The 72,089-nt window shown below is 43.4% G+C and overlaps 1 protein-coding gene across 1 annotated transcript; it reads right to left on the bottom strand.

Annotated features, from left to right (window-relative positions):
* Positions 1-47,956: 47,956 nt before the first annotated feature.
* On the bottom strand, positions 47,957-50,071 carry slitrk1 (SLIT and NTRK like family member 1; the record flags this gene model as incomplete). Its single annotated transcript, XM_080720337.1, has 1 exon — positions 47,957-50,071. The coding sequence occupies one exon, from the start codon at positions 50,069-50,071 to the stop codon at positions 47,957-47,959; it is 2,115 nt and encodes a 704-aa protein (XP_080576463.1).
* Positions 50,072-72,089: the final 22,018 nt, after the last annotated feature.

Here is a 72,089-nt window from a genome sequence, read left to right as displayed (position 1 = left end):
CAAAATGACTTTTTTTCTATTGATTACTCAGGCCATGGAGAGTAGAGTTCAATAATATTTTTTGGTTTTTGTCACATTCCTAAGACTAAAATGTGATAACAATAAATTTACCCCCATTGATTCCGGATGGTGACCCGTTTCGAAACGGGTCACCATCCGGAATCAATGGGGGTAAATGTACTCAAATCAAAATGTTGTCTTAGGAATGTGACAAAAACCAAAAAATATTATTGAACTCTACTCTCCATGGCCTGAGTAATCAATAGAAAAAAAGTCATTTTGGGGGTGAACTACTCCTTTCAGTACCAGCTATTTTGCCTTAACTTAAAGGCCTGTCCATACTGTCTCCGACCACCAAACTTTTCATCGGAGAGTTCTTACTTTCTGACGTGCAGGTAATGCTTTTCAGAAGATGCGAGTGATGTCATTTTGTAGTTGAACCGTACCTTTCCGACAAAAGGTTTGGTGGTCTTAGACAGTATGGACAGGCCTTAACGTTAAGGCATAAGAGCTCAAATAATCCAAATAGAGCCCTGACAAGGTTTCCACCGGACAACAACGATATGCAGGTTTGTGTTTTAGTATTGCAGTGATGTTTGTTCATAAGAACACCGCTCTGGAGTGCTTCACTGCAACGGGAAATCAAATACAAATCCAAATGCACAGTGAAATAAAACATACAGAGTACATAAAACGGATTAAAAAACAGGAACTCAAACAGAAATATTATGAAATCATAAATAAAACCACCACAGAGTACACACAGAATTTAAATCCGGGGAGAATGAAAGATTCTCTATGAAATACAGAACTGCACTGATCTGTTGGCAGACATCTTGTTACGGCTGTTTGTGTGTGTTGTTTGTTTGTATGTTTGTTTTTGCTATCAAAGTGGTTCATGCCCTCCAGAGATTAGACTCTAAAATACAGGGGCGTCACAAGGGGGGGGGAAAGTGGGACTGAGTTACTAGGGCCCAATTATTGTATACTTTAGCTATTGAAAAATAGCATATAAAAGTAGATCTGCTATTTTAGAAACATAGTTTTTTCCCCCCAAACAAACCTTAGAAAGATTTAGAAGACATTTATAGAATATTATATATTCAGACATTTTCACGATTTTTCAAAAATAGCAGATCTACAAGCTGGTAGCGCAGCTGTGAGCTTGTATATCTGCTATTTTTCAATACTTAAAGAACAAAATAACGCGTAATAATGCGTTCCCAGTCTAAATGGGTTAAACCCCGGCCCTCCTATGAAGAACATTCATGGGGGGCCCGCAGTGAATCCTTATACCCAGGGCCCAGAATTTGGTGCGACACCCTTGCTGAAATATGGAAACAAAAAATAGTGGGATTTTGAATATTTAATGCAGATAAATAAACAAATAAATGCATAAATAAATAATACAATGAAAAGATGAAGGTACGCTGCGTGAACCTTTGCTAGACTGTCATAAATTGCCACAACAACCTGTAATTACACTGTCCTCCCAGACCATCCATCTGTGTTAAAGATAATATTTTCCAGTGATAATAATAATAATAATAAAACTTTATTTGTATAGCACCTTTCATGACATGAAATGCAGCTCAAAGTGCTTTACAGAGCATAAATGATGTGTTGTCTACGACACCACTGTCTCCGCCAGTGACCTGAATTGTGATATAAGGCCAGGAGTGCATACAAATGTGCGTGCGTGCACTGTGTACACATTCAACACACACGCGTGCACGTGACGCACACACACACACACACACACACACACACCTGTGTTGCCCATTATGGCATCTTTATTATGAATTCATCTTTTGTAGAGCTCACCATTAGCCCCGCTAATGGCGCTATTATTTCACACCTGGTGACAGCTTGACGTGTCAAACATAATAGTGATGGTTATCGCGGGCTATATTCTGCACAGAGCGACGCGCCGCATGAATATGGTGCTATTTAGGGGCCCGGCTGGTACATTAGCTATACTGGACAATTTGGAGAGTATATGGGGTGGAGGAACAGGATACTATACCAACCTCAACAATGCGGATAATTCTTGCTTTAAATCAGGGGGTCTATGCCGCAATTACATTGAGTTATGATTTGGCGCGGTAGTCATGTTGGAGCTGTATGGAGAATAGGAGATGACCTGGGCCAGATGTGCCAATTCTTGGCCATCTGGCCAGTGATGTATATCGGACCAGTTACCCATATATGGAGACCCCTGGTACCCATATGGAGATCCATGTACTGTATATGGAGATATGCTGTGAGAGCCCAAACATGCTTACAGGCGTTATAGACAGAGATACACACATACAGACAAGCTGTGACAGTTCACATACTAATCTAAATCTGGGGAGATCTACAAAAAGATAGACAAATATTTTCTACCAAATGGTGCTTAACTCTGTTTTTGTAATGATAGCTGTCAAATAATTCTAGTGGAGATGTAGTGGTGGAGTAGATGTATGTGTAAAGTATCGATGTGAAAATGTTGTGCAAGTACATTAACACATTTAACAGTAGGGAGAGAGCCTACAATTGTGACGTTTTTTTCCCCACATTTCACTATTTTATTGAGAGATCCTTTTACCTATACATATGTAATGTTTGTGAACTACTATCCACTCTACTGTCTGTTTGCACTGCACTGTATATTCATTTTCACCTGTAATATAAAATGAAAAATTCTCTCCTCTTGCCTACTCATAGACTGCTATGTGAGCTACAGGGGAGATGATGATGAGCACTGCTGCGTGCATGTTCTCATTTCAAGGTCTCCCAGGTTGCCGGGGCGATGCTGGGGAGATGCTTGGCTAGCCGACGGTGAGATTGCGGGGAGATGCAGAGACTCTGCTCTGCTGCCAAGGTGTCGCTGGATTTATGGTTATGGATTACTCTCAGATTGTGTCCCGCTGCTTACAGATGTTGACTGTCAGAGAGAGAGAGAGAGAGAGAGAGAGAGAGAGAGAGAGAGAGAGAGAGAGAGAGAGAGAGAGGATGTTAAGAAGGGATACTGGAGGTGTTTCACTCCATTTTGTATATGCACCGAGTCAGGGACATGCAGAGAATGTTAGAGGCAGGGCCTAAAGTTCTAAAAGGGCCTTTTGATGAAAATATTGAAAATAGCCGACCTCCAAGCTCACAATGCGTTGCGCTGCGACGCGTTGTGAGCTTGGAGGTCAGCTATTTTCGGCACTTGATTCCATACTAAACTAAGCATTAAAAAAGGCAAAACTGGAGAGGTGGCGTACAGCTTGGATTTCTACACAGAGAGGGCAATTATTTCAACACAAGATGCTGCATTCAAGTTCAGGAGAGTTTGGACAAGACAATTCTCTTGAATGTTCAGGTATGGCAAGGAAAGAGGGCATTTGCATTTCTTTCACCATAGTAAGAACTGCATTCATGGTCTGAAAGTGAAATGTCCCTTTACGTCTGTCTGTGGTTTTTATAAATTATGAATCACTGAAAAGTATTAACAAAACCTTGTGGCTAAATAATTATATTGGATCCACTGCAACACTTCCCTTTTCCCATTTCCTGACATGCAAGGTTTCCACAATATCATCACTGTGTTGGGCATAAGCCTTGTATCTCCAAGTTTCAAATTTGTATGTTTTTCCGTAAAGCAAAGCCCTGCTTCATCACACAAGACTGTCACACAGGACTAGTGTAAACAGCCGATCTACAAGCACACAACGTCTCGCACCGCCTATTTTCACTACTTTAAATCATTTTTAAAATGATAAACACAAAACGAACGGTTTTGGACATACAAGGTTTTCACCAGACAACGACGATGTATTAGCTTTCTCCTGAGAGTACCACTTTTCCTCTTATTCTAATGTATCTTTATTTCTGGCTGTATACCTGCTTGGCAGTTGAAAGATGCATCGCCCATCTCTGAGGCATAAATCATTTTGCAATTTGTCTTTAGTTCAGCAGATTGTGCTTGTCACCTTTTGAGTTGATATTAAACAACTTGTAATTCATTCTTACATTTCAATTTTACAGTTCATTTACAGTGGCCAGCCAGCCAGCCAGCCAAATATTAAACACAATAGTGGGCCCTAGAGGCATATTCTTAAACCTAACCATCCCCACACTCTCACCAGCGGGACTAAACAAGTAAATAAAATGTTGCAAAAAGATTCCCTGGCCATTGAGGGAAGCCCATGCATGCAATCTCCAGACACACAACATTTCTTCCTCTTTCTCAGACCTGCGGACTGACAGGGATATTTGGTTCTCTAAAATTGTTGGTCCGCATAAATTGCCCTTCGGCATTGCACACGTGCCACTGGCCTTGTGGTTAGAGTGTCTGCCCCTGAGACTGGGAGGATGGGGTTCGATTCCCGGTCAGGTCATACCAAAGACTACATCAAGCTGCCTCATGCTACAGAAACAGGAGATGGGCTTCTGCCCTATGGGCCTCATGACTCGGCAAGGCTGCTTACTTAATGCACACCTCGGGTCATACTGTATGTGTCACACACGCTCTCTGAGTTACGTCCGGGACAGTGTGACAACCACACACACACACACACACACACACACAGATCCCGTAAGTTAGATATAGATGGATACACGTGAGGGGAGGTATATATTGTATATCTTGATTCCCAGTCTGCTCCAACTCGCCTGTGTGACAGAGAACCTTGCAGCTTACGAAAAGGAAACTGAAGACACACTGCAGGGAAGACATCCACACACATTCTAGCCACAGCAGGTGGTCCTTAGACAAATGAAAAGCAGAAAATGGTACCAAAATTGTGGCATTGCCTCTGTAGGTTTCGAGAGATACAGTGTGCAAATGGATATTTTGTCCCAATAGTGATGCTAGAGGAAGGGCCATGGGGTCACCAGCAGGATGTATCCTCTGCAGAGCAGGACGGTGCACAGTACATTCCATAGCAATCAAGTCAGCTTTTCTTCTTCAGATATATCAGATACAGTATACTGTACATCGTTGTTGTCGGGTGGAAACCTTTAATGTCCAAAACCGTTTTGTAATCATTTTAAAATGATTTAAACTAGTGAAAATAGCCGATCTACAAGCACACAACGCCTCGCACCGGTGTTGTGTGCTCGTAGATCGGATATTTTCACTAGTTTTAAATAGTTCTGTGTAACAGTCTTATATGATGAGGCAGGGCTTTCATTTACGAGAAAGAATTAGCAAATTTGAAACTTGGAGATAAAAGGTTTCTGCCGGATAGTGACAACATATTGGCAAACTTATATGTGACCTGGCGGTCACACTTACAGTGTATCCCATCGCCGAGGTTAAAGAGATCTATATCCAGGGAACAGCTGGTTGTGTTTGTGTTAGAGGGAGAGAGTAAGACATGGGGGGGGGGGGGGGGGGGGGCTTTTGGAACAATGAGGCAAGCCTGCATGGCATTTAATGACATTTAGCCAGAGGGGGGCAGAGATGTGTGCGTGGAGTTGGGTGGGGAGTGTAATTATGGAGTGACTTGTGAATCTTTTCACGAGGAATCATGTCGGCGTAGTTTCTGCAGTGTTCTACACACACTTTGTTTTTCTATTCTTCTCCCAAATTACTGAGGGTATGATTGATAGTGTGCCAGTTCTGTGCAACTGCCAACTTTTGGTTGCAAAAGTAGGTAGGCTACTATGCAGGAGAAAAAGTCGTAAACGTCGTAAAAAAAAAAGAGCTGCATTCACAGCAGTGTGTAAACACACTAGTATATACTGTATGCATTTTGTTTGCTTTCTCTTGAGTTAGGTAGGAGTAGCTCTTGTCCAGAGCGTCAGCTCCACTGACGCTCTGACAGACCTGTCGCCAAATGACTAGACCGTGATTTCTCAGCCCCTACGAGCGCTCAACTTGAGTCAAAATAAACTGAACTACTTCACTATTCACCAAACCAAAGGTAGTTTTGCGTTGTTGCAAGTCTATTCTCTGCGGTGGTAAACCTCTCAGCACCCCACCCACTCTGTAAAATACATTATTTTTGTCATGAAATAAAACGCAACCAACTCGACCGCCGATTATTTCCGTGTTGTGAACCGCTGTGTCTGCGGTGGCCGCTGGGTGGGTGCGTTTTATTTCATTAAAAAATAATGTATTTTACAGAGTGGGCTAGTTTAGTTTATTTTGACTTAAGTTGAGCGCTCGTAGGGGCTGAGAAATCCCGGTCTAGTCATTTAGTGACGGGTCTGTCAGAGCTAGGTAGGAGAGCCGGTGCATTAGTGTGTTATGGCTTTTGGCATTATCCAGACTTGAACAAAGATACATAGATCATATCTCATCCAAGTTAAAAGGCAAGAAAAGTACAATGATGGATATGGGTTACAGATTATGTGACATTCCTTTACTGAGGGCATATTACTGTGAGCATCAATATTGTACAATGTTATCGTGTGTACGCTGTGTGATCATCTCATTGACGTGGGGGGAAAAAAGTCTACTTTTCCTTTTCATCATGATTTATTGTGTCCTGAATAGACACATTCTTCACGACCCTGAGGCAGCCAATACACTGACATTGCCTTGTAGAACAAACGCCACTTTCTGTAAGAAAGTCGATCAGTGATCAAGATATTGCCCTTGTGTTTTCTGTGAGCGTAATGAACAATTCATATTACCTCTCAAAAATAAAAAAGCTTGAGTCTTAGAATTTGAGAGTGGTGTATAAATCATTTAAAGCGACCAACGAGAATGTACATTAGGGGACATTTTCATAAATTAAATGATTCCAAGGCACTTAATAATCCCTGAGTAAATGACACAAGACAACATGACTCATGGGCCAATACCTCTGTGTTCCTGATACTGTAGTACAGTGGTTCTCAATGTGGGTCGGGACCCCCAGGGGGGTCCCCAAATTATTGTGGGGGTCCCCAGATGATAAATGTGCAGCACTGTATTCTCTCTCTACAGTAAACAAACCAAGATAAAGTGTGTAGAGGGTATCTGCACATTTCTAAAGTGAGGGTATGCAAGTGACATCAGCATCATACCTGGAAGTTCTGTGGGAGTGCCTACTGTCAAAAGAATACTTTCTGGCCTTGACAGCCCATACATCCAAACAGAAAAGTCCTATCTGATTGCCTTAAACAACGTTAAACTCAATTTGCCTCTCAATTTGCCTCTTGATTTGCCATTCACTTTATGCATGCGCATACCCTCTATACCTCTGAAATGACAAATTAAACATTGGCCAAATTGTCAAATATTAGAGGCAGAAATTGTGAAAATAGCCGATCTACATGCTCACGCGAGGCGTTGTGAGCATGTAGATCTGCTATTTTCACAATAGAACCGTGTTATACAAAATGTAATGCCTCAATTCTTAATGCTCGTCAGGGTGGGGAGGGGTCCCCAGTTAAAATATGATTATTTGGGGGGTCGCGGCCTGAAAAAGGTTGAGAACCACTGCTGTAGTAGACAGTGCTCCAGGTTTATGTTCAGCCATGTTATCATTATCAACTTCCAATCAATAATCCCCCTGTCCAGTCTGAATCTGTGCACTTCCATCTCTTGTTTTTTTTCTTCTGACCTTTCAGAACAGCAGACATCACGCTTGAGATAATATTCCAAGAATCAATGAAGACAGAGTAAAGTGATTCTTCATTAACCCTGTGTCAAGCATCCCGCCATGTTTCACTGTCTCTTTCTTATGCACGCACGCACACACATACACATACACGCGTGTGCGCGCGTGGTGCACAGAGCCTACAAGTCAAGGGCTGCCTCAGAGAAGTCGGAGATATGCTGTGATCTTTTGACAACTCTGTAGGCGTCATGTACAGTATGTATGTGCGGCTTGCATCTTGGCAGGCCTCTGATCCCCTTATACATTATGTAATAATCTGTTGAATTGTTCCTTATTGAGTAATAAAAAATAAGAAACTGGAACAACTTTGATACGTAACAAAGCATCAGAGAGTTGGCGCGCTGTGCTGCAAAGAGAATCAAAATCCCATGAAGGCAAATGCACTTACAGTATATAATGCAAAAGAGGTTTGTTGTAGGACGTTTCAGCAAACAACCAAATGACATCAGCCTAAATACAGATAAGAAAACAAAAGACTAGCAACGCAAGAATAATTGCCCTGTCTCTGTTTATTTTGGTGGAATTTTTTTCACCCCGTTGTGTTATCAGTGCCGCGAACGTGCGTGCTCGGTGCATGTCTCCATTATGAGCTTTATCTCCGACTTGCAGAGGTTGTGGTGTCACTCAGCTACACACAGATCCACTGCAGGAGAACAAATGGGGTTCAACAAGAGCACCACAGAACGGCTGCTCTGAACCACTGAACCAGACATCTCTTACTGCACCGGCCATAAAAACCATGCAGCCATCTATAGCAGGGGGTCCCCAAGTTAATTTGTGGGGTCCCCGACTCCCCAGATGATTAGCTTTATATGCAACATAGTTCTCACTCAGCAGTACATGCAAGGGTATCTGCACATTTCTACTGCACATTTCTAAAGTGACAATCTAAGGACTTTTTAATAGGCTACCTCTAAAATGACTAATTAAACACTGGCCAAATAGTCAAATATTAGAGGCAGAAATTGTGAAAAAATAGCCGATCTACATGCGCTCACAACGTCTCGCAACGCGAGGCGTTGTGAGATCTGCTGTTTGTTTTCACAATAGAACCGTGTTATACAAAATGTAATGCCTCAACTCTTAGTGCTTGTCAGGGTGGAGGGGAACCAAAATATGATTATTTTGGGGGTTGTGGCCTGAAAAGGTTGAGAACCACTGATCTAGAGCAGTGGTTCTCAACCTGTGGGTCGGGACCCCCAGAGGGGCCCCCAGATGTTTAGCTAAAATGTTAACATTGTTTTCTCACTCAACAGTAAACAGACCAACATACAGTATAGGTGTATACAGGGGATATGCACATTTCTAAAGTGACAATTTAAGGACTATAAAGACCTTTTTAGTACCTCTGGTCAAACATTGGTAAAATTGTCAAATATTAGAGGTGGAAATTGTGAAAATAGCAGATCTACATGCTCACAACGCCTCGCAACGCGAGGCGTTGTGAGCATGTAGATCTGCTATTTTCACAATGGAATAGATTGAATCAAACTAAATGTAATGCCAACTACTACAATTCCAAGTGCTTGTGCAGGGTGGGGGTCCCCAGTTCAAATATGATTATTTTGGGGGTCGTGGCCTGAAAAGGTTGAGGACCACTGATCTAGAGCATCAATATGTCACGGTAATACAGGTACTGAATACCACAGGTTTTCTTTCTTCCTTGTGGGAGCGGGACATTTATCTTTACGTCCGGGTAAATATTGCTAAGGTAATGGTTTTATATTCTGCCCAACTGGCTCTGTAGTGACTGTAATGAATTGGGTCCAGGGGTCTCAGTGACAGCCTGGATCTGCACGGTCCCTGGAGCGCTGAGAGGCCCAGCCCAGTGCTTCTGTGATCCAATGCGTTTGCCCTGATGCTCAGGGACGTGCTGGCCATTGGGAAAAGCGGGACAACTCCCAAACGGCCAGTTCATTCCTGGCCGGTCCAGGCCGGCCATTAGGAGAAAAATTAAAATAAAATGTCGGCCTTCGTTCCATTGGGGGCTGGGCGGCCAGCAAAGTAAATCGTCACTGTCGGGCAGAAACCTCGTGTCTCCAAGTTTCAAATTTGTAATTAATCGTCACTGTCGGGCAGAAACCTTGTGTCTCCAAGTTTCAATTTTTTTTTTATTTTTTTTTGCAAAGCAAAGCCCTGCTTCATCATACAAGTCCCTTGCACAAAAGTAGTGAAAACAGGCAAATCTTTGAGTAGCAGCAGCGCTATAGAGAGAGATCTCTCTCTGTAGCGCGCAAAGAGGGCCTCTCCAACTCTTTTTCCCGGGCTGAATCAGGGGCCCAGCACGTCCCTGCTGATGCTGATGCCCCGCAGTGATTTCACATGGTTTTGGGGAATGGAGAGACGTTCAGAAACCCAGCATCATTTTGAACCCAATGAGCGAGCCTCCAAAGTGGTCATCCATCATAACTCTGCCTAATCAATATTAAAACATATCACACAAACCCGAAGCGAACTCCATTATGGTCCATTTAATCTAGCTCAATAGAACGCAGGCCGGTCATTTTTCAGGCTCAACTGTGCTGGCAATGCGATATTTGACCAAACAAACATGGTGTCCCGCTGTAACCTCAACTTTGTCCCGCTTGGAACTCCCCATGTTAAATGAATGAGCCTTGCTCTTATGTGATTGAGCTCTCCATTTTGCTTTGAAGAGGCTATTAACATTTTAAACCTAATCATTAAGCATGCATGTCCTCCTGCATCATTACCAGGGACGTGCTGGCCATTGGGAAAAGCGGGACTCCCGAACGGCTGGTTCATTCCCGGCCTCTCCAGGCCGGCCATTAGGAAAAAAATTCAATTAAAATGTCGGCCTTCGTTCCATTTTGGGGGCTGGGCGGCCAACAAAGTAAATCGTCACTGTCGGGCAGAAACTTCGTATCTCCAGGTTTCAAATGTATACATTGTTTCGCAAAGCAAAGCCCTGCTTCATCATACAAGGCTGTCGCACAAAAGTAGTGAAAACAGCAGATCTACAAGCACACAACACCTCGCAGATCGGCTTTTTTCACTAGTTTAAATCATTTTTAAAATGATAAATACAAAACAAACAGTTTTGGACATACAAGGTTTCCACCCGACAACGACGAAATATAACTTGTGTACAGTAATTGGCCCACTGGCTTGTCACTTGTCATGATCTGAAATGGCAAATCTTTGAGTAGCAGCAGCGCTATAGAGAGAGATCTCTCTCTATAGCGCTCAATGAGGGCCTCTCCAACTCTTTTTCCCGGGCTGAATCAGGGGCCCAGCATGTCCCTGATCATTACCCCTGTCCCTCAAGTGGTTTGGGGTTGATTGTGGGCAGGGTGAGCATGGTGAGCATGGCGCATCCTCCAGAGAAATATACAAGTTTCCATATTCTAGGTTTAGTTTTTGTTAATTTTTCATTGGGAAAAAAAAGAAAACTAAAAATGTTCTCGGCCATCCCTGAGCCTTGTAAACCTTTGCTTTTATTTAAACTTTCTGACCTTTAGGGTGACTTTATTCATTTTTGATAATGATGAGGAATGTTGACGATTCACGGTTTGCGGCACAACATCTTCAAAATGCACATCTCAAGCAAATCTTCTAAACTTCACGTGGTATATTTATTGCAAGGTAACCCATCTGTGCTCCAGCTCAATTCTTCACTGCCTGGAGACCCTCAGAGGGGAACACGAACCGAAAGAGGAAACGGCTATGCCACCTTCTGGATAGCTGGGACTATATTCATGCACAGTGTGTTACGTCACAATAAGTGATGAGAAGGATATTTAGCAGTGCCAACCTGCTAAATATTTGTGCTAACCTGTTAAATAATACAATGACAAGCAGTCACATAAACAGTCACATAAACATCAAAGGGGGCTTGAGCCCCTGCCCTTTTACCCATGTATAAAAGTGCCCTCTCCAGACCATGAATGCAGCTTTTACTATGGTGAAAGAAATGCAAATGCCTCCCTTTCCATGCCATACCTGAAGGCGGCATTCAAGAGTATTGCCTTGTCTAAACTCTCCTGAACTTGAATGCATCTTATGCTGAAAGAATCGCCCCCCTCTGTGTAGAAAACCATGCTGTTACGCCACATCAGTATGCTTAGTTCAGTGGTATCGCACACCGAAAATAGGCTAGCTGACCTCCAAGCTCACAATGCGTTGCTCTTTTTCCCGGGCTGAATCAGGGGCCCAGCATGAACTTGAATGCATCTTATGCTGAAAGAATCGCCCCCCTCTGTGTAGAAAACCATGCTGTTACGCCACATCAGTATGCTTAGTTCAGTGTGGTATCGCACACCGAAAATAGGCTAGCTGACCTCCAAGCTCACAATGCGTTGCGCTGCGGCGCGCTGTGAGCTTGGAGGTCTGCTATTTTTGATATTTCGACCAATAGGCCCTTTTAGAAATGTCAGCTCCCAGCCCCTGCCTCTCTAACATTCTCTGCACGTCCCTGAAGACAAGGGCAGCTTTTGGGAGGGGAAGGGGATGTGGCAGAAGGCTGGCAACCCTCACAGGGCAGCTAACTGGATCTGTGTCTCTCCAAAGCTTGATCCATGGTCCCCAGTGAAGTGAGCACCATGTCCGCTTGACTGGGTAACTTGAACTCGTCACTGCACCTGAGATTCAGCTGAGTGGACAAGAGAGTTGAGGCTTTAAATCCGGGTGAACGTGCACTACTCTAGAGAGTTCAGGCTCTGTGGGTGAACCTCTAGCACTGTGAGGTGAGGCTCTCTGGGTGAACCTCAAGTATTGTAGCCTGAAATAAATAAATACAACATTTCTGGAAGATAACAGGGAGTAAAGTAGACAGAGGGAAAGAAAGGGAACAGTTGCATTCTTTGTTGTGGTATTGACTCATCTATGAACATCGGGTGTGTGGCGTTGCTCCGACACACATTACTCCGATGTAGCATTCGTCCGACTCTCCCCATTACTAACCCTATCTCTAAACCAGGGGTCTTCAACGTTTTCAGGCACGGGGACCCCTTAGCTGACAGAGAGATGAAGCAGGGACCCCACAACCTCTTCAAAGATTACATAGTTTCATCGTTTGACAGCACCATCATCTGTGTATTTTGGATTCGTGTAAATTTTGTTTTCAGATATTTAACCACTTGAACCGTCAAAACTTGACCTTTCACTCTGTACTTAGTCTGCTCTTTTTCCCCTCTACACCAAAGCTCTTTGAGGCGTTGTGAGCTTGTAGATTGGCTATTTTTGGCAAAATAATTCTAAGAATATGGACGCTAGGGTTCAAGTGGTTAATATAAAAAAGAGGAAAAAAAAGGTTTAGATCACACAAAGATTTGGAGGACCCCCTGTAGTATTTCTGAGGACCCCCTAGGGGTCCCGGACCCACTGTTGAGGACCCCTGCTCGAAACCCTAACCACAGGCCTAGCCACGTCGTAATGAGACGTCGGACTGACGTGTGCCGCATGAACATCATAGCAACGCCTGCGTGCATGAATGCACAGTAGGGGCGTGTGCATCCGTGTATGTAAGAGCTTTGGTCTTGCAAAGTGCTGGGATTCTGTCAGATTGCCTCGATTTCCTATAGCTGTGATTGCTAGCGAGCCAGACAGAACCTGGCGCCACCCAGACGCCGGCCCTGCACATGCCTGCCTGCCTGCCTGCCTGCCTGCCTGCCTGCTTGCCTGCTTCAATTGGCTCAGGCGATGGCTCGGACAGTGCACTGGGGACGTTAGCCATAATGCCAATGGCCTTCTCCATAAATACATGTGAATGCAGTCGAGCGTCTTTGGAGTGGCCTCTGGCATGATGCTGAAAACATCCAACAACATCATGATGAAACTACTGTATAGGACTGGACGAACTGGAATGTATACTAACCAGTTGGAAACTCATCTACTCATGCCTTGGAGTCTTGAGCTGGCGCTCACTGGTTTTGGAGGAAGGTTGTACAGGAGTTTAATCCAGTTGTGTTTTGGACGCACAGAACAAACATACTGTATATTGTAGTAGAACGTTCTCACATAATGCAGTAAAAGTGCCTAGAATATCCCTTGCTTTTCCGCCGCGCACACACGCACACTACACAAATATTGCACACAGCTATTGGCTATCTATTGGCCTCGATATTGAGGCCAATAATCCCTTATTTGGAGTACTTCCGGCAGACTTCCGGGTACTTCAAACGCTCTGAGCAACTTTCATTGAAATGAATAGCTGGGGGTGGGGCAGTCCGCCCTCTAGATATTTTACCAGTAAGACGCCTAAGGGCGAGGTCGCCATCTGTCTTGGCCATCTATGGATTCTGTCGTCTGACATCATACATACAATTCCTTTTATGCTGCCCATATATGGAGATCCCTTTTATGCCCATATATGGAGATATCCCTGCTCTGAGTATCTGACATCACTGTGAAGTCACCTGTGATGTCACAGTGATGTGTCAGCCTTGTATGCACATAATATATAAAGATCGCTGCCCTGAGGATCTGACATCACTGTGATGTCACATGTGATGTCACAGTGATGTGTCAGGGGAACCACAGTGCCAGGCGTTATAGAAAGAGATACGGTCAAGCTGTGACCGTTCGTATACTAAACTGGGACCTACGGTCGCAATTATAACTGTGTGACCCTTACCCAGTCTCGCATATAGCCTGCTACGTGAATGAGGGCTACCCCTAGTGCCCAGAAACTAACACTAGGGGCAAAACATGTGGTTGCACTGACGCGTGGTTAAAATATAAAATAAATAGAGATGATTTTGTGTGATGTCTGTGGCCAATAAAGTAATCTGGTTGACAGTGGTCCCTGCATTATGCCAATTCATGTGTGATACACTGTGCCCATAATTAAACATTCATGACAGTGGGTCTTGAACGACTGGACTTAATCTACCGGTAAAGAGTGTCCTATTCTTAAGACTAGCCTGTCAAAACACACACATCCAATTAAAAGATAGAAAGCCTGCAGAGTAGGGGCTGGCATGGTTCCAGTCTCTCTCTCTCTCTCTCTCTCTCTCTCTCTCTCTCTCTCTCTCTCTCTCTCTCTCTCTCTCTCTCTCTCTCTCTCTCTCTCTCTGCACGCTCGTGAGAGATGCGTCACAACATGCGTGACCATGGCTCTTAATTAGACAAAGCGATAATTGCGACCGAAGGTCGCAGTTTACTATGAGAAATGTCACAGCTCGTCTGTGTCCGTCTGTCTGGACGTGTAGACGTGTACACATTTTTACGGTCTATGGGTTTGCCGCTCTGACATCATGCTCTGATGTCACTGTGATGTCAGGGGAACCACTCTACCAGAATGGGTTTGGCACTCTGACATCACGCTCTGGCTTCACTCTGATGTCACACTAACAGAATCCCTTTTATGCCCATATATGGAGTTCCCTAATGTCATCAATATTAATGATGCCCTGTTAGAGAGATGCCAGTGATGCCAGGGGGAACAAATCCCTTTTATGCCCATATATGGAGATCCCTGATGTCCTGATGTCCACAACCCTGATGTCCACATCACTGTGGCACAACACAAGAAAAACAAGAGACCACAAGAGTCAAAATCAGAAGTACAAAATAGCGATTTGTCCACAAGTTTCCAACATCCCAATGTGCATTGCACAGAAGGTGGGCGGCAGTTCCGGCTTTGCAGCCGAGCCAAGTCGAGTGTGATCTACAAGCTCACAATGGTTGCATCTGCGACGCGACGTGAGCTTGTATGTCAGCTGTTCTTCTCTACAAATTCCTGCGGAAACAGGTGGATAAAAATAGTAACACAGGAAGCAAAAATGCTCCTTTTGCAGATAAGAGAAACATATCGCTGTCGGGCAGAAATCTTCTATCTCCATATTTCAGTAAATGTTTTGTTTAGTTTTTTCCCCACACAAAAATATACAGGCCAATATTTTGTCGTACAAGAGAGTCGCACAAAAGTGTCTGTGGGTTTTGTAAATTCTCTGTTAAAAGTTGCATTTGACCAACTTTGAATCCATGGAACACCGGTATTTTGTTCCTATGTTATGTTTTGGACATACATGGTTTCCATTGACAGCGATATAAAAGCAGCAGATATTGAATCACCAGACCTTGAACATGATATCATGGTGCATCGATGCGTATAGTTAAAAAATAACAATGGATAATAACAGTGTGTGCTCGCTCACGTGCGCATTCATTTAAATGTAGGTATGTTCATGCATGTGCATGTGTTTGCATGCTTTGATGCATAAATGTGTATGCGTGCATGCCTGCCTGCATATGTGTGTGTGTGTGTGTGTGTGTGTGTGTGTGTGTGTGTGCATGTGCGTGTGCGTGTGTGTGTGTGTGTGTGTGTCTTTGTGTGTGTGTGTGTGCGCGGCTGCGTGCGTGCGTGCGTGCGCGCGCTAAAAGTGCATAAACAGGGCCTGATGCCAGCGGTGAACCACAGTAAATGTAGCCCTGACTGTGACTGTTTCCCTTAGCTCCCTCCCTGTCACTAGTAATTAGACTGATGGCTCTGTGTGCCTTCTGTGTGTGTGTGCGTGCGTGCGTGCGTGCTTGCGTGCGTGTGTGTGTGTGTGAATGTGTCGCAAACTGTCGCATGCCAACTCACTTCCCCTCCCTGCCTATCTCTACTTTTCTCTCAACATCTTTTCCTCTTCCCTCTGTTTGCGTCTCTGTCCCGTCTCGCCGTCTGTCTCGTCTGTCTGTATTGTTGTTTTTTTCTCTAACTCTGACTAAGCCTTCCAAACCGTCCCTAAATAAACAGCCCAAATGAATGAATGCTGCAGGAGCTTCACTGGCTCTGACAGCCTTGCAGCGTAAATCAATGAAATGACGTCATGGCAGAGGACAGGAATACAACACCGAGAATAGATTTGGCATTTTCACTATAGGTGGCATTTAAAAATAAAAAAGCTTCTGCGTTGACACTACAATGATGGTTGTGTCTTTCAACAATGCAAAATTAGTACGCTTGTCTTTTTTGTTTCTCATTGTTGTCTGAATGTGTCTTATGTTCTCTGCCTCTGCCTCTGCTTCTGTCTCTGTCTCTGCTTCTGCTTCTGCCTCTCTCTCTCTCTATCTCTCTCTCTCTTTCTCTCTCTCTCTCTCTCTCTCTCTCTCTCTCTCTCTCTGATTGTTTTTGCCGCAGCTTGTGATATTTGATAAAGTCCTTCAGACTGATATTTGTATCTTTCCTATTAGCTTATTCTGCAGGAGTCCAGCTCTGGCAATGGCAGCAGAATCACTTCATTTTCTTTTGAACATTTTGAATCAATGGAGCTTGATAATAGCTGACACGAGCTGGTGGCTAAAAAAGATAGTTTGATGTTTTTTAAAAAGCGGCCTATTATTTTTCTGTCAAAACTACAAGAACGTGTGATGCAATTATAGCATTTATCCATTCGTCTTTTGGTGTGTGTGTGTGTGTATGTGTGTGAGTGAGCAGTCGTTTAAAGTAACTAGTACTGTAAGTACCGTACTTAAGTACAATTCTGAGGTAGGCTATTTGTACTTTTTATTTCCAATTCTCAGTACTTTTACTTCTAGTCCACTACATCTCAGAGGCAAATATTGTACCATTAGGCCTATGTGAAAATATTTCTATTTACTTTGTAGATTTTGATTATTACTATTATTGTTACATTTCGGCCATTTGAAAATAGCCGTTCTACAAGCTTTGCGATGTGAAAGACTTTCTGCATAATGATTACTTTAAAGGTAGGGTAAGTGAGGTTAGCTCTGTGTGTGTGTGTGTGTGTGTGTGTGTGTGTGTGTGTGTGTGTGTGTGTGTGTGTGTGTGTGTGTGTGTGTGTGTGTGTGTGTGTGTGTGTGTGTGTGTGTGTGTGTGTGTGTGTGTATGTGTGTGAGAGAGAGAGAGAGATGGGGGAGAGAGAGAGAGATAACGTGGGAAAGAGGAAAAAAAACTGGAGGCAAAGAAGAAAAAGAACGAGTGAAGGAAGGAAGGAAAGAACGAGAGAGGACGGATGGACAGAAGGACGGAAGGACGGAAGGAAGGAAGGAAGGAAGGAAGGAAGGAAGGAGGGCACGTGCACACATAGACGTCAAAGGGGGCTTGAGCCCCTGCCCTTTTACCCATCTGTAAAAAGTGCCCTCTCCAGACCATGAATGCCGTTTGCACTATGGTGAAAGAAAATCAAATGCCCTCTTTCCATGCCATACCTGAACGCAGCATTCAAGAGAATTGCCTTGTCCAAACTCTCCTGAACTTGAATGCACTCTCTGTGTAGAAATCTCCAGAATTGGCTTGATTATGCTTAGTTTTGTGTGGTATCAAGTACCGAAAATAGCCGACCTCCAAGCTCACACGACGTGTTGTGAGCTTGGAGGTCTGCTATTTTCGATATTTTCACCAAAAGGCCGCTTTAGAAATTTCTAAAATTTTCTCTAACATTCTCTGCACGTCCCTGGAAGGAAGGAAGGAAGGAAGGAAGGAAGGACGGACGGACGGACGGACGGACGGACGGACGGACGGACGGACGGATGGACGGACGAGATGGACGAGACGTGGAACGGCCAGGGGGTGAGACAGGCAGGCAGCTGTGGTGACGGAGAAATGGTGAAACAGGATAGAGGAGGTGAATGGATGGCTGTGGGGGGAGGGGGGGTGGTGGTGAGGAGAGATTGAGAGATTGGGCCGAAATGAAATTGTCTGTAAAAGGAACTGAGGGGGAAATGAAAAGGGATTGAATGGGACTGCTGTGGGGGCCGAGGGAGCGGAGCAGGCAGGCAGACAGGCAGGCAGGCAGGGGGGCTGTGAAGGCCACGGACAAAGGAGAGAAGATGAGCGATGGAAATCAATGAGGTCCTGCGTGCCGTGCGCAGTGCGCACCCGCAGCCTTTCACCAAGTAGAATAGAGGGAGTGCAAGGGGTCAGGGAGAGAGGGGAGAGGGAGGCGTCTATGTCTCATTTTATTGTGGAATGACTTGTGACAGATAACCAGTGGTGGGAAAAGTACTCACATCTTATACTCACACTTAAGTAAAAGTGTCAATACTGCAATGTAGAAATACTCTGTTACAAGTAGAAAGTCCGGAATTCAAAATTGACTTGAGTAAAAGTGCAAAAGTATTGGTATCAAAATGGACTTAAAGGAGTAGTTCACCCCCAAAATGACTTTTATCTCTATTGATTACTCGTGCCATGGAGACTTGAGTTCAATAATATTGTTTTGTATTTGTCGCATTCCTAAAAACAAAATGTGATTATAATAAATTTACCCCGACAGTTTCCCCATCCAGTGCCATGCATTTGGGTCCCCATCCAGGGCCATGCATTCGGGTCCCCATACGGAATCAATGGGGGTAAATTTACCATAATCACATTTTTGTCTTAGGAATGTAAAACAATATTATTGAACTCAAGTCTCTCTATGGCATGAGTAATCAATAGGAAAAAAAGTCATTTTGGGGGTGAACTACTCCTTTAAAGTGGAAAGTACTCATTATGCAGAATGTCCCACTTTCAAATGTATAAAATGTATACAAATCTTTTTAAAATAGCAGATCTGAGGGCTCACAATGCGTCGCATCGCAACGCATTGTGAGCTTATGTTGATCGGCTATCTTCTTACTGGAGGTATATAGGGTTGAAGTGGTTAATGTATGTGTTGTAGCAAAATGCACAAAGTAACTAGTAACTATAGATTTCAAATAATTGTAGTGGAGTAAGAGTACAACATTTGCCTCTGAGATATAGTGGCGTAACAGTAGAACTATTGGAAATTAAAAATACTCAAGTATTAACATATTTGTGTAATCCATCATTGCAATGCCTGGATGATTACGTCAGAGTATTGGCCTACTATAGATTGAAAAAGTAGACCAACCACAACAAAAAAACACACTGAATCTTTTTTTAGACATCAAGCGACTACTGTTTCACATGAATCCTTGAATGTCGACGTCAGAAAAAACAAGTTAAAAATAACACGCTGTCACACACACACAACTGGCGAGTTTGTGCATGCGTAAAGATCCGCATCATGCAGCTATTTTTAACTTCTGTCATATTTTCTTTTCCACTGGCATCCGTTGGCCGCATTTTGACAGCTTATCATCACTTGTCATTCCCCTCTGTCTCGCTCTTTCATGCTCGCTCTGAAGTCGTGCATAACGAGGGCTCATTCATGAATACAGTTCATACATGGTAATACATCGGACGCCCACTCCTCTCTTTTATCGTCGTTGTCGGGTGGAAACCTTGTATCTCCAAGTTTCAAATTTGTACGTTCTTTTGCAAAGTAAAGCCCTGCTTCGTCATACAAGGCCGTCGCACAAAAGTAGTGAAAACAGCAGATCCACAAGCACACAACGCCTCGCAGTGCGAGGCGTTGTGTGCTTGTGGATCGGCTGTTTTCACTAGTTTAAATCATTTTTAAGATTATAAAGCAAAACGAACGGTTTTGGATATACAAGGTTTTCACCCGACAATGACGTTATGTAACAACAGCATGTAGCTGATGTGGCGGCGTGGTGCCGATGGACTTGGCTCTATCTAAAGCCATGCCAGAAACCAGAATGGGAGTGACTTTGTTAAGTCTCTTCGTTAAGTCCCCCTTGATCGCTTGAGTCTTCATGTTTTGCCAAGAGCTGCTTTGGCACTCTCAGTTCATTATGAGGTTTTGTGTGCGCGTGCGTGCGTGCGTGCGTGTGTGTGTGTGTGTGTTGTCTCATGCCCAATGTTGTTTTCCATGCCAAGGAAACTGAAAATTATGGATATGATGTCATAATTCCCACTAACCCCTCAGCGCTCGCTCTCTCTCTCTCTCTCTCTCTTTCTCTCTCTCTCTCTCTCTCTCTCTCTCTCTCTCTCTCTCTCTCAGTCCCTCTCTCTCTCTCTCTCTCTCTCTCACACAAGTTAAAGTGCACGATTCCATCAAAATACTGCCCGAAACACCCAGACTATATTGTGTAAGAATGAAAATAGGCCAGGAGGTAAGAGAAGAGACTCAATCGATATTTTTTTCTTTTCTTTTTTAAGTCGATCAATACATGGGCACAGGCTAGAATGAATTGAGTTAGGTTATGATCATCTAATGGAAAGAATTTACCCCTCTCCTCTTGCCAATTCCACTTCCATATCCCTCCGTTTGCATTACAGAAGGGTGGCTCCCATGATTGAACTGCTAAAATAAATAATATTAAAATTAAAGAAAAGACAGAGGGAATTCCTTCACTGCCAGGTTAAGAGAGGTTAGTCTTGTACGCCAGCAGTGTTTTGTACTGGGCAGTAACTGGAAGCCGATTAACGGAAATAGTTTTATGAATTGACAACGTAAACTGATTATATGACCACCTCACTCCTACATCCAGTTGTACACAAATATTATATAACGTTAATATTTACAAAAACAGATTAGAGAATACCTTCCCTCCCTGCAAGCCAAATGACATCATGATGACATTATGATAACATCCTCCAGTGACTCCGGTGACGTTCAGAACTAGGCCAGATCACAGCCCATATGGGGATGATCTTGACGTCATTACCAGGAGGTCATATGGACTATAGGATTATTATTGTTATTGTTTGTAATGTTAGTTGAAATTTGAGCATGTAAGGTTATATTCTGGGACTAGTTATTTATCTGGCCTCGAGCGGACCTTCTCTGATTAATCCAGGACGTCCGTTTTCGTGGGCAGGATTGATGTTGATTGAAATCAGGTGATATTCTAGGCCAGATCTGACTAGTCATGGTTTGACTTGATCTGGCCCCCCTCGAGACATCACTGATTGGTCCAGGTCCCGACCGTGCTCGCTGGGGCTGGTTCACATGGCTTTACTGGCATGGCCTCTTGGTTCTTTGCTTGCCCCCTTCTTTGCTTGCGACCTTCGCAATGCTCGACACAGCGACTCCCTCGCTGCCGCTCACTCGGCGGTGTCTCACGTGGATCAAGGTCGCCTGAGACGACTCAGTGCGGTTAGAAGTAGTAAACCAGGGGTCCAGAATAGTAAATCTTCGTCCCGCCGACTTTCGGCGCCTCTGCGCGGGCCAATTGAACACAGCGGAGCGCTCCATACCTCCTGTTCAGCCAATCACAAGCTTCCGTGGGCGGGTCTTATCTTAAAGCCATACTGTGTAAGATGCCCAACTAGTGGTCATTAGCCCTATAGCAAACCGCGGTCGCGTCCGCGTCTTTCGGACGTTTTTCGTACCTTCAGACCCCCGCGTCTGCCTCCACCTCGCTGAGATCTATCTTTTAAGGGGTCCCTTGTTCCTGTGCGTTCAGTAATTCCAGAGATACGGACTCCTTCACCCTGCCTGGTAGGCGAAATTACCTAGAGAAGGGATGGTACAAACGGGCGACAACAAATATGGCTGCCATAGCGACCCCACTTCAAGATGCGCTGTGATTGGCCGGCAGTTGTATAACCCTCGCTGTGATTGGCCGGTAGTGTGATGACGCAATTTTGGCGCGAGATCCGGTCCACGGCAAGGATCTCAGTTTACATACAGAGAAGGCTTTACAGGCTGAAATTCACGGCGCGGATCTTCTAAAACTTTTGTGATTTAATAGTTAGGAGAATTTTAAGATTTGTTTTATAAAAAAAGTTACATAGTACAACTTTAAAGTTATACCATGTAACTTTTTTTATAAAACAAATCTTAAAGTTGTCCTAACTGTTAAATCGCTTAAGTTTTAGAACACCCACTCCGTTATTTTCAGCTTCTGAAGCCTTCTCTTTATATGTTTTCTTCTTAGCAGTGACAGGGGCGGGATTTCCCGGCAAAATGACGTAATCTGCATCATCTGTATACGTTGTGTATACGTTGGCCAATCACATCGCAGATCATACACACATGATACACTACCGGCCAATAACCGACTCTTCAGGAAGTAGCTTCCCTCAGCAACCAGTATTTACGATGGTGAAGGATTCTTAACCTCTTATTCCCCAAATCCTGCTCAGAAAATTACGTTCTACCACTCCATGGATTCGTATCGGTTGCGGTGGTTTGCGGCGCCGCTCCGGTGGTCCGCGGTGAATCCGGGCGAAAAACGGACGAAAAAAGCAATACCGCGACTGACCACTAGTTTAGCAACTTACACAGTATAGCTTTAACCCAGACAGTGTTTTGATACACGCATAAATAAATGCACCATTTGCCATTTTCCCCATTTACCACCAGGGAGTTGTGGATGGAAATGGACAGATCCTGCAGGAGACAGGAATTTACTGGGAAGAAGGAGTGCTCAGCAGGGGGGATGCATGCACCAATAACAGTCACGTGATTCTACAAGCTCTTCTAGTTTATTCACAGTTGTGATGTCACAGCTAAAGAATCCCATCCTGTGTAAAGACACATCTACTCACCATCCAGCGCTGCTAGTCCTATTTGAAAGATTATTAGTACAGAAACAGGATGTATGTTTCTATGTCAAATGTGCTGTTCCTCACTGTCAGGCAGCAAATAACTATGTCTATGGTTTTCCAAAAGATGAAGAGATGTTTAGTAAAAGAAGTTAAAGGAGGAGATATTGAAATACGAAATACTGTGTGGTGCTGTATCTAGGAAAACCTGACACAGGAAAACACGAACAGAGAAGATATGTATCTGGTCAAGGTGCTGCTGGCAGCCAGCAAAAAAGCAATCACAAGATTGTGGTTTAAAAGTGACCCTCCTGTGCATTGTGGAGTAAATATACTGTATGTGATGGAAAGATTTATCCATTGAGAAATGGGAAAAATGGACTGCATTCAAAACCCAACAGGATGACACCACGGATAACAGACCTTGAAATGGACTGAAAACTGTAACTTGAAATGATGTAATAATGTTAACCCTGCACTGTATAATTGAATATACGACAATCTGCTAATAAAAATTAAGTTAAAAAAAAAGTTAAAGGAGGTGCTCACCTCTCTATTTGTCAGTCCCGATCTGGGACTCTATGTCCACCTATACCAAAACGTCTTTGGGGAAGAACAGATTGATTTAATTTGATATTATTATATCTTTTAACTAGTAGGTTTTCGTGGGTCAGTAGGCTATACAAAATGGCAGAATCATCAATGAAAAAAATAAATAAAAAGAATATCAAGTCCCAACAGGACAAAATGAAATGAACATGATCATGTTGTACAGTACAGGCTACATTCCAAAACATACAGGATTTTATGTTGACCTTGACAAGTAAAACATTAATTCAGTTGTACGCTCAATATGACGATAATATGATATGATATGTACATACTGTAGCATTGTTCTGCCTGTACACAGCCTGTCTTACACTGAGCCGAGGTACAGGAACAACTTGAAAGGAAAAAAGTCTCGGAAGGAAAAACCTTTTGGTTGCACTGTTGCACTTCTGCACGCATTTCCACTCACAAATGTAAAAACATACACACACAGACACACATTCACACACACACACACACACACACACACACACACACACACACAGACACACACACACACACACACACACACACACACACACACACACACACACACACACACACGCACACACACACACACACACACACACACACACACACACAGAAAGTCAGTGAGCGAGTTGAGAGAGAGCTAGAGAGCGTGGGTTGTCTTCCCTATGTTTCTGTGTCTCCGCGATCATAAATTAAACCCCTGGGAAAGACTGAGAGGCAGAGGGGAATAGAGAGGGGAAGGAGAACAAGAAAAAGAAAGGAGGGACGGAGAGAGATGGAGAGAAAGAGACAGAGAGAGAGAGAGGGATCGAGAGAGAGAGAGGGATCGAGAGAGACAGCGATCGAGAGAGAGAGAGAGAGATAGGCAGGCAGAGATGAAGGGAGAGCGGAGGACGAGACAAAGCCTAGAGACCCAGAAGCCCCAAAGGCCTAACATGAGAGAGAGAGAGAGAGAGAGAGAGGGAGAGAGAGAGAAAGGGAGAGAGAGAAAGGGAGAGAGTGGGAGACAGACCCCCTTGCCCCCCCCCCCCCCTCCTTTCTGCTGCCAACTGTGCATCACTGAAGGCTTTCATCATTTTCATTTTCATCTCTGATACGTTGGTTTGTTTCTTTCACAAGGGTGATGTTCAGACTGGAGAGCCATCAAACCAGTGAGCGTGGATGATGTTCACACAGAGGCATCATTTGTAAGACTCTGGGAAGCGGTGCAGCCGCTTCTGGTGGGGGCGGTGGAGCGGTGTCGATTTCGCCGACTTTTCCGCCATGGCGGAAAATGTTCGCCGACTTCCTCTTTTGCACAGGCGAAAACTAAATAAGAACGAAGCTACGATGGCTAAGACTAAATATCCTGTCAATTTTGATCAAATAAAAACTAGACTAAAATATTATGGAGGGACTAGTGGAGAAGAGATCCAGTAGTCATTTTATGTTTGTTTGCGTTCTGAAAATAGCAGATCTCGCAAGATCTCGCAAGCTCTCGCAGCGCGATGCGTTGTGAGCTTGTAGATCGCCTATTTTCAGCATGCAACCCAGCGTAGAATCAGCCCTTGCGAAGCCATCACAGCCCACCAAAATACATTTTAGTCGACAAATCTTGTAGTATTTAGTCGACTAAAACTAGAACATTTCAGATTACTAAAATATGACTAAAACTAAATCAAAATGTGCTATCAAAATCAACACTGGTGGAGGGGTGTATAACAGTTTGTACCGAGGAACAGATGAATGGTCAGCTGAAAATAAATAAAAGATTAGAAGAGAATCGATCACTACAAGCAGATGATTTTGATAACTGCATTTTTAAAAACGCACAAAAGGAGGAGCGCACACCTCAGTTAGTGACCACGCCGATAACAATGATTGAAAAGAAAAGAGGCCGCACAGCTCTTCAGTAACGATGCAAATCATTTATTTAACCAACGTTTCGACTGTTGCCAGTCTTCACCAGGGTTAGGGTAACTGCATTTTTAAAAACATCAATGAAAAACATCAATGTTAAATCTCTCTTTTAAAATTGTTCATAGCAGCAACCTACAGTACATGGAAACTTTTAAATCGTACTCTCTCCCAGGTTCACTGCTCAGTTCTTCCGTCTGTTCCCTTGCCATGGCTCGAGGGGACGTTACGTGACCGGGCATTATCAATCCACTTGACGAGGGCGACTTCGCCCACAGGTGCTTTTCGAGTGTGTGCACTCATTCTTCTGTCTCCATCACCAGCAGCCCCGGCTGTTTCTCACTGTTGGAATAGACTACACAAGGCAGCCTGAGGAACACATAGTGAGTTTCACCGCTGTGATTTGTCATAAGCTGGAAGATGTTTACGTTTTCCATTGAGAGAAAACAACTTTCTCCTTTTTGAATTCCTGTCATGATTTCAATGGGAACAGTTATCCAGCTGGAAGCAGACAGGTTACCGCGAGGCAAAGGAACATTCATACTGTAGATAGATAGATGACCGGGTTCACATAAGGTATAACCATTTCATGGGAGTAATAAGTACTGCATATATATATATATATATCGTAGGGGTGTAACGATACATTTTAATAGCGATTCGATACATATCACGATACATGGTTGACGATACGATACATGGACGATATTGGTTCATTCATGGCAATACGATACGATTCGATTCAATGATTTAAAATCGATATAGTAACTATTTAGCAAAGAAATTAAATATGTGTGAAAGGTGTGGATAGTGCAGGTTTTTAAGGGAAACATGTCTTATTATGGATATAAATAAGTAAACACAGTGATTATCTGCCAAATACATGGACATTGTATATTGACAAACCTGCACCTTGACATGAACCCAGAGATTAAACACATTTATCGATAGACCAGTGTAGCTATATGGAAAGGAAAAGTAATTAAACCCCTCCTTTAATATTTTTCTTCTTAAAAATGCTAAATACAATGCACAAGTAGGTAGTATCGATACAATCGATTCTTTGCACTGCCGATTCGATACGATACAAAATAAAACGATACGATTCGATTTTAGCTGTTTTCATTTCGATATACTTCGATTTTTTAAGTTAAAAATGATATTTCGATACAGTTACTATATCGTTACACCCCTAATATATCGTCATTGTCGAGTGGAAACCTTGTATCTCCAAGTTTCAAATGTGTACGTTCTTTCGCAAAGTAAAGCCCTGCTTCATCATACAAGGCCGTCACACAAAAGTAGTGAAAACAGCAGATCTACAAGCACACAACGCCTCTTAAACCGTTTTTGAAATGATAAATGCAAAACGAACGGTTTTGGACATACAAGGTTTCCACCCGACAACGACGATATATATATATATATATATATATATGTATATATATATTAGGGGTGCAACGATACACAAAATTCCCGGTTCGATTCGGTTCGATATTTTGGTGACACGGTTCGATATTTTTTCGATACAAAAAATGAACAGAAATGTCCTTGATTTATAAATGTATTTTTATAACTACGTATTTTTTTGTTTTAACTTTGAACAATACGGTACCCAACCTCTAGGGTAGTGGTTCTCTAAGTGGGCTCTGCGGACCCCTAGGGATCCTTGAGGGGGTTCCAGGGGAATGTGGATGTGGAGAGGTATTGTATTGTATTGTTCGGTACAGGGTCATGCGATTCGGTACACCGTCGTATTGAACGGTTCGATATCGATACAAGTATTGTTGCACCCCTAATATATATATATATATATATATATATATATATATATATATATATATAAATGTATTATCTGTCTGCATGTCCTTCTAGCCTCACAGCTAGAATGTCCTGGGTTTGATTCCCGCCGGGGACCCTGGGGGGAAACCGGTGCAAATCGTGAGATCTCTCAGGTCCTCTGGCAAAGCCCCTCTGGTCGTACCCAAGTCCAGACTCAAAGCCAAGGGCGACCGTGTCTTTGCTCCCTCTCTGTGGAACACTCTACCCTTTGTTGGAAAAACCGCTGAGTCGGTTGTCTCTTGACAACACATTTATTTGTTTCATAAGCACTTTGTTTCATGAAGTTTCACTCCTATCTGTGCTGGTTAATGCTTTTGTTGCCTTGTTTTAACGGTTTTATCCTTATTGTTTTAACTTTATAATTGTAATGGGATATATTGTACCTTCGAACTTTGTTTTGAAAGGCGCTTCATAAAGAAAGTTTACACACCAGGCCTGGAATTTCATCATTTTAGGGGCAAGGCCACTTGACCTTTGGTGTTGTCCATTTTTTGAGGGCACAAGGGTCAAATGCCAGGGCAGGAAGGCCATAAAAAAACAAGATTTTAGTCCATTGAAAGAAGTTGTTGAATGTAAGGGTTAGGGATGATAACCTAATCAGCAGTGAAATAGTTACATGATGGCATTTACAATCTGATCCATTTCAGATTCTCAACAAAAGACACTGGTGTCTACATATTGACCAGAAAGAGACAGAGGAGAAAGTGGTACAGTCAGTTGGGACATTAAGGCCACTGTGGCCTCAGGTCATGCCATTTTTTTAAGGCCAAAATGAGGGGCAATGCGGCCATGGCCTGCATGGCCTCCATGAAATTCCTGCCCTGATACTCACAGTATATTATGTAATTTCCATAGTTCAAAGTAAATAAATGCGTAAAATGACGTGTGTGTGTGTGTGTGTGAACAGGCTCGACACCAACACTATAGGGAGGCTACAGTGTTGATTGTAAACTACAGCTTGCATATAGCAATGAATCTGTCCCAGGCTTTTGATCCATATAAGCAGCTGATCACTCTAACCCTGATCACTAAGCAGTTTACACAGTAATAGTAATCCGATGGTGTCCAAACTGATTCCCAGTGTGACGGGAAGCTTAAGAAGAGAATTTCTGGTGCACCCGTGGATTTTGTTTCCCCTGCACATCTTATCCATGCCATGATGCATTCTTGCCTCAATCCTGAAGCCGAGAATTGTAATACTGTAATATGGGGATTTTACATGTAAGGGCACAAGTCATCTGTCAGTTAAAGTGTAAAACATTAAATTGGACACATGATTGATCACCCCCTCCCCCTCTCTCTCTCTCTCCCTCTCTCTCTTATGCACACGTGCACACACGCGCACACAGCCTTGCAGTGCCCCTACGTGTGAGGCCTCCCACATAGGGAGTGTTTGGGTATTGTTAGGGAAGATGCAGTCATCCATCATTCAGCCATCAAGGGAGAGACAGTGGCAGTTTATAGATTGTCTGCTTCTCTCTCTTCCTCTCTCTCTCTCTCTCTCTCTCGCTCTCTCTCTCGCTCTCTCTCTCTCTCCCTTTTTCATCTCCTGTCACATACGGTACAAAGGAAAGAAGGTGTGCTCGTCAATGCCAGACAGTGTGTGTGCACTGACTTCCTACATGTCTGCAGACTGCAGTCCCACTCAGGGGAAAACTCTGTTTGCTACCACAATGTCTAAGCGCTGGGAAAGTCTGTCTGTCTGTCTGTCTGTCTGTCTGTCTGTCTTTCTCACTTCTTTCGGCTTCATTCTTCAGTTAACTTGTCACCTCAACTATCTATCTTTCTTATCTATCTTTCTTATCTATCTTTCTTATCTATCTATCTATCTATCTATCTATCTATCTATCTATCTATCTATCTATCTTCCCCCTAATGAAATTAAAGTAGGCCAGAATGCAGAGGAGATCTTATTGGATCTGTTTCCCCTTTAGATTTCTTCTTGTCTGTCTGTCTGTCTGTCTGTCTGTCTGTCTGTCTGTCTGTCTGTCTGTCTGTCTGTCTGTCTGTCTGTCTGTCTGTCTGTCTGTCTAGCTGGTGGGATTATATGACTTTCATTTGTCAATCAAACATTGGCAGAACAATGAGTAGAACATTGACATGTTTTGCATTGTCTCCTCTTCAGTCCCACTGCAACATAAACCAGTGATTAACGGTGGTGAGTGAGACGCATGTCTCTGACCCTCCCCGGACAGAGCCGGTTTGCTGCTCGTTTGCTGAAGCACAAAGTAAATGAACATAATATATAGGACATTATTAGATGTGACATTACATCACCATGGTGGGATAACTGTCTGTCATCGTACCTGGGTATGGTTTACTATTGCCACCTATGGGCAGCAATATGATTTTCACCTGTGCTGCACCTAAAAGGACCTGAAAGACACCAGAGGGCTGGCATTACTTTACACCAGGAGGTCTTGAATGTTTCTCAGCCCCAGGACCCCTTAGCTGAGACAGAGGTGAAGCAGGGACCCGCTACTACAATACTTGTGTTTGCAGAATAAGCTTTTTCATAGATTCCATAGTTGTTGGATTCAGTAAACTTGAAACACAAAGCTCCATCTGACTGGAACAATCTCCCTCTATTACATCTTTTGGCCGCTTCAGGACTTCCTTGTACTCACATCTTGCAACAACCTGTTCATGCTTCTAATATTGATTGTATTTGTACTTACTCTATGTTTTGCCTCAAGCCAAAGTATTTTATTATCCATTCTTTTTAGTTTTTTGTTGTTGTTTTGCTTAATGAATTGGGGGTTGGGAGGTATGGGTGGGAGATGGTGAGCAAGCTAACTGTACTATACGTGTTGTTTGCATTGTATGTATGGTCTTAGTCATGTGTTTTTGTACTGTATGTAATGTTACTTATGTGTTTAGGACCCCCTCTAAAATGAGATGCTGCATCTCCCAATAGATTCTGACCAAATTCTGACCCCCTTTTTTCCTCAGTTATAGTACACCACACCTCTTTGAAAAGAATAGCCCATCTACATGCTCACAACGCCTCGCGCTGTGAGCATGTAGATCTGCTTTTATGGGGGAGAAGTTCTCTTTGGAATAGGGATGCTGGGGTTCAAGTGGTTCATGTAAAAACAATATATCCTATTACACAAAGATGTGTTTGCCCCCTGCAGAAACTCTGAGGATCCTGATTTTTTAAGTATCTAATACAGTTTCAAACAGTTACTAAACTACCTAAGTTCTAACATTGTTGTTGATCATTTGTCATCTCTGTTGTTGTCTACTGCTTGTTGAATGTAAGTACAACCGTCGTCAAATTCCCTAAAGCATTGTTGGACGATATAACAAAACTGTTATAGCTAAACAACGGAGAAGTTAGACTACATCTGTTAGTATGTATTTATGCTGGGCAGTGGTGGAAAAAGTAAAAGTATCAATTCTGCAATATAGAAATACTCTGTTACAAGTAAATGTCTGGAATTCAAAATGTGCTTGAGTAAACATATGAAAGCTTGTGTTGGCATCAAAATGTAATTAAAGTACAAAAAGTAAAAGTACAAAATGTTTAAAAATAGCATGCAGCTCACAACGCGTCAGGAAGCTCTGTAGATCTACCTTTTTCAAATAGCCTGTAGGTATAAAATAGGGCCAAAGTGGATTAATGTTCTATAATATTATACTTTATACCTGCAAAGTAAGTAGTAACAAAATTTTCAAATTAATGTAGTGGAGTAAAAGTACATTTTTTGGATCCGAGATGTAGTGGAGTAGAAGTAAAAGTATTGGAAAGTGGAAATACTAATAATAATAAAGTATAGCCTACAAATACCTCAAAACATTACTGAAGTACAGTACTTAATGGGATATTCCACTTTCAAAAAAACTTTTGGTCACTTTATCATCTAGTCAGGCTTTTATGAACGCCCTGAACAGTTTTTAATTTACTTCATTCAATATTTAGATATTTGATGTATCCATTAAAAATAAATGAAAAATGTTATCGAAAAAACACAGCCTGCTCACGTATTAGGAGGGTAGTATGAGTCACCAGAAAAAAATAATGGAGGTTTTTAATGAATCCATCATGTTTAAAATGGAGTTTGAAGTTACAATGGGTGTGTGTGGGGAGAGGCCCTGGGCCTGGGGAGGCAGACCCATGCAAGGCAGAGTTTTTTAGAAGGTGGAATATCCCTTAAGTAAATGTACTTACAGTAGTTACTTGCCACCACTGATTCTGGTTGACATTAGTGGAATCTCCCAGAAGAAACACATCCCTGGCCCAACTGTGAATTACATCCATGATGTTACTTCACAGATTAACTGACCCCCCAATGCACATAAAACAAGTAAATGAACAGAGATTCATGTTGTTAATGTGTTTCCTTTCTCCGACGGCAACATGGCATAGCCTACATATGCCTTTAATCAGGCTACGCGCGGATGTAATGGGCTTTTGCGCATTAACGGAATTAAATCAAGTCAAATAAAAAGTGGATTTGTCTGCAATGAGGTCCATGTCACAAGGCTCATCCCATGAATTTGAACTCCGCCAGGCCATGCCTTTCTGCTACACGGTCTTAATACTACAAACAACAAAGGTAGATGAAACCCTGTAATCTGCTTGATATTCCATCCCTGCATTGCATGTTGGTGCTGTGAGCGTGTGTGTGTGTGTGTGTGTGTGTGTGTGTGTGTGTGTGTGTGTGTGTGTGCGTGTGTGCGTGTGTGCGTGCGTGCGTGCGTGCGCGAGCGTGCGTGCGTGCGCGAGCGTGCGTGTGCGTGCGTGTCTGTCAACTTATTATCTTTGTGTTTGGGAGTCTGGGTCACATTCACAAACTCGTTCTTCGTGACCTGCAATTAAGGAGGATTGCAAAAGACAACTGCAAAAAAAGCTGTCTAAATACTGTTCTGTTTCAGCTTTCATGGGCAGTCTGTCCATCTGGAGAAGGTGATGTATCATTTATCCTTGAGTAGCTAAAAGGTAAGAAATGTTGTATAATTTCTGTATAGAGTATGTCATCAATGTGTTACAGTATCTTTTCCTCTGTTAATAAGCATGTGAAGCAGTTGTATTCGGTATGACCGTATAATGTAATCTGTTTCCAAGTAAAATAATGTGTGTGTGTGTGTGTGTGTGTGTGTGTGTGTGTGTGTGTGTGTGTGTGTGTGTGTGTGTGTGTTCACAGATGAACTGACTGGCTCCAGTGTTCTTCGTATAGAGGAAGTCACAACGCCCAGAGCATCTGTTGACCCAGCTGGTATTTGCAGAGCGCTTGTGCTACACCAGGTTAAGGACAGCGTTTATGTTATGATTGTGTGTGTGCGTGTGTGTGCGTGCATGTGCGTATGTGTTTGTGTGTGTGTGTGCGCATGTGCTTGTGTGTGCGCGCACGTGCACATTTATGCGTGCATGCGTACGCATGTGTGTGTGTTTGAGAGAGAGAGAGAGAGAGATGGAGAGAGAGAGAGAGAGATGGAGAGACAGGGAGAGGATGAAAGAGACTGTGTTAGCCTATATATACTGTATATGTACAGTCCATATGCGTTCGTACATTATGTGCATTAATTTGCACACATATTGCCAGTGCATCTGTGGGCTACATGCTTGGGAGATCAGGTCAAGGGGAACGTTGCTTCGGAACTTGTTCCGGGCCTACACTGTGCCCAGGAACACAATGCTCAGAACATGACCCCAATGCTCTGCATGTCACTGCTAAACGTCACACAGCAGACAGAAATAACCGAGGGGAGATTGAAGGCAATATATACAGTAGGCCTATATATATTTAGACCTTTATATATATATATATATTTTTTAACTTATTTGGTCACAACAACAGTAAAGTTTATATATATATATATATATATATATATATATATATATATATATATATATATATATATATATATATATCAAGGGATAAAAAAATAATAAAAAAATATATTTTCCTCTACATTTTCTCCCAAAATTTCAATTCTGTTCATCAAAAAGAAAAACAGAAAATTGCCGATCTACAAGCACACAACGTGGCTCAAAGCGATGTGTTGTGTGCTTGTAGATCTGCTATTTTCACTAGTTTGGCTCCCGGACTCCCGGGCAAACGTCTAATTTTTCTTTTGGGTCTCGAGCTAAGAAGTTTGGGAAGCACTGATCTACAGTATGTCTTCTCTCTGAACTTTATCTCCTAATGATGTGCATATTTCTCACCTTTGTAGCGAGCCATCCTCGACTTACTGTAAGTGCTAGACTCTGGCGCAAACAGAGAGTGATTGAAAGAGGGAGGGAGTGTAGCTTTTTCCAGTTTTGACAGAAAATAATGGGCAAAGCTGACTCCCTGGAAAGCAGTGGCGTCAGTTCAGCAAAAGCTAGGGTATGGCAAAGATGGGAGTGCGGAAAAAAATCGGGTTTTGTCAGTTTTTTACCTGGGTTTCTATAGTTTCTTGGGCTGTATATGACAGCCTGGAACAGTTGTTAAAGTGCAGCTAAACTTGGCATTTAACAATAAAATGCATTACACCTGTGCAGCTGACCTGTGGAACCTGAGAATATACCATTTTGTCAAGATGGAGAGAATACAAGTGTGGAGATATAGCTTGACCATTTTGTTAAATTTTGCATTTGTAGTTATGTACTGTAATTTAACAACCTAATAACCACACAGATAGACAAAGAGACATTTATGGATTTATATTTAAAAGTAACTTTTATTTCCCCCCCTGGACCCAGGGTATGGCAGCTGCATACCCCTGCCATACCCAATTGACGCCCCTGCTGGAAAGGTAGAGATTAGGCTAGAAGAACACAATGCCTTTTGCTTTTAGTTGTCATATAAACATCACGGTCACAACACAATCAATACAGCTACTGTGGCCCTGTTTGTTTAGCGGATGACTGGCCGAAGACATGAATGGGTTCATGATTCTTCTGTTGCCTGTTCAGTATGGTTGAGGGGTGGGTGAAATCAGCTTTTCAATATTGTTGTCTTTATTGACCATTCTAATCAAGAACAGGTTAGATCCAGTAGGTCACTATGTTACTCACACATAATCTCATTCCATAGCTACAGTAAGACTAGTTTTAAGTGTCAGAACAGACAGTAGCTCAGAATACCCGTGAAACAAAAGTCCTTCAAAATAAAACCATACTGTATAGAACAGGGGTCTTCAACAGTGGGACCCCTAGGGGCCGGGGGTCCTCAGAGTTACTACAGGGGGTCCTCCAAATCTTTGTGTGATAGAAACATTTTTTCCTCCTTTTTTATATTAACCACTTGAACCCTGTAGCGTCCATATTCTGAGAACTTTAGCCAAAAATAGCATAGCTATAGCATAGCTTGTAGATCGGCTATTTTCGGCAAATAGTTTTGGCATAGAGGGGAAAAAGAGCAGACTATGTACAGAGTGAAAGGTCAAGTTTATTAAGTATTATTGACGGTTCAAGAATCCAAAATACACTGATGATTGTGCTGTCAAAAGATGAAACTATATGGAATCTATGCAAAGGTTGTGGGGGTCCCTACTTCATCTCTCTCTCAACTAAGTCATCCTTGGCCTGAAAACGTTGAAGACCCCTGCGGTATATAGAACATTGATTTATTTGAAGAAAATGCGTCACTGTCTCATCTTGACGATGGCTTCACATGCAGCCTGGGACGGCTTATTGTCCAATTACCGCTATATTGTGTCTGTGTCTGTCTTTATTTGTATCCCTCAAGGAAAACAGACGCCGAAAACGAAGATTATGAACCTGTGGGACGTCTCTCTCACACCCATGAAAGGCGTTGGCAACTGCTTTGACACGCACACAAACAGAGGGATGCGTGCGGCCATAATTGATGTCAGCGTCTGTCTTTCAGTTGTTGCCATTGATGTAGATATAGCGTCATGTCTGTTGACAGCCTCCGGCTGTCAGGTCGAATGGAGTGGGAGTTGAGCGCTAAGGCGCCACTTGCTTTAATCCATTCAGAACAGGTACACATTACTGTGTATCATTATTTTATGCTTTAACTATTGAAAAATAGCAGATATACAAGCTCACAGCGCGGCACCGAGTGCCGCGCTGCGAGCTTGTAGATCTGCTATTTTTGAAACATCGTGAAAATTAGAATTTTGACCCCATTCTATAAGTGTCTTTTGAATCCTTTAAAGGTTTTTTTTTTTTTTAAAAACCTATGTTTCTATGTCAGCAATCTAGCCAGCCATCGTCAAAGAAAAGGTCCTTTTCACTTAACTGGAGCTCAGTTAGTCTGTTCTTGAGAGACTACTATGTCAGTGGTTCTCAAACCTTTTCATGCGAAGGACCCCCAAAATGATATTTATTTGGCCACGGACCCCCATCTCAAAATATTCCAGTTCCAGGGACCACCCAGAAGCAAAATTTTAGTTACAAACGTTCGCTTTAAAAATACATAAGATTTGCACACATTTTCACGACTTTTTCAAAAATAGCAGATCTACAAGCTCGCAGCGCGGCACTCGGTGCCGCACTGTGAGCTTGTATATCTGCTATTTTTCAATAGCTAAAGCATTAAATAACTCTACACCTAAATGGGTTAATTGTGCATTGATCATCGAATGAGTGACATTTTGTTCTTCGTATAGCTCCCTTACTTCGCCAGAGTGCCAGAATGCTGTTCGCCTTATGTTTTGCGTGAGCAGTCGCCTTTCAATGATTCAATAAATACTTGCTCCCACCTGCTGGAGCAGAGAGCAGCTTCCAGGTGTGAGGAAAATGTCTTGATTTATGCCCAGTTGGCCTCCTGCGTCTGTGGGTGGTGGTTATAACAAACCTCCCCTCCGGGCTCAGGAACAGCATGCAACGTCATTGACAACATGCCATCTCGTAGAGCAGGGGTCTTCAACGTTTTCGGGCCAAGGAGCCCTTAGCTGAGTGAGATATGAAGCAGGGACCCCCCACCACAACCTTTTTCATAGATTCCATATAGTTTCATCGTTTGACAGCACGATCGTCAGTGTATTTTGGATTCATGTCAATTTGTGTGTTCAGATATTTAACCACTTGAGCAGTCAATACTTAATAAACTTGATCTTTCACTCTGTACTTAGTCTGCTCTTTTCCCCCCTCTACACCAAACCTCTTAGCCGAAAACGCCTTGCAGCGCGAGGTGTAGATCGGCTATTTTTTGCTACAGTTCTCAGAATATGGACACTAGTGTTCAAGTTGTTAATATAAAAAGGATTAGAAGATTTGGAGGACCCCCTGTAGTAACTCTGAGGACATTTTGACTTTAAAGGAGAGAAAAAGGGATTTTTACTGCAGTCGTGACCCATAAGAATTGATCCGCGACCCACCAACACTGTTTGGGAACCCAGAGTAGCCCTGACTCAAACCCAGAAGCCTGGTGCATTCCTTGGCCAAGGGGGAGTGTTTGGTTCGTGATGCAGGAGACCTGGGCTAAAATATGGGCGGTCACATTATTTAAAAGAGGTCTACTCCTCACAAAATGTCAGAGTGGAATTTATTTGAGCATGTAAAAGTTTTAGTAGGCTATGCTTTTTCTTTTTTTTTTTGCAGCGGATATTCCCCAAGGTCTTTATCACCAGTATTACGTTTCTCTCTCTCTCTCTCTCTCTCTCTCTCTCTCTCTCTCTCTCTCTCTCTCTCTCTCTCTCTATATATATATATATATATATATATATATTTTTTTTTTTTTTTTCCCTAACCCTTTTTTCATGGCTAAAATAACATTTATGTAAGATGCTGTTTGTCTACTGTTCTTTTTTGAAAGGGATAACATATGTTGCGCTAAAAATAGAATAGCATTTGCACTGTTACTTTTCTATATAATGCATATTACGTTTTATGATACTTTATTGTATTATAAGCTATCCAGATCTGACAGTGTCTAGTCTAACTGTGCACACGAAAATAATAAAAATAAAATGTCCTTCTCTGTATATATAGTATTGTACATGTATGAAGCTGATAGATTGGCTTCCGCCAAAGTACATCTTATTACAATCAAAGCCTCATGACCTCATTTGCACTTTTATAGTAATGTTTTATAGCATTTGATTCGGCTGTTTAGCTTTTACATCATATCCTGACGGGAGTGTGATTCCCTACAGTATACATACTCTACACATTGTTTTGCAGATATGGAAAATATTGACAAGGATTGACCAACCACGCTGGCTTGACAACAACAGTTAAAAGAGCCCTCAGAACCCATCTGCTAAAGACTCACTTTGACAGGAGTGCCACTTCAGTTCCCCAGGCAGAATCATGGCACCATTTTGGCTTCAAAGTCTTGGGGCGAGAGTGCAACTGGTGGTGTGTGACTTAAAATCATCACATATAGAGAGTGCTGCTGCTGTACAAAATGTGTTTGGGCCCGCAGAGGTTCTTGCTGCGCTCCATCAATAGGCCAAAGTACCCTTGGCCCAGTTTGGAGCTGCTCTCTGACCAGCCACTTAATTTTAAAAAGCGACGGGGGCAGGCTTCCTTGGAGTCGGGCCAACGAGGCTTTGGGAAATTAAAAATTCTCATAGCCAAGCTCTGGTGGGTACAGCACATGTGCGTGCGAGACTGTGTGAGTTCTCCTTCGCATCTTGTGTTAGACTGACACAGAAGTCTTATCGAAAAGCAAGTTTGTCAGGACACCTGAACGCCCTTCCACGTTTTGCCACAGAACACATCTTACGTTTCGTTGTTGTGGAGTGGAAACCTTGTATGTCCAAAACCGTTCGTGAGGCATTGTGTGCTTGTAGATCTGCTATTTTCGCTAGTTTTGTGAGACAGTCTTGTATGAAGCAGGGTTTTACTTTACGAAGCGTACAAATGTGAAACTTGGAGATACGAGGTTTCTGCCCGACAGTGACGAAATCTTACATTTCCTTAACTCATGACCGCAAACACACTCCATTTTGTACCTTGTTGGTTATAGCTCCCAATTGGCCAATGTAATCAGATCAGGTAGAGCCACACACATAATGCCTCAAATGCCAGTGAAGAATGGGCAGGCGTGTGGCCGCTAAATCAAATCAATGGGATAATCGATACGTGGGGCCTGGGAGTGGAGGATTACTTAGGGCTGGAGGAAACACTCCGTAGGACATTCACTCATCTTGATTAAAAGGCCCGCTCACGCAGCTGACGCAGGCCCGCGGTGAGCAGGCCTGACACTGGATCTGGGTCAATTACAAATTGAAATCTCCTCAATTATTTTGAGTGTTTGCAGTGGTATGCATGGCACACATACGTATACGTAAAATGCACTGGACCACTTTTTCCGCCCACTACCCTTCTGTCCAGAGGGCAAAAACAAAGAGTACCCGGGGTGAGTGTGAAAGTCGGGTTTGTGCCTCCCTTTAGTAGAGGTAATGCCAAGTCAATACACTTTAAGTGATCCTGGCCTGGCTAAAGTTGATACATGTCCAAGCAAAAGATGAACGAGCAGCTCCTGAACACATAGTCACTCACTGTGGGCACACATTGAGAATGTGGCTACGGCCGGCAGGGCTGTGGGCCCAACGTGGCATTTCCACAAAATAATTATCGACCTTCTGAAGCACCCCAGTCTGCTTTGGTGCACTGTGGCAACATTGTTACCGCATGGCATTTTAACCCATTTAGGCTTGGGATTATTGAATGCTTCAACTATTGAAAAATAGCAGATATACAAGCTCACAGCGCGGCACCGAGTGCCGCGCTGCGAGCTTGTAGATCTGCTATTTTTGAAAAAAGACGTGAAAATGCGTGCAAATCTTGAATATATGTATTTTCAAAGCGAACGTTTGTAACTCAAATTTTGCTTCTTAGGGGGGGTCCCTGGAACTAAATGTTTTGAGATGGGGGTCCATGGCCAAATTCATTTCATTTTGGGGGTCCTTCACATGAAAACCACTTACATAGTAGTCTCTCAAGAACAGACTAACTGAGCTCCAGTTAAGTGAAGTGAATAGGACCTTTTCTTTGACGATGGCTAGCCAGATTGCTGACATAGAAACATAGTTTTTTCCAAAAACCTTAGAAGGATTCAAAAGACGCTTATAGAATTGGGTCAAAATCGGGTCAAAATTCGAATGTTCACGATTTTTCAAAAATAGCAGATCTACAAGCTCGCAGCGCGGCACTCGGTGCCGCGCTGTGAGCTTGTATATCTGCTATTTTTCAATAGTTAAAACATAAAATAATAATACACAATATAGTGTACCCGTTCTGAATGGGTTAATGGGGATAATTAACACTTTAGCTTATCCAAGCTAATGCAACCAACATCCAGTGGCACTCTAGCACATAACCATTGGGCCTCATAAAACACAACCAATAATAATAATAATAATTGGAATAACAGCTAAAAAGAAAACCCCCAGGGATGACACCATGGCGATCATTGCTGAACCCCTCCTGGCTCTAAGACTCAGAGTGAGTGATTGGATTGCTGTACTGGAGCTGCTGACAAAGCCACAATGGATCACCTGGGACTTTTGCCAAGCCTAACAGTCTCATCCCCCAACCTAGGAACCAACTGGGATGAAGACAGAACCCAGGGAGGGCTCACATTGAGCCTGACCAATTATGTGCCCGCAGGGGCATAGAAAGGGACATGGAAAGAAATGGCACTACGTATTCCACCCTTAGTGCATTATTTCACACTCTGATATGATTTATAACCCATTAGAGCTGGAATTATTTTATAATTTAGCTATTGAAAAATAGCAGATATACAAGCTCACAGCGCTGCACCGAGTGCCACACTGCAAGCTTGTAGATCTGCTAATTTTGAAAAATCAGAAAAAGAAGAACAACTCAAATATTTGCTCCTGGGCTGTCCCTGGAACAACATATTTTGAGATGGGGGTCCACGGCCAAATACATGTAATTTTGGGGGTCCTTGACATGAAAAGGTTTGAGAGCCACTGGTTTAGAAGAAGGATTTAGAAGACATTAATAAAATCTTGCACAAAATGTTCAAGATTTTTAAAAAAGAGATCTACAAGCTCGCAGTGCGGCACTTGGTGCCACGCTGTGAGCTTGTATATCTGCTATTTATTAATAGTTAGCGTGTGATGTTGCCATCTGTGACTTTGTTGTCCTGGTTTTTGTGCTCAGCAGGAACCAGAGACAACGACAGCAAATTATTACAGCCATCAGGTCCACGGTGAACTACAGCATTTCATCCTGTGCAATGTTTTTTTTTTCATCAAACGGCTACCGTTCTGTGACCTTATCTTTGTGAATCGTGCCACTGTGCCTTAAAATAACCACAATGTTATTTGCTGTAAACAAGAGCTCTGCATTTCTAAGCATGCATCCTGCAGAACCAAACAGCGTGGGTGTGCATTCAAGGGGACCGCTTGCAGATATTTAACATGAATCATATCGTTCTGTTGTCAAGAGTGAAATTTATGCTGGAATTTTGCCAGCCTTCCAAAGACAAGTTTTACGTATGCTGGGGGGGGGGGGGGGGGGGGCAATTCTCCAGTGCTAGCTCTACACACAGTTTGCAATTAAATAAAATTGTATAGGCGTGAGATCTCATGGATTTGTCCGTTTACATTAATTTAATGTGAGGATTTATATACAATATATTAAACTGAGGATAGCATCACGTGCCATAAACATAACCTTAAAGATTAGTCTGCGTTTGTCTCACCCTGGCCCTATCATGCTTAATAGTTTACATCACGTTCTGTGTCAGTGTTGAGTTTCACATGCTAGGATTAATGTTCTGTGCTGATGTCAGGCTAAACTATAGATTACCCTGATAAAAGGTTTAAACAACATTACCACTTACAACTTACTAGTGCTAATTGCACGTTAGGAATACGTAACCTACACATTGTTGAAAATATGTGGCGTATAATGTATATTAAGCTATCTCATGAGCAGACATTTATTTAGTTGGGTTTAGCTGGTTTGGATTTTCCATGACCTGACATTGGGTGACATTAGTATTCAACAGGCCCTCGTTTATTCAATAGAGGCATGTTGTAACTTAGCTCTGGTCCAGAGCGTCAGCTCCACCGACGCTCTGACAGACCCGTTGGCAAATGACTAGACCGCGATTTCTCAGCCCCTACGAGCGCTCAACTTGCACTTTATTTCATGGCAAAAATAATGTATTTTACAGAGTGGGTGGGGTGCTGAGAGGTTTCCCACTACGGAGAATAGACTTTCAACAACGCAAAACTACCTTTGGTTTGGTGAGTAGTGAAGTAGTTTAGTTTATTTTGAGTCAAGTTGAGCGCTCGTAGGGGCTGAGAAATCGCGGTCTAAGTCATTTGCCGACGGATCTGTCAGAGCGTCAGTGGAGCTGATGCTCTGGACCAGAGCTTGTTGTAACTATCCTTCAATTTCCTGGACACTTAACATGTCCATGTGTAGGCTACAACTCTAGCTCTAACTAAACTAACACTCAGGAGGATTAGGCATGGCTGCCACAAGATTAAACAGAGAAGTACATATCTTAGCAGTGCATGCTGAAGTTTTGGTTTGATACAGTAATTGTTTACATTCAACAAAAGGAATAATGCTGTGTGGGGCTTTTTGTGTGGAAAGGTGTTTCGTCTGATTAAGCATTTCATATAGCATTTAACAGCTGCACAAAGTGAGAATACTCCAGTATTTTAATATCTACAACGAAGTAAGTGGCAACATTTTTATCCATAATAACCATATATGATGAGACTGGGGAAAAAAAGGAAAAAAAGGACCCCGGTTTGAAAGAAAGAAAACGGGCTCATCCTTTGAAAAATGGGAAACAATATTCTTCCAGCAACATTTCTTCACGATACCCCCGGAGCTAAACGCCAGAGCAACACCCTTGGGACTCGCATGAAAGCAAAGTGTTATGAGGTGTACTGATGATGTTACCCTGCTGGAAGTGTTGCCTCAACTGCCATCTCCTCAGAGGGGAGGGCGGGTTGGCTATCGCACCAGCTTCACTAGGCCTGCTGGGCCATATCAGTACCCACAGCGGCAAGAGCATGGTGTGTTTAAAATACAAAATAATGGCATTATTCAACGGAACAACAAATCAATCCAACTGCCAAGGGTATACATTTAGCCATGACGCACCATGGGACAGCATCTAATGTTTATGGTGATGCAGCACAAGTCCATTCAAGTCAGAGGAACATTTCTTTCTTTTCTTTTTTGTGTTGTGTTGCCAGGAACTGTTGGCTAACAGTACACATTCCCCTGCAGGTGTTCCACTATGCACAGCGTTTGCCTTTTCCCATCCAAAGCATTACAAAGACTGCAGCACAGTGCATTCTGCCAATGGACAGCCAGCCCTATATACCCATTTCTCTAGCACGGCCATGTGACAACGTCGTGTTGTGAGACCGAAGATCCATCATCCCAGCAGAGAAACAAACCGGCTATGCCCTATATAATTATATTCAGATGTGATTCTTTTACAGGGTATCTTTGCTATTGGCTTGATAAATATCCAAATGAAAATAATAACATATTTAAGGGTCTCACATTGCATCATTTATCATGTTTGTTTCTTTTTTTTTTTATGTTAGCAAGCATAGCACCGAAACTTAATACTTTAAATATTATATTTGCTCTGTGTGGTTCCTGAGATCAAATGCCCCAGATGTCCAGCTGAGGATTATGCAGGATCCCTAATGAAATAATCATAACCTGCTTTGTATTCAAAGCTAGGTTTCAGTTAAAGCTGTTGTTATAAGAGGCTGCCCAGCAAGAACGGACAGGACCTGGACCAATCAGTGACGTCTCGATTGGGACCAGATCACAGCCCATACGGGGATGATCTTGACGTCATTACCAAGACGTCATATGGACTTTTTTGTTTGACAGGATTATTGTTATTGTTTGTAATGCTAGTTGAAATATGAGCATATAAGGTTATATTCTGGGTCATATCTAACTAGTTATGATATTTATCTGGCCTAGAATATCACCTGATTTCAACCAACATAAATCCTGTCAAACAAAAAAGTCCATCTGACGTCCTGGTAATGACGTCAAGATCATCCCCATATGGGCTGTGATCTGGCCCCAATCGAGACGTCACTGATTGGTCCAGGTCCTGACCGTGCTTGCTGGGTGTCTTTCAGAGGAGTTGACCGAGGGATAACACCCACAGATACAGGTAATTTGAAGGCATATTTCTAATAAATTGGGCCGTAAGAAACACATAGCCGGGACTGAATAAGAGAATGCAATGTAACATAATGACCATCCCCACACCACACTCCTCTAACCGGGAGGCAGTTGTCAGGGGTGTTGCACCAAATTCTGGGCCCTGGGTACAAGGATTCACTGCGGGCCCCCCCATGAATGTTCTTCATAAGGGGAGGAGGATTTCGACTGGGAATGCATTATTACGCATTATTTTTGTGCTTTAACTATTGAAAAATAGCAGATATACAAGCTCACAACGTGGCACCGAGTGCGGCGCTGCAAGCTTGTAGATCTGCTATTTTTTTTAAATCGTGAAAGTTTGTGCAAGTCTTTGAATATTTCAAATCCTTCTAGGTTTTTTGAAAAACCTATGATTCTATGTCAGTGGTGCTCAAATCTTTTCATGTGAAGGACCCCCAAAATGATATGTATTCGGCCACGGCTACCCATCTCAAAATATTTAGTTCCAGGGACCCCACAGAAGCAAAATTTGACTTACAAATGTTCGCTTAAAAAATACATAATATTCAAAGATTTGCACACATTTTCACAACTTTTCAAAAATAGCAGAGCTACAAGCTCGCAGCGCGACACTCGGCGCCGCGCTGTGAGCTTGTATAACTGCTATTTTTCAATAGCTAAAGTATAAAATAATTAAGGCCTCCTCCACCTTGGGCCCTAGTAACTCAGTCCCACTTTCCCCCCTCCTTGTGACGCCCCTGGCAGTTGTAAACACAGGGCAGGCTATAAATACACAGTACATGGAATATAATGATGACATAAATAAAGACAAGTACCACAGCAAACGTTGTACTTCTCGAGCACATCCTCGCCACAGTGCAAACGTAAGTCAAACGCAATAACACTTCAAATACCAAACATTGCCTTTTTTTTTTTTACTCAACCTCAACCACACTTTATTTAACAAAATAGAAGCAGGTCAAATATCGCAAAGCATATAAATGTAACTTTGAAACACAGCGTTGTTTTTTGAAAATTATGAAAACTCATCATCAGTGGGGTTGTGGCACAGTAATATTCCACAGAAGAGACGGATAGTTACCTCTTCCTCAACCCTGATTGAACAGATAGAAGGGAATGGGGGGAGGCGGGGGGGGGGTGGAGATGAGACGATGTGGTCCAAAAGTAGGAAGTGATGAAGAGCAATTGTCACAAGATCTGCCAAGAGGATATTAGTCCCCAAGGCCATGGCGCGGGGGTGGGTGGCTAGGTGGTGGGAATTGGGTGAAATGAGTGAGTCCATATGTACAGGCAATTGCTATGCACAGGCAATTGCTCAAACAACTAGGCCGGCAGGGCAACGCGCACACGCACATGCACACACACACACACACACACACACACACACACACACACACACACACACACACACACACACACACACACACACGCATGTGCAAGCACACACACATGTGCGTGCACGCACGCGCACACACACACAGTCCCATGACATTCGCACATGCATGTTAGTCCATGGGCCATACGAGATGTTGCTCTCGGAAAGGTGGTAAAAGTTAGCATTTTTTGAGAAGCTCTATATCTGTAGATAATATTTTGGTATGATAACGCTTCCTGAGTCACAGCTAAATTGGTGTTATCAGCCGCTAAAGTTGGTGACCCATTAACTTTATACAGGAAAATAAATGCTAAAAAATGATCTGCTTTAAGTAGCATATATGAGGGGTCAAATTAGGGTTTTTTCATGATTCTGTGTTTTGCACAAAAAAACTTCCTTGGGCTAAGAACGGCTCTACAAAACTATGGTTTAGTGATGAAAAGTGATGAGTCGTCACTTTTTACAGTTTTGTGGGGCCCGTTTTTAGCCCAAGGAAGGTTTTTTGTGCAAAACACATGCTTGCAATGGATTCAGAATCATGAAAAAAAAAAAAATATATATATATATATATATATATATATATATATATAGTTTGACCCCTCATATGCTATTTAAAGCAGATTAATCTTTTGAATTATTTTCCCTGGATAGTAAAGTTAATAGGACACCAACTTTAGTGGTTGATAACACCAATTTAGCTATGTCTCAGAAAGGGTTATCATACCAAAATAATCTACAGATATAGAGCTTCTCCAAAATGCTAAGTAACTTTTGCCACCTTTCCGAGATGGACTGTGTGGATCTGAATGCATGCACTTCTTGCAAACGCACGTGAACTCAAACACAGACAAGGTAGGCAGAGTGATTCAGCACCCTGGACAGAAGCGGTGTGAATCAGCACCATGGACAGCGCTACACTAACAGACTGGGGTAAAAGAGGCCTGTTGGCATTAGAACTGCATGCCATGGGGAGGAGGAACAGTGTGTACTGTGTAAACCACATCTCAAACCGACTCTGTGCACTCTCAGACTGAGACGGCATTTTAGGCAGTTCTGAGCCGAATTAGGATCATTGATTTCGACATATGAACCATTTTATAGGTGTGTATATTCTGTTTAAAAAATCGCGGGGGAAAAAGTCGAGCATAGCAACTTAATGATCGTGTCTAAAACAAGATTGCACATTCCTTGTATCTGTCTTGGTTACTGCGGAGAGAGTGATGAATCTAGGCCTATAAATTAGGCGATGGCCTATGTTACGTAGGCCACGGTATTATTGAAAGCCCCCGTCTTTCGTGTTTTCTCCCTTTTGTTCCTTGGTAAATGCAATATAGGTTAAGCAACATAACCCGTCAGCATGAGCTATGCAGAAGAGATATTCTATCAATGGCGCGTTGTTGTGTTTTTTTATCCCCCTCGTCATGAGCCCACAGTGACCATGCGCACCCAAATAAACAGCTCAGGTTCAAAATGCTGAATTGAAGAAAAAAAGGCATCCTGCATTATCTTAACTTAGCTCGTTTTCATTCCCCCTGTGGAGAATTCACAGCTGCGTCATCGTTGGGGGTGGATGGGGGGGCACTTAGTGTGTGTTTTCGCCGTGCACCCCCCCCCCCCCCCCCCTTTCCAGCCTACTTTAACAAGCTTTGCCTGAAAGAAACAGTCTATTTCAAGCACATTTGTTGTCTATTAAATACAGTGAGTTTCAGTTCTCTTATTTGGACAAGATTAGATGGCTTTACAAAAGCTCACGATATAATGAAAGTGAATCATAGCCAGAAGCTTTTTTTTTCTTTCGTGGAGGAATACTATTTTGACTTAAAAAAAAAGCAATATAGGCTAGTCTAGTCTACCTGCGTTCTGTACACCAATCGAATTGTACATAGCGCCATTGAAAACTCTCTTTTGCTTTGTTTTTGTTTTTTGAAAAAATATGATGGTATAAACCCCCCATTTTACATGACTCGGTGTCTGCTGTTCTCCCTTTCACCCAAAGCAGGCTAGATACTCATTGACACACAAAAAAACACGGAACTGTTGTCTTAGAGCTACATTAACTTTGCAGCGTAATTAAGCATCTGAGTGACGGTAACATTGTCGCGCTCATCCGCACGTCTGAATATTTGAAAGTCAACAATTGGCACACACACTCACACACACACACACCATAAAATAACACAGTTTTACATTCATAAAAGGAGATGATGACTGTGCAGACGTGGTTTTAATCTGCACCAACTAGTACGGTATAAATAACCCCAATATTTATCGACAATCAAAATGATAACAAACGAAAATAACATGCATTTGACAGCTTTGATCAACAATTCCATCGCTCCCCAGTGAACTGTACCGTCATGAAACTGTACCTTTTCCTATGCAAACTTCTAATAAAGTCTTCAATCAATCAATCAAACCCTCCAGAATTAGGCATCGTTATTTTCCGTTATAATTATTATTATTGTTCTTTTTTTTCTTCTTCTCCAAACAAGTTTTTAAAACAACAAATACAAATCCTAACTGCAGGTTCACAAAAAATAGAGAAATGGCACTTTGTAATAGTCATATATAATTCTTAATATCTATATAGTCGTCATATCTGGTAGGCTATAACATGAAATAAGGGTCGAGTTGGCTTCTCTCTCTTGGTTGGTTAATGGTGGTATTTTATGGTTCCTCATCAGTGTGTTTGAAACCATGCGAGAAATATCATCATGCAGATTATGATACAACGGTCCGAATATTTACATTACATTCATGCGCTCGCGTGCACCATTCCCCGAGTCTTCTGTTGTTTCTCTTTCCCGTGTCTCTCTCTCTCTCTCTCTCTCCTCTCTCTCTCTCTCTCTCTCTCTCTCTCTCTCTCTCTCTCTCTCTCTGATCCGTAGTCCGATTGCGGCAAATAGCAGAACTGGGAGGAGGAGAAGGAGGAGGAGGAGGAGGAGAAGAGGGGGAAGGGTGGGGGGGAGCGGGCATATACATATATTACAGTATGGGGGCCTGTGCAGCAGTAGACTTGACTTACTTGATTCCACTGGAGAAAACAAAAGAAGTCTGTAGGATAACGTCTATAACAAAAACAAACAAGAGAAAGAAAAAGAAAGAAAAAAAAGCGGATGAAGCGGCTCGTTATCACGTTATGCCACCGCTTATAGTCACTTTTGAGGTCACTCACATACAGTACGTCCCGTGCGTCTGTCAGTCTGTCTGTCACTCTGTCTGTCTGTCTGTCTGTCTGTCTGTCTGTCTGTGTTGCGACAGTCTGTAATCCACTGTGGTTATATTTATATGCCTATAATAGGCTTCTTCACTACTACAGTAGGACAGTCGCTTTGTTGTTTTTACGCGTCGGTTGTCGCGGAGAGGTGCGCGCTACAGTCGAAGCCCCTGTGCGCGCCCCCGTCCGCGTGGTAAGGCCCGCTCCCGCTGTGCCAGTAGGACGAGTCGCACACCGTCTGTAAGGAGTTGATCTCCGAGGCGGAGGAGTTCCCCTCCCTCCGCTTCGACTTCTTGCGGTTCCTCAGGATGAAGACGAGCATCCCCACCACGGTGAACGCGGACGTGACGAACACCAGTAGCAACCCGGGCACGAGCACCGAGATGGACACCCTGCTGGGCTCCAAGTAGGAGTTCGAGCGCGAGCCCGAGTCCACCGTGGAAGTGTTGTTTTTGGACAGGGAGGTGGGCGAGATTCGCTCGTACAATTTGGGGCACATGAGGTCATTTTGGACTCGGCGGAAATCCTTTTTCCAAAAGTCCTCCGGGGACTCGCACTTGAGCTCGCTCAGAATGGCGTCCGGCGCGAGTCTCTCCGTCCACACCTTGAAGGGCACGATGTTGCACGAGCAATCCCACGGGTTCCCGTGCAAATCGATCTGTAAAATTGAACTGAGCTGGTCCAACACGCCAGTCACCGGCAGATGCGTGAAATAATTGTTATGCAGGCTAATCTTGGACAAAGAAGTCCCAAGGAAAGCATCCACGGGCAAAGATTTCAGCAGGTTGTTGTTAAGCAACAAAACCTTCAGTTTGGGCATGGGGCTGAACGCACCCGCCACAATGAGCTGAATGTCGTTGTATTCCAAACTGAGATATTCCAGGTTCTGGAGGCCAACGAACATCTCTGCCATGAGTGTATCCAGGTAGTTCTTATCCATATACAGCCATATGAGCTCGGTCAGGTTGTGGAAAGTGCTGTTGTCAATCACCTTGATGTTGTTGCCCCCCAAGTGGAGCAGGTTGAGGCTGGAGTAGCCCAAAAGGTGGTTCTTTTTGATGGCGTGGATGTTATTATCTCTCATGTTCAACTCGTGAGCGGCCAGGGGTTTGGGTTTGAGGTTTGATAGGCTCTCTATCTTCTTCCCCTCGCAGTTGACCCCCAGGCCCTGTCTGGAACCAATCAGCTTGCAGCTACAGGGCTGTGGGCATGTCGTGTTCCGCAGCTGCTCTCTCTCCCCGTCCACACCTGTCACGGGAGTGGGCTTCGGTTTCTGCCAGTTTTCGCGCGACTTGGAGCGGCTCTTTGGGCCGTGGCCTGGCGTCGCGGGTCCCCCCGCGGCGTCACCGTTTGGTTTAGGTGTTGGATGCGGGCCAGCACCGGTGGCGGGCTCCGAGGTCTCATCTTGGGTGGGAGGTGCGACCAGGCTGGTGTCAGCACCGCCGTTCTTTGAAGCGCAGAGATCAGCTTCTGACGTCTCGTTTAAGTCGCCCCCCTGCAGTCTGGTCGGAGCCTCGCAGATCACCCTCCCAATGAGCGCATTATGCGGTATGTTCTCCAGCCATTCCTTGAGAGAAAGCAGGTCGCAGTTACAGTCCCACGGGTTGTCCTCCAATAGAACCTCCGCAATGCCCGGTATTTGTTCGAGAATCCCCTCGTAAGGCAGCGTTTTGATTCGGTTGCCCCGCAGGTCGAGATGCGTAATGGGCACATGTTGAAACACGTTTATAGGTAGCGCACTGATTAGGTTATCATTAAGTATTAACACCTCAAGTTTATTTAAGTCCCTGAAAACCGCGGGGTCGATTTCCCTCAATAGATTAAAATCAGCTTGGAGATATTCCAAGTCGTCCAGCCCCAGAAATGTACTCTTCCTGAACGATCGTATCTTGTTATTATTGATGTGGAGCCTTTTCACCAGCTGCAATCCCAGGAAGGCGCCGGGCACAATATCATGCAAGCCATTGTTTTCCAAATGCAGGCTTACAGCGTTATAAAAGTTGGCGAACTCGTTGGGAAATAGCCTGGACAGAGAATTCCCGTGCAACAGCAAGTGGTAGAACTGAGAGCTGGGGCCAGTCAAATGTTGTAGAGTGGTGAAGCTCCTTTTTTCGCAGTCTATGTGCAGATCTCCCTCTATCTCGCTGCAAGAGCATATCTGCTCCTTACAAATGTCCCTTGTAACATTTCCACTGGCAACACAAAGAGCCGCATTCAGTAGAACAATCCAAAGCAGCATTTTTCAACGCGGACGATTCATTCCCGGTTTCAGGGCATACGAGCAGTGAATTTTGTGTCTACATTAAGCACACGAAGAAGGGGGGGAAACATATAGGCGGCTATAAGGTCGAGAATAAAATAAAGCAGTCTTTCATCACATCCATGCTGCATCTAACCTGCTCTCTGTGTCCAAGATATCCAGTTGGTAAACGAGCACATAAACGCTTCATTCACATCGACTGAATCCTCATGACGTTCCGCATGTTTAAGGAAATAATCAAAAAAAGCGACACGGCTGTAGTCTCCGACACATCTTTGGGCTTTTAGTTCATTAAAGACTGACCTTGCCAAATTAACAAATCCGTGCCTTTTTTCCTCCGTCGTGCTGCGTGTTGCGGTATCGACGGGAGCTGTTCCCTCTCCCCTGGTGCTGAATTCACACCCTGCGCCCAAGATTTAGAGTGGATCACAGTGCTGCGAAAAAGCCGCATTCCTCACATCTTTCGGCGTCTTGCTTGCTTTCCCCACCGGTTCCCTTTGTTGATTTTGGATCACAAAGACGAGAGGACCCCAACTAATACTGTGTTCATTCTACAGCACGGTTGCTCTCAGAAAGATTTGACACCCTCTGCCGAGCTGCAATGGCAAAAATCTGTCGACTGACTGAGGGAATGCTGAGAAGAGAGAGAGAGGAGAGGAGAAAAATCAATCCACATATAGGGCGAGCTTTAAAATGTTCTCGTTGTATAGCGTGCTGTGGCTGTCTAGTCTTTTTAAATATATACAAAAAAAATCACACTACTTTTGATTCCAAATGTCGCATCTAAATACATGTTTGCACACAGTGGCACCGACAGCTTGCTGGTCCATCTTAAAAGTGCACAGGTCGACGTTGCTGAAAACACAGGAGAGGAGGTTTCATATCAGGCTGATAATAGCCTAGTTTAGTGTTGAAATCCCCGGTATTCGTGAAGAACAGACCCTTAAGCTGTACAGTCTATTGCTCTTCCTTTGGGGCACGAGTGTCCATGCAGCGTCACAGCCGCGACTTTAGCCCTATTGCTTAGAAAACACTGTTGAATGCGGTAAAACAATTATCCGCCACAGGCAGGCATGCCACAATCCAGCACAAAAAAATAGGGGAAAAACATTTGACTTGTCTACACAACAAATGATGCGTCAATGTAGCTGCCTATATGCGCATGTGTGCATTTAAAAAAGGTGGGAGAAAACATGTGAAAAAAAAAAAAAAAAAACATGGTCTGCAATTGCAAGGAAAAGACGAAAGCATAAGTGTGTTTTATACAGATAAAGTGCTTTCATATAGTGCATTCATATCGATTTGATGACGCGCCCCCTCTACCAGCGTTTCAATTTTCATTGTTTGAAAACATGCTTCAGCGCAGAGGCGTCAATTGGGTATGGCAAGCTATGGCAGCTGCCATACCTTGGCTACAGGGGTAAATAATAAAATGTATTTTTCATCGTGCCTGTTGTGCTAAGGTATGGCAACATGACTGGTGTCTTGCACGCGCGCCCTCGCGCGCGTGCAAGCCACCAGTCATGTTGCCATACCTTAGCTTTTGCTGAACTGACGCCACATGGCTTCAGCGGCACTGGGCTCATGGCCCGGGCTTTATTGGGCCACAGAGGAGAGCTGAGTTATTTATCCCTGCACCCTCCCCATCTGCATTCCTCACTTTGATGTTAAGAACCGGGATAGAAAATGGGAGCTTAAGTTAAAAATCGAACCACTGACATGATTTTCTTCTATCTTGCGGGAAGGGAAAACAAAAAAACCGACTACAGATGCCACAGATTAAAGTAGGAGAGCCAATTAGATCTAGAAAGTATCATTAGCGGTTTTATTCGATGTCTGGGGTATAGCATCATTAGGCTTATATCTGTGGTATTGCTGTGTTGTGCATGTGCAGTGGGCTGTATAGCCACTGACCAGTAATAAGCTGTCCTTCATGGCTGCGTCTCTGGCTGGCTGCCAATCTGTCTGTCTGTCTGTCTGTCTGTCTGTCTGTCTGTCTGTCTGTCTGTCTGTCTGTCTGTCTGTCTGTCTGTCTGTCTGTCTGTCTAACTCCTCCTTAAATATCTGTGTCTCTTTGCTGGTAAAAGAGCTGTTCCTCTGCCCGCCCTCTATCTGTCTTCTCGTGTTCTAAATGTCTTTACATCAGCTATCAGCTATTCAGGCTGCCTCTCTGTCTAAATACATTTGTCTTCCTATAGTTATCCTCCCGACTCTCTCTCTCTCTCTCTCTCTCTCTCTCTCTCTCTCTCTCTCTCTCTCTCTCTCTCTCTCTCTCTCTCTCTCTCTCTCTCTCTCAATTCAATTCAATTCAAAGGAGCTTCATTGGCACGAGAAAACATATGTGTTGCCAAAGAAAGCAAGTGTCAAAATATAAACAGTTGAAAACGGGGAACATATAGGCCTATAATACAGTTGGAGGGGGTACAGCATTGTGTAAATCCACATATAGGGCGAGCGGATGGGCAGTCAAGTCTCTCTCTCTCTCTCTCTCTCTCTCTCTCTCTCTCTCTCTCTCTCTCTCTCTCTCTCTCTCTCTCTCTCTCTCTCTCCCTCTCTCTCTCTCTGTAGGATATAGGTTATACTATGCGCATCTCACTCTGACATTATGCATAATCATGTGTGTCTGTCTGCCTGTTTTCTGCTCCTCTGGCTGTCTAACCTCTCCCCTCCCGTTCCGCCCTTGCTTGCACATGCATTTGTGTCGTGCGTGAATGAATGAATGACCTTAAGGGAGTGTATGGCCATAAAGCCGCGGCCAACCCTCGCTCTCTGCTCTGTTGTGTTTAATGGACGTTTTGCTTTGCAGACTTTCGAACCGGTGTGGTGTCCTACCGAGGGGCAGATCAAAGCGTGCAGCGAGGTGTTCAAGCTAAACCGATAGTCAATCGGGGCCCCGTCGCGCTAAAACAAACAGCACACAGGAGGGAGGACGGATGGGCAGTCAAGCCAAGGGCGCGTCTCATCACACGCGCACGCTTATTAATTGGAAGTGCACGCTTGGGCGCGCTCGATCGCGCGCGCGTGTGACAGATCTCCGATGCAACAGAACAGCAGCAGCTCAGCACTGTCCAGTGGACACGGCGCTGTCCGTGGTGCTGAAACGGAACGGTGAAAGTGGGCCTATAGGCTTATTATTATTGCAGTTAATGGGCACATCTTGTCAGTGTCCTTCTGTAACGTCTGTATAACGCCTCAATACATGGAGACTATTGGATATTATCACCTAGATCTCCATATGGAGCTGGCCTCTACATCTGATAGTGATTCCCAGATGATGCCCTGGCCTGTTAGGGCAACCACACTAATATAATCCCTTTTAACTCATATAACATTGAATGGCAGAGAGATATAACACAGTACTATGCAGTAGATAGGTTATCAGAAAAGAAAAAAAAAGTTGTAAGCAAACAAAAGGTTTTAAACAAAAACAACAATGCAAAATAAAAAGCAAGCAATCAAAACATTATTTCTCCTTTGACTAGAAGTTGATCATTTAAAACAGGCGCATAGCAAATTAAAAAACTAAAAAAAACGACAATAAATAAAACCTTTATTTTGAAATGCCCACCGGATTGAGAGAACAGTCAATCAGATCAGTTGCTTGAGGCCAGCTGTTTCCTGTTTACATTTAGCGGTAGGCATGAAGAATCTTCAGCTGTGAGTGAGACCTTTACAGCATGGCTCTGAGCCTCTGAAACTAATATCTGATTTCTCCCGCCGCCCAATTAAAAAAAGAAAAATACTTTTAGGCTACAGAAGCAAGTAGGATAGTGTTGATCAGTCCGTGCCTTGGAGGAGGAGGAACAGAATTTCTGCTCATCTAAGGTAATTAATAGCATTTTATACTGTAGGCCTACCTATTGTGTTTTGTTGGCCGCTGTTGCCTACTTTATTTTATTGTGTTGAGTGTTTTGACGGCCGGCCGCTGTGCTGCCAACTGCTATAGTCAAAGTGTTGTTATTGAGGTCAAAAGTAAACTGTAGAAACATGAAAAAATGTTTGTCCTGATAGTTGGATTGATTGATTGAAGAATGTATTATAAGGTTGCATAGGAAGAAGTACAGTGTCATGACATGAATTCACTGGTGCAAGGGCAACGAAAAGGAGATCCCAGTAAGCTTATCAGCTTATTTACACAGGAATCACTTTATGTATCTCATAAGATGTGAAGACAGGCGTATAAAACACAGTAGGCTACTTTGTATAGACGGGTTTCTTGTTTACAAACATTGAGACTAAATGCACAGCTGACTGTATCATGTAATCAATTCCGTCCAATCCCCAAACCTGTTGTCTTGGGGAGCGCTGGTTTCATTGGCTAATTTTGGTACCGACCCTGCGCACGCATCTACTTCTTATCAGTGTAACGTGGACCCGAAACCCGTCTATAGGATAGCATCATTAACAGAAAGGGGGAAAATAGAAGATATTTACAGTGAACTTTGATTGATTGATTGATTGATTGAAGACTTTATTAGAGGTTTGCATAGGAAAAGGTACAGTTTCATGACGCTACAGTTCACTGGTACAAGGTCAACTAAAAGGAGCTCCTAAAAAGCACTTGGCTTATTTACACAGGAAACCATTGAAATATCTCATATAACATTGAATGACAGACGGATAGAACACAGTACTATGCAGTAGATAGTCAGGAAAATAAATAAAAATAAAAAACAGTGCAAAAAATATATATAGCCTACAGAAGGAAAATACAACGAAGAGTCAGGGGAGGGTAAGGCTGCGCTAGGTTTGTTTTTACCAGTTGCGAACGGCTGCCGCCTGTAAGTGGTTTTTCAGGGCGATTTGAAAGGATGTTAGGGATCCACACTCCTTTAAGGCCTTCGGTAAGGCGTTCCACATTTTGGTGGTATAGCAGAAGAACGAGTTTGACCCTTTGACTGACTTGACTCTGGGTTGAAATCTGTGGCACTGCCTCTGGTGCTGTAATTGTGGACATCCTTAACATTTATTTTGACACATGCGTATCTTAGTGTATCTTGTACACCAGGCCCATTGCAAGTTGCTGTACTCTGTCATCTCGCATATTAACCACACCTGGGGGTCTATTAGAGCACCGGTTCCCAAACCTTTTTTGTTTTTAAGTATTATTATATATAAAAAATAAAAATAAAAGATAGAGGAAAAAGTATACCAGTAAGACTCCCTAATCAGGAGATAAGCGACCGTCAGGTCGCTGCGTGATTTTAGGGCAAAATCTGTAGGAGCAGTGTCCAAAAATTTCTTTTGCAAGAATCGGCCTCATGGTGGCGCTAGAAGAGGGCCATGTGAGAATTGATGGGTTGTGGTTTGGCAGGCAAGGAGTGTGTGTGCAAAATTTGGCATGGATCGGGGTAACGGTTGCGGAGATATGAGCAGGGCAAAAGTGTGACGTGTGACAGACAGACTGACTGACGGACTGACTGACGGACAGCTGGTCGAGGTTTTGATAGTAACTGCTTCCTGGCGGTCGCAACAAAAGTATTGGCATCAAAATACTTGAGTAAAAGTAGTCATTATGAATGGCATAGGCCTACTTAACTTGTATTATTATTGTGAAACTTGTTCCAAAAATAAGAAGTATAAAGTAAAGTCCAAGTCAAAAAATTGCACTTAAGTTACGTTCCACCAGTGGGCACAGTGATCACGGACCAGCGCGTCTGCGTGGAGGCTTACAGTGACCCTGAAGGAACAGCACGCACGCTTCCAAATGCAAGCTCAAGAAAAGAAAACCGCCAACTAAAACATTGGACTGTCATAAAGCTTCATGGGGAAGTCGGTGTGCCTGACATCTGCCAATCACTCGGTTTCCCATTGTGTGTTCCTTCCGCAATGCTGCCATTGGAGAGTATATCTTGACTTTTACACTGAAGCCGGTTGCTCCTTTACCTATAAATAAAATATAGCAATTTGGTGCACACAGCTAGTATGAGCCACACTGTTACACTGTCCTGTACAGTGTTGTTTTGACAGCAAATTTTGATTTAGTTTTATATAGTCTTTTGAATAAAATTTTATATAGTCTTTTGAATAAAATGTCATTTAGTTTTAGTCATAATTTAGTCACCTGAAAAGTTTTAGTTTTAGTCTAATTTTAGTTGACTAAATATCAAAAGATTTTTCGGCGACTAAATCTACAATTGATTTAGTCAACTAAAATGTATTTTGGCAGGCCTTGATGACATTGTAATGGCTGATTTTACACTTAGTTGTATGCTGAAAATAGCCAATCTACAAGCTCACAACGCAGATCTGCTATTTTCAGCACGCAACACCTGAGACCAACCAAACATAAAATGACTCTTTTTATTTCGTTTCCGTCAGTGAAAAAAATGCAGTCGCCAAACATTTTTCGCCATAGTTTTAGTCGACGAAATCAACACTGGTCCTGTACAACCAGTTTAATCATTTCCATTGCAAGGGATTATAGCCAGACATGTTGGAATTGTAGATTTAATTGCTAAACAAATACTCTCTCCAGGGCGTGAAGTTATATAGAATCTGTTAGATGAGAACCACAGTCTTGCACAATCTTGTATATTCTGGGGGTTGGCAGTCTATTTGACCATATGGAACAAGCAATACAGTACATGTTTAAGCTAATGGAACATCAGGAGCTGGCTGAAATAATCACAGTGTTGGGTTATAGCTGTCAGCTCTTGATTGTATTTAAAAGAAGTCAGCCTATGAGAGGGTCTGTGTGTGTGTGTGTGTGTGTGTGTGTGTGTGTGTGTGTGTGTGTGTGTGTGTGTGTGTGTGTGTGTGTGTGTGTGTGTGTGTGTGTGTGTGTGTGTGTGTGTGTCCGGAGCTCATGTCACATGATGCCACTCAGAGACACATTTCTTGTGCATACTGCCAGTCAGGTGTGGGCCGTCAGGGCCTGCAAGGCCTTCCATGCTGGCCCTGCACTTGCATGATAAATACATTTATATTTCATAATATATAATTATTTTCCCACAAACATATTTTGCTGCCATCATTGTCTCTCATTCACTCAGTCAGGCTGGTCTTTGCTTCCACTCCCTGCAGGTCTAAAAACACAGCCTGTTTTATCAGATTTTTTGTTGTGTTGTCTCCGGGTAAAAAGCCTTTAGAATGTCCATTGAATCCAGCTGCAGTACAAGTGAATGGGGATGACATTTAGATTGTCAGCTTCTTTAACCAATCAGATCTCGAGTTTGGCCTGCTGGGCCTATTCTTTCAGATAGCAGAGCCTTCTAGCTGGCGCTGATGACGTTGCTTGCTTGCCTCAGAAACCTAAGGCTTTTATTTTGGCGTTGCTAGCTTCCCATAGCCCTACAGTCTATAGATCCCATCCCTGGAAGTGGTTCCCGTTTCTCATTGGACAGTTCTTTCAAAGAACTGTCCAATGAGAAACGGGAACCACTTCCTCCAACCAAACCTTTGTTTCTCTTCCATGTTCTTCTGTTTACTCTGAGCTGATGAGTGATGACTTCAGTTTGCTAAATTAACTAAAAAACAAATGCACAAATAACAAAACATGGCTAAAGGAGGAGAATAAACAGATTTGGTGTGGATTTACTGGACAATTACTGGACAACCTTTTCAAGTAGGACTTAAAGAAAAGCTTGGCATTGATGGACACATTAGCAGCCATGGTGAGTTTAATCGATCTTTAGGCTATTTTTGTACTCGCTATGATGCTTGATCATTTCATAGGCTATATTGTTGTTGGTGCCTGTGTTGCAAGTTGGCTCTGTCTGACTGTGTGCTAAGCGTGTGTGTGAGACTGTTTTTGTGTGTGTGTGTGTGTGTGTGTGTGTGTGTGTGTGTGTGTGTGTGTGTGTGTGTGTGTGTGTGTGTGTGTGTGTGTGTGTGTGTGTGTGTGTGTGTGTGTGTGTGTGTTTAGCTGTGAGCGTGTGTGTGTGGCGTGCGCTTGTGCAGTGTGTAACTCAGTCAGTGTCCGATCTCATCAGCTTGGTTTGGATATAGTGTTGTCTGTTGTTGCCTGGTTATGTCGAATGACACTATATTCACATGAATTTGTGCACAATTCTAACCGCTGAGATTGTGGGAGGATTGATATCTATTGAAGGCCTGGGTATAAAATGCACCACCCACCACTGATTATGATTATAGTTGAGAAAGAGTTTTTTCTAAAAGGAGTACATAAAGTGTTAAAATTATGTTTGTATGTGGCCACACCCACCTGTTCATTAAAGCCTGATTTACACTGCAGCCAAATCCAGCCTGAATCAGATCTGTGTCACATCCAGAGTGGAATCTGATTGGTTTCATATGACCATGTGACCATTTATACCAATCAGATTCCAGTCTGGATGTGACACAGATCTGATTCAGGCTGGATTTGGCTGCAGTGTAAATCAGGCCTATGCCTGGGTGTCAGATGGCTGGTGAGCCAGTTAGCCACACCCACATATGTTGTTGGATGGTAAAAAGGGGAGGGGAGGATGTTATGATTTCATTATATTGGTGTATTTCAATTGGGCCTCTTTTCAGAGGCTTTCAGCTTTCAGGAACTAAGTAACCAAGAATACACAGGGAAGACACATTTGAATATTATAACCACACCTGGGGGTCTATTAGATTAATGTTAACTCCATAGACACATACTGAACAGAAAAAGTACAAAACTATGGCACCACCTCTGTAGACATATCAAGGGTAGGCAGTCAAGCAACTACCGGTAGTTTTTCTGCACATTCATGGGCAATCATGCAAAGTGCGGAAAATAGATGAAAGATCAAACCTCGGTTCGAAGTGAAGCGATGAATCTGAGTATAAAATTGTCTAGAGCTACAGAATTCTGAATTCTGAATGAATGAATGCTTTTATCTGTGAAGCTTGACCAATCCTCAAACTATGGTCTCATTGGACATTTTTAATCACCGGGACGGACACTACACACATTCTGGACGTACGGGACAGATAAGACCTGTTCATTCTGGACTGAAATGACCATATATGGACATGGGGGACACACATTTACGGACAGATAAAACCTGTTCTTTCTGGACTGAAATGACCATATATGGACATGGGGACACACAAAGCCACTCCTTGGAAGCGGATTCAAAAAATAATGAAAAAGATCCTTTGGCGACTCTCAGCCAGACAGTGGCGGCTGCGGAGCACAGGTGAAAAACACAAGAGGCCGCGTAGGGGCACCGGCAGTCAGACAAACAAACCAAGGCAGGGCACAGGCAGTGAGAAATGCAAGACACAAGCACAAATACAAGCACAACACAAGACGCAAGCAGGGACGCCGGAGGTCACATAAACAAACCATTCCGGAGCACTAGGCAGTGAGGAACACGAGAGGCTGCGCAGGGACACCGAAAGTCAAACAGACGAACCGTGGCAGAGCACACAGTCATTTGTGAGCTTTTAGCTATACAGTACACAGGCCAGTCGCACGGGGACTGCAGATTGCTAAGAAACACATTTCTCGCATTCCCTCGCTTCAAATGGGTGACGCGCTGGGACGTGATCTCACCATGCGGCACCCGTTTGACGCGACAGGACACCCCTGCGACGACCGATGTTTGACGCAAACGGACCCCGTCCCCTGTCCTGTCGGATGATTCCGACTCAAATGGCGCCGAGTTGGCAGAAGCCGACTTCGCACTGATCTGCACTGCCACCTGCTCGCCTGCTTGTGCATTAAAAAGGACTTGACACGACAGGGGGATTCCCTTAGTGTCAAACTGGTGACGCATGGTCAGATTTTGCCCCAGCTTCATAGGTCCATAGGTTTGGGATTTGTAGAGAGCCCCCATCCGGTTATTTCATCTCCAGGGCGCATAATCTGAAGAAAGAGAAAAGAGAAGTGAAGAGAAATGCAGCTTTGATCCTTAAAGGGAAAGAAAAATCACTAGTATGACTTGAGAGTGAGAATATGCCGCTTCAAGAGTACTGCTCCATTTCTGCTGATATCGGAATTCTGCATGCATACAGTATATGGAGTAAGAACATAATAAGTGAACACTTATACTTGAAGTAGCCTATTCACAAACAAATCTGTTTGCAAACACAAAACATTACAGGTAGAGATACAAATTTGATTTACAAATAAAGATCACTCATGCATTTGTGAACTAAGCAGATTGAGAGACATTCCAGGGGGACATCATGGCTGTATTTGTGATGTGCATGAGATCTCCCGAGCCTGCATGCATGAGTGTGCACGCATTTGAGCACATTATGTGCAAAAAGTCACACAATTGTTTATGTGTGCATTGCAATCATCATGCCCCCCAGCCCATTTGTCTGGCAGGGGTGCCGAACTCCAATCATAGCGTAGTCATGCCTGAGTGTTTTCATGCTGTTTTTCACAAAAATACACGAAATGTTTAGCTAAATCCTTGTATATGGAACAAATATTTAGACTCTGATAATCCCTTAAACAGGATAAATCATAGGCTACTTGTATATCACAGAGGGGGAGAGAAAGCCCTTATCTTGCAAGTTAAAACTAATTGGATTAGAAATATTGAATACATCCCGAGGAATAATTGCATGGGTCTCAGCATGATGATGGAATGCAGATACTGTCATTTTGCATTAGTGTGATGTGTGAGACCAGCGGACCTCATACGCAACTTGCGTGCGTGTGTGCGTGCGGATGCCACGCCAACGCGACACCACTAACTAGCTTGAGAATTGAGTTGTGCTTGTAAACACAACGCGCCTTTGTCCTCTCACTTTCATTGGCGACTGTGTGTGCTGGGTATAGCGGGGTGAGGAAGTGGTGTGGGCGCGCGTGTGTGTGCGTGCATGTGTTGCACGGTGCTGCTTCCTCTAGCTCAGACCTGGGCATTGTGCGGCCCGGGGGCCGTATGCGGCCCTTTGGTACACTCTGACCGGCCCTTGTAGGGTTAATGGCAAATTACAAAATAAACACATTTTCTAATTTTACCTCATGCATGGACTAAAGCTGCATTTCTTTTATTTTGATGTTTTTAATTCACATAAATATGGATGCAATACGTACATCAGCATGCGTGCGTGATCATTGGATGTTGTCTCAATAACAAGCAGTTGGTCAGACTGACAGACTGATTACAAGTCAAGATGACCTGCCTTACCTTACCCATCAAAAATGTGTGGCTAAAAAAAGAAAAGTTGATGCCGAATGCTGGGTTTTCAACACATAATGGACTGCTAAGTATTTATTTACTGAAGTCGGAGGTAAAGCCCTGTGTTTAGTTTGCGGGGATCACTGCCTTTTGGCCCGGCCCTCCACAATATTTTCTGTTCATTTGGCCCCATAGAAAAAAAATATTGCCCACCCCTGCTCTAGCTTGTGAAAACTAATAGCCCCCTTTTCACAGCAGACATTCTGACATGCCATAGAAGGGTAAGCACAGCTGAAGCTAATGACATTATAGTGTAATGCTCAGAGTAACTAATGGACATTAAAATGTGTGTTGTTTGTTAAAATGAGTGTGAAATAGCTCTGTTTTGATAGCAATCATCGCTGGTGTTTGTTCAGTGTCTCCCTGTCTCTCCAACAAACAGGAAATACATTTCTCAGGTCAGGATAGGGTTGCCACCTTTCAGAAATTGAAATAAGGAACACCTCTTTCGGGGCCCGCGGTGCGTGCGTTCCGTGCGCGTGGCACAGCCGCCGGCCGGCGAAAAAATGCAGTCCCAAACCCATGAAATGCATAGAATAGTTATATTTATTTCATTCATTATTGTTAAATTCTGTGTTGAGGTTTGTGTGACAGACCTTTATGGGGCATTTGGTTAAATACGGAACAAACCGCGTTCCGTATTGGTTCAATACGGAACGCATCTTTTAATTGTCCAATACGGAACGATTCCGTATTATACGGAACGGGTGGCAACCCTAGGTCAGGATCGCAATTTTAAGTAAGAGCAAGAGAGAAGCAAGAGACATTTAACAAGATAAGAGTTAAAAAGAGAATAGTCAGTCAAACACAAGTTGTGTAACAAGACTCCCCTCATAACTGTTCTGCCAGTCAGATGTATTTCCAAGTAGCCTTTAAGGTCAGTGTAGTCTTGTGGTGCTCAGTGGCATACAAACACTGGTGCAGTAAGGGCAGACAACACAAGGGCTGCAGAATCATATAAAAAAGCATCTGCAGCCCTTTTCAGACCTATTCATTAGACCAGTGAAAAGCCAAGCGCAGTAGCTATGTTTTTGGACACACTGAATTATTTATTTCAAAGGTCAAATCATGGTATTGGGAGATAAACCAGTAAGACTCCCTAATCGGGAGATAAGCGACCGTCATGTCGCAGCGTGATTCTAGGGCAAAATGTGTAAGAGCAGTGTCCAAAAATGTGTTTTAAAAAATCGGCCAGATGGTGGGGCTATATGGGACAGATCTATGTTGATGACATGAGTGTAGACATACTGTGTACCGATTTGCGTGATTTTAGGGCAAAATCTGTAGGAGCAGTGTCCAAAAATGTGTTTGAAAAAATCAGCCTGATGGTGGCGCTATATGGGACAGATCCATGTTGATGACATGAGTGTAGACATACTGTGTACCGATTTGCGTGATTTTAGGGCAAAATCTGTAGGAGCAGTGTCCAAAAATGTGTTGGGCCTGATGGTGGCGCTATATGGGACAGATTCATGTTGTTGACATTAGTGTAGACATACTGTGTACCGATTTGCGTGATTTTAGGGCAAAATCTGTAGGAGCAGTGTCCAAAAATGTGTTGGGCCTGATGGTGGCGCTATATGGGACAGATCCATGTTGATGACATGAGTGTAGACATACTGTGTACCGATTTGCGTGATTTTAGGTCAAAATCTGTAGGAGCAGTGTCCAAAAATGTGTTTGAAAAAATCGGCCTGATGGTGGCGCTATATGGGACAGATCCATGTTGATGACATGAGTGTAGACATACTGTGTACCGATTTGCGTGATTTTAGGTCAAAATCTGTAGGAGCAGTGTCCAAAAATGTGTTTGAAATAATCGGCCTGATGGTGGCGCTATATGGGACAGATCCATGTTGATGACATGAGTGTAGACATACTGTGTACCGATTTGCGTGATTTTAGGGGAAAATCTGTAGGAGCAGTGTCCAAAAATGTGTTGGGCCTGATGGTGGCGCTATACGGGACAGATTCATGTTGATGGCTCTTTTGGCGCCGCCGAGGCAGACGCGTGGGTACCGGCCCCGGCTCTCCCGGTCGCTCCTAGCCCGAGTTACGGCATTTCGTCATTTTTGCACTTTTTGGGGGGTCCCTGGGGGTCCCTGGAGCTCCGGGGGTCCCTGGAGGGGTGGAGGTTGTAGATTGGCAGGCAAGGAGTGTATGTGCAAAGTTTGGCATGTATTGGGGCAACGGTGGCGGAGATATGAGTTGGGGAAAAGTGTGACATGACGGACAGACTGACAGACAGCCGGTGGAGGTTTTGGCAGTAACTGCGACCTGACGGTCGCAACAATTACTTGAGCTCTACAGAGTTCAAGAACAATCCCCATAGGCCTATATGGGCACAAAATCGGTCGTGCCCAGCCCCATATATGGGAATAAAGGCCTACTACACCAGGGATCTTCCGTATATGGGGACAAGGACTGACATGAAGATATAGAGATGTCCATAGATGGGCATATCGGTTGGATCGGCGGTGCAATGTAGATTTGTGGAGCTCGAACCTCTAGTACAGGGTTCTCAAACCTTTTTAGGCTGTGACCCCCAAAATAAACATATTTGAACTGGGGACCCCCACCCGACAAGCACTTGGAATTGTAGGTATTACATTTAATGTGACTCGGTTCCACAGATAAATATTGTGAAAATAGAAGATCTACATGCTCACAACTACCAACGCTACTGTCCCTATGTATGCAGGACCAACAGCTGCGGTCACGCAAGACTAATGTCATTGAAAGTACATAAAGACCAACAATCACCACAGCTGATGTCACGGACAGAACGGCCCATACAAGGAGATATGCACGTGCGTCATGTTTGATACCATGAGAAGTGACTGAGCACTGCTCACTTCACACAGGTGCGATCTTTGAGTGGTACTGATCGCTCCTCCGTCTGACTTTGTGTATGTGTATGTATGTATGTATGTATGAGCACGGATCTCCATGTATGGACTTCTATGCATGAGCAGTCCAAGTTGCTTCTTTTCACCTGACAGTGGAGATTTCCCCAGTTTGGACGTAGCACGTGGAAGGAACACGTTACTCCAACCAGTTCCTTTCCCCTCCATCAGGCGCCCCGGCTGGCCAGGGGGAGGCATTATAGAGACCAGGATTACTGCATGTTTTTGTGAGGGTATCTACCCTAGGAGACACGGGGAGAACAGGACCTTCTAGCCTTCCACCGTGCCTCCTTCACACAGGTGCCATTATTTACTCTTCTATTGCTTCAATCAGTGAGGCACATCAACATTGATATAGGGCCTCATTAAAACATCAATTTCAGGTTATCAGTTTAAGGCAACAGAGCCGTGATGTCAACAGAGGTGCAACGGAGCATTGCGTTCCCACTTCAAGATGAAACTGAAACAAATTACGAAACAATGAAATCAGTGTCTGTGACAGACACAGATCAGTCTTGTAATTACCTTTCTATAGACTGGAGTCTGTCTTCTTTTCAGCCGTGTGCATCTCTTTCATTCAGTCAATGAATGCAGAGAAGTACAGTAGCATGAACCTTGTTACGCTCTACAGCAGGGCTCTTCAACGTTTTCAGGCCAAGGACCCCTTAGTTGAGAGAGAGAGAGATGAAGCAGGGACCCCCACAAACTTTTCATAGATTCTGTTTTGTTGTTTGACAACACAATCATCATTGTATTTATTTTGAATTCATGTCAATTTGTGTTTTCAGACATTCAACCACTTACCTAAAAAACGTGACCTTTCACTCTATACTTAGTCTGCTCCTTTTCCCCTCTACACCAAACCTCTTTGCCAAAAATAGCCGATCTACAAGCTCACAACGCCTCGCAGTAGATCTACTATTTTTGGCTACAGTTCTCAGAATATGGACACTAGGGTCAAGTTGTTAATACAAAAAGGATTGAGAGATTTGGAGGACCCCCTGTAGTAACTCTGAGGACCCCCAAAGGGTCCCGGACCCCTTGTTGAACATGCAGAGAAGAGAGTCAGGTGCTGCCTATGGCAGGGAAAGAGCAGCCTTCCCACTCCCCCAACCCCCATAATATGCCCCACTTCCATTTTCACTTCTCTTATTCCTCAGGTTACTCAAGAATTTTGTTGACCACCGTAGCTATGTTTTAAAATCAAGCCCAGTGTGAAGTGAGCAGTGCTTTTTATGTGTTCATTTCATTAAGCGCCCCGCGAAGCTCGACCTATATGAGCCATGTGTAGGACGGGGACTGATCATAAGTCCGACCTCTCAATAGTCCGACCAGGTTAACATTCACCAGGTTAGCATTCACCAGCGTTAGTTGTACTGAGGGTTTAGGTGGTCGGGTTGGAATAATGGGAGTCCGCAAAAATGAGAGGTCGGAACTATGACATGGCACCCGTGGGACATACAACATACAAACAGAAAAAAAGGTTATTTGGTTAATTAAGGACAGTACTCGAGTAAATGTACTTAGTTCCTTTACACCAGTGGTTCTCAACCATTTCAGGCCGTGACCCCCAAAATAATCATATTTGAACTGGGGACCCCCCCACCCCCCACCCACCCACCCTGACGAGCAAGAGGCATTACATTTTGTATGACACGGTTCTATTGTGAAAATAGCCGATCTACATGAGCATGTAGATCGGCTATTTTCTGCCTCTGATATTTGACAATTTGGACAATGTTTAATTTGTAGGTATTAAATACCATAAATCATCACTTTAGAAATGTGCAGATACCCTCTAATACACTTAAAACTTTCTGTTGGTCTGTTTACTGTTGAGTGAGAAAACAATGTTGCACCTTAAGCCAATCATCTGGGGACCCCCCCAAAATAATTTGGCGACCCCAGTGGGGGTCCCGACCCCCAGGTTGAAGACCCCTGCTTTACACCACCCTGTCCAAGCAGAAGCATTTAGCTCTTGAAACGGACCCCCAGATGCTTACTGCCGCCTCTGCAAGGATTAGACATCCAACCTGCTTTGTGGAAGAAGCATGAGCAAACGCTGCTTTTGCTGAATCCCCAGCTAAGCCTCACCCGCTCCCCCCCCCCACCCCCACCACCACCACCACTGCCCCCATACCATCCCTGATTCAAGCGCTATATTGCATCATCCCGTCAAGCAGCAGCTAATAAGATCCTTGACCCCGGAGTCTTTCGTATCGCCCCGCTTGAGAGTTGTTTGTTTTGTTTTATTTATTTATTCCGTCGTGTGCGTGTGTTCACTTCGTCGGCATCTCCCCCCGCTTCACTCCTCAAGTGCACGCTGCCTCTTCACTTGGAGAAAAGTGCTTTCCCCCCCGGGGCTGCTATGAGGCGGGGAGGGAGGAGGGGGGAGGGGGGAGCTTGGGAGACTGAAATAGTCCGTAGGTAATTACCGAAAGGTCAAGAGCCATGTTACGCTCGTTTTTCTTTATTATTTTATTTTCTTGTATTTTTTTTTACGCCGGTATGGTCTGCTCGCCAAGCTGACAGACATCAAAACATAGCACGGCTGTTTAGAGTATAGCCTATATACCATGTGGTGTGTGCATTGGGAGTAGGCTTTGATGAGATTTTGCTGCAAGTATTGACGTGTTGATTCTGTCGACTAAAACTATGGCGATAAATGTTCATCGGCTACCTTTCCCTGACAAAACAAAATAAAAACTAAACAATCATGATCACAAAACTAGGACTAAATAAATTATATTGCCAATTTTGTCGACAACTAAAATGTTAGAGAGGGACTAGTGGAGAAGACATCCAGTCGTTTTATGTTTGGTTGCACTTGGGTGTTGCACTCTGAAAATAGCCGATCTATAAGCTCACAACGCACCGTGCGGCAACGCGTTGTGAACTTGTAGATCGTCTATTTTCAACATGAATCCAAGAGTAAAATCACCATCAAGGCCCACAAAAAAAAAAAAAAAAGAAAAGAACTTTGTCGACAAAATCAAGTGTAGATTTAGTGACTAAAATCGTATGATATTAAGGGTGCGTTCGGAAACCCGCACCGGGTGTGTGCTCAGTGTAGTGAGTGCAGTGGGCGTGACGTTGGAGAGTGCGTTCAGTGTGGCTTATTTACGAACGACCAGTTTTAACAGGCAGCTCAGCAGCTGTGTGCTTTTTCACTCTGAACTCTGAAGGCAAACTTTCTGAAAAGCAGCAGAACTTTGCTAAGTATGCTAACGTAACGTTGATATTGAAAGGAGATGTAATTCATAGCATTGGCATAGCCTACCTGCTGTTAGTTTACACGTTAATGCGTGTGAAACCATCAAGGCCAAACGACCAATTAAGCTGCAAATGCTGCATTTTGCGGTAATTTCCTCAGACAGCTGAGAAGCGTTCGAGACATGGCTATGAAAACCAACCAATCAGAACACCGCACCACCGCACCACACCGCCTAACCCCATCTTCTGAGTAGGGTTGGTGAGTGCGTGCACTCAACACACCAGTGCGCCGTGCACTGGATTTCCGAACGACAACGCACCAAGTGCACCGCATAAACGAACGACAACATGGCACACCAGTGCGTTGAGTGCGCATTTCCGAACGCGCCCCTAGTATCTACTAAAACTAGACTAAAACTAAAACATTTCAGACGACTACATTTTGATGCTCTTGCACACATTTTGAAGCCCTGAATAGTATGAGCTACGGAAAGTTCAAATGAAGAACTCTGGCAATAGGTAGGCTAAATGATAAACTATTATTACTTACTACTTACTACTTAGAATATCCTACAAATATATTCTGGATGGAAACTCAAATCTGAATTGAAATATGTGGTGCAACACAATAATATACACGTAGCTATTCAAGGAAATACATATATATAATCATTTAAAAAAATAAACTCCTTCGGTCAGACAGACATTCCTCCACGTTTAGGATTCCTCTGCAAACAGGTTGTTCCATTATTGAAGAGCAGTCGCTGCAGGGAGCGTCATGTACGGAAAAAAGATGGGTCAAGTGCAGACTAGAAATCAATGTGAACTATTGGTAAGGCAGCAGTGCCGTCTCTCGATGTATCGAGCGGCGATGCCTGCACGCTGGGAATCAGCAGAATGTTTGACTGGAAGTCCATACAGGCCTATCGACAGGCTCTGTTACCACCGCATTCGTAATCGTCAACACAACTCAACAACTGGCTCCGCTGAAATCTATCCAGCGTGGAGGTTGAGCCAGGGTCAGGAAGTATAGAACACGCCTGCATCGGCGTCACAAGGGGGGGGAAGTGGGACTGAGTTACTAGGTGGAGGGGCCTTAACTATTGTATACTTTAGCTATTGAAAAATAGCAGATCTACAAGCTCACAGCGCGGCACCGAGTGCCGCGCTGCGAGCTTGTAGATCTGCTATTTTTGAAAAGTCATGAAAATGTGTGCAAATCTTTGAATATATGTATTTTTTAAGCAAACATTTGTAACTCAACTTTGCTTCTGGGGAACTAAATATTTTGAGATGGGGATCCGTGGCCAAATACATATAATTTTGGGGGTCCTTCTCATGAAAAGGGTTGAGCACCACTGACATAGAAACATAGGTCTTTAAAAAAACCTCAGAAGGTATTGAAATAAAAAGACACATTTTCACGATTTTACAAAAATAGCAGATCTACAAGTTTATGCCGCACCGTGAGCTTGTATATCTGCTATTTTTCAATAGTTAAAGCACAAAATAATGCGTAATAATGCGTTCCCAGTCTAAATCCCCGTATGAAGAACATTCTTGGGGGGCCCGCAGTGAATCCTTGTACCCAGGGCCCAGAATTTGGTGCGACACCCCTGCACGCTTGCATGGGCCGCTCAGTGGATACAGGGAAACGCAGTGAACACATTGGGAGGCTGGTGAATCTTGTTTGTACTGTATATGTGGTGTTCGAGCGTTCTTTGATTTGTTTTTCTCCCCCTTGGCCCAACTTTGCAACTTTCTTTCAACAAAAGATGTGTGCTTCAAAAAATCCTCCAATCCTCACAATGATTGAGATGGTAGTAAAATCCAGGAGAATCTCGATAGTCGGAGCAAGGTTCCAGTAGTCCAAGTAAGGTTAGGGTTAGGGTTGCATTTTTCACATTTGCCTTTTATAGCGCCACTAGGAGGCCAACTTATGTAAAACACATTCTTTACTATTACTCCATCAGACTTTCTTTCAACAATCACGCAAATCAGTTCACAGTATCTCTATAGTCATGTGATCAAGACCGATCTGTCCGATATTTCATATTCCATCCTAATTGGCTAATATTGGCTTCCAAAGTTTGCAGGATTGCTCTGTTTTGAACAAAGTGCCTCAACTCATCAACGTAGCTTGCGATTACAGTGAAATTTGCCAAACATATTCCCACTACGTCAAGGAACGAATGCTACCCATTTCACATTGGCCTATTATAGCTCCACCAGGACGCCTGCCCCTGGCGGAGACCTGCAGTGCTCTGAAGAACACTGCTTCTAGTTTTTTATATTTCCATTCGTGGGGGGATGCAGGGAGTGTCAGTCACAGAGAATTTGTCTTCCGCAATGTTGACATAAATGCATTTGGGAGCCAATGTTGAAAGAGCGTCAGAGAAAAACCTCGAGTGCACAAAACTCTGCAAACTTCTTCACACAAAAAAACAGTTTTGTGTGACAGTCTTGTGTGATGAAGCAAGGCTTTACTTTACGAACATAAACGCATACATTTGATTTATTTTTTCAAAGATTTGCAACAAATTTCCATTATTTTTCAAAAATAGCAGATCTACAAGCTCATAGGCACTCGGTGCCGCGCTATGAGCTTGTACATCTGCTATCTTTTTAATAGCTAAAGTATCCGCCTGTTTCCGCGAGAATTTACTGTAGCATTATCTGGGGTGCATCTCTCCACTCTGACATGTCTCCTTTCCGACATGTCTCCATTCCGACACTAACCCTATCTCTAACCCTAACCCTAAATCTAACCCCTATGGGAGTGTCGCCACTCCGACAATAAGAAGTCAATTTCGGAGTGGCGACATGTCGGAATGGAGAGAGCCTCCCCATTATCTGTGGTACACTTCCGGTTAAGAGCAGACATACAAGCTCGCGTTGCATCGCAGATGCAGCCGTTGTGAGCTTGTAGATCACACTCGGCTGCGGCACCGCAAGCTGCTGCACACCTTCTGCGCAATGCACGGTGGGACTTTGGAAAGTAGTGGATAAAATGATGGTTCAAGTGGTTAAAATCTAAACTGACACAGATGTTTTCCAGGTCTAGCTGTAACTAGCACAGCCTTTGTGTCAGATTAATCACATTCACATAATATGTGAGGGTGGAATGGTGTGGGCGACTCAGCCAAAAGTGACCTTTTGCATGTGAGAGGGGCCTACTTTTTTTGGAAGAGTGATTTATTCTTGGAGAATTAGATCAGATATTTTCACAATTTCTGCCTCTATATATTTGACAATTTGGACGACGTTTAATTTGCCATTTTAGTGGTATTAAAAAGTCATTAAATTGGCACTTTAGAAATGTGAAGATACCCTCTATACACTTAAACTTTATGTTGGTTTGTTTACAGTTGAGTGAGAAAACAATGTTTCACATTAAGTTAATCATCTGGGGACCCCCCCAAAATAATTGGGGGGTCCTGTGTGATGTGATGACCAAAGTGACCATTTTGTTAAATTTTTCATTTGTAGTTATTTTACTGTAATTTAACAACATAATAACCAGCGCAGATAGACAAGGAGACATTCATGGATTTATATTTAAAAGTAACTTTTATTTCCCCCCCTGGACCCAGGGTATGGCAGCTGCATACCACTGCCATATCCAATTGACGCCCCTGTGTAGCCTACTCTGTTGTTAGTGTATATCCTTCAATTGCCCACTGCTGCTACATGTGTCCCCGGCCCGACATACATTTGTATGCTTCTTCAACACGTGGAGAGTGTTGCATATCAATCAATGTGGCCCTTAGCTGTTTAAAAGCCTGGCACAAGAACAGTGTATCTCTCTTTCACATAACACTCTCTCTCTCTCTCTCTCTCTCTCTCTCTCTCCACCTCTCTCTCTGTCTACCTCTCTCTCTCTCTCTCTCTCTCTCTCTCTCTCTCTCTCTCTCTCTCTCTCTCTCTCTCTCTCTCCACCTCTCTCTCTGTCTACCTCTCTCTCTCTCTCTCCTTAAAGATGTTGCCAATTATAAGCCCCCTAATATGTTTCCTGACCTGATGAGCTGGTGATGAAATCCGAAGCTAATGTGGATGATTAAGTGGCAAGGCAGAACATGCATTTTAAGCAACAGAGATGGTTTCCTGTGGCTTTGGATGCCGCAATTAGTGTTGGCCGTCGCCGCCACGTTACCATGGCAGCCAGTTCATCTCTGCTGAATCAGTTTCTCCTCCGCACTGCCACAACCCCATCATGCAGAATGTCCCATTTCACAAGTTTTCAAATGTATAATTTGTATAGAAATCACAACGTATATCGTCGTTGTCGGGTGAAAACCTTGTATGTCCAAAACAGTTCGTTTTGCATTTATCATTTAAAAAATGATTTAAACTAGTGAAAACAGCCGATCTACAAGCACACAACGCCTCGCACCCGCGAGGCGTTGTGTGCTTGTAGATCTGCTGTTTTTACTACTTTTGTGCGACGGCCTTGTATGATGAAGCAGGGCTTTACTTTGCGAAAAAACGTACCAATTTGAAACTTGGAGATACAAGGTTTCTGCCCGACAGTGACAATATTAATCCCACAATGTGTCGCATTGTAAGATTAATTTATGTTTTGTGCTAATAATCAAAATCGGCAAAGTAACTAGTAGCTAAAGCTGTCAAATAATTGTAGTGGAGTAAAAGTACAATATTTGCCTCTGAGATGTAGTGGACTCAAAGTAAAACTATTGAAACATCTCAAGTAAAGTAAAAATAAATCCTTAAATATCACTTAAGTACAGTACTTGAGTAAAT

This window comes from Nannobrachium achirus (genome assembly GCF_963921795.1).
Source record: "Nannobrachium achirus genome assembly, chromosome: 24".
NCBI lineage: Eukaryota > Metazoa > Chordata > Actinopteri > Myctophiformes > Myctophidae > Nannobrachium > Nannobrachium achirus.
Note: the sequence above shows the minus strand (reverse complement) of the source record. Positions and strands in the feature narration are given on the sequence as shown.